The sequence below is a fragment of the Megascapheus bottae genome, chromosome 15, assembly GCF_031878675.1.
Source record: "Megascapheus bottae isolate mThoBot1 chromosome 15, mThoBot2.hap1, whole genome shotgun sequence".
In the NCBI taxonomy this organism is placed as follows: domain Eukaryota; kingdom Metazoa; phylum Chordata; class Mammalia; order Rodentia; family Geomyidae; genus Megascapheus; species Megascapheus bottae.
Window position 1 is genome coordinate 10,310,563 of NC_143523.1, and position 72,089 is coordinate 10,382,651.

Genomic DNA, 72,089 nt, shown 5'->3' on the forward strand with positions numbered 1-72,089 from the left:
CACGACAATGACAGCAGTCTCTCAGAGAGGCAGCAGAGTAGAATGGAGACAAGTCTCCCCCCTTCCCTCTCCCTGTGACATCCATCAGAAAGGGCTGGCTTTTGAGCACTGAGAGTAGGGAGGGGGGAAATAAGCAGAAGTAATTTATTCGGGATCTTTGAGAGGATAATAGCCAATTATTTGTTTATAACACTGGTTAAATTTTCATTAGGCAGATTAATGGAATATCATGTACTGTCAACATTGGACTGAGGGTGGTCTGTAAGAGATAAACGGGCAAACAGGCGCTGTGTCTCTCTGAGTAAATTAGTTTTTGCTTTCCTGTTTTTCATATGAAAATGGGAAAGGTGGGCAAGGTGGTGCATTTTAAAACAGGTCTCGAGATGGGCCAAATTGGTTAAATATGAAAGCCATCTTGGTAATAAATACATTATAATAACTTAGCATCATGGCCATAATTTTGATTTCATGAAAGTCTGGGATAATGTCGATTTTTAACCCGCTCTCTTAATACACATTTCCTCTCCCTGAACTCAAACGCTGCTTGCTGTGAGGTGAAAACGTATTACTTTGGGGGGCCTGATTTGTCTATGTAATGCCTCAGCATTACAGCTGGGAAGTGAGAGGGGATCCTTGGCTCTCTTGAGTCCTGCATTGTCAAGCTGGATGAGGGGAGAGGCCCCCACAGGGCTGTTACCAGGATGAAAATTCCCCATGCACAGCAAACAGAAAGTAGGCTGGAAGGTACAGACTCTGATTTCTTTGATGCTCTATATATACTGGCTAGAGTTGAGACTCTCAATCAGCTGAATCCAGAATCTTCACATGAATTTGTATAAGAATCAGTAGGTCAAACTTTAGAATAAAGAATTCTATTAGCACATTTGGAAATGACTCTCTCCCTGTCTCACTGAAATTAGCCATTTCTTTTTTTTTCTTTTTGGGTTTTCTTGTGTTTATTTTTTGAAGATTTTTTTATATCATATTTCAAATGTCAAGTTTAACAAATAAGTATTCAAGAATGGAATCTGGCACATAAATTTAAGAACAAAATTAAAATTAAATTGAAAGTTTGTATGTCATAGTTACATATCAATCTGTATAATATTATATTGTCTTTAGAGTATATTTCCCATCATAGATTTTTATGGCTATGTAGTTGTATTTATATCTCCAAGATCATGTGAATGATCTTGAGTACTCGAATATTGAATCATTGCTCTTGTGCTGTTTGGATCTAATATCCACATATTAAGGATACTAAGTGACTTTTGTTCCTTTGGTCTTGACTTACCTCATTCGATATGATTCGCTGTAGTTTCATCTAATTCCCAGCAATTATTTTATCTTGTCCGTTGTAAAATTAGCCATTTCTTAATAAATAATATTCTGCAGTAAAAAAATAGAATTTTTAAGTTTAATTAGCATATCAAAGTCATTACACTTCCCATGTTTTGGATGCAACAGAGAATTGCTACTCAACTATGGATTTTATTTTAATTGTCATCACTTAGAAGGTAGATGATAGAATATAATTTCAGTCACTGTAAGATAAAGAAGATGGAGGCAAGGAGAATTTGAGGAAAAGGTGAGAAGGAAAGAAAGAAGAGAGAAAAAAATGGAAGAGATGAAGATGGAGCATCTGTGGATAAACAAGAATTTTGAAATGCTATGGGGAAATCAACTAAATGAGACTTGGTCACACACACACAGTGACACAGTGTATGTACGTAAGTGTGATATATACATATATAGATAGATATGGTTTGTAGCAAATATCTGATTAGCTCTCCTGAAAAAAATAATCATTACTATGAGCTACTTTTTATTATGAGCCATTTACTAGTCTGTAAATTGACTTCTCTAAAATAAGTGTGTCTCTAAAATAGATCCAATGGGAACTGATTGCAAAAGTGAATTTGCTTTCTGAAGAAAATAAAAGTAAGCCTAGGTTCCTCTACAAAGGACTGTAGAGCTAGGGGGCTAGCTCACTGTGGGCCAGTCTGAGGGACCTACTTGCTGCAATGAGTTACCAGTTTCTTGCGAAGGTAGAGAAGGAGGCAAGATGGCATATGTAAAGACTTGTTCTACTCATCCTCTCGCTCTCCAACACATTTACTGATCACTCTTCTATCGGTCCTCACAGATGATGATCTTCTTCCTCAAAGTATATAAAGAAAGCAGATGAACAGTTGCTGATATAACAGAACTAGAGTCTGGAGTGGCTAGGTAACTAGGCTTGTAGGAAAGGTTGAGGCTTACACCTTTCTTCCTATGATGCCCATGGCTTTGCTCAACTGGACACTCAGACCAGAAAGCAATAAGGACTTGTACTGTTACTCCATAAATTAATTTGAACTTGGGGAAAAATAGCCCTCTGTAGTTCACACATGTCTGCAGGCTCTATGAAGTAGCAAGGGCCCCCATAGCTGCCAACTAGGACCATGACCTTTTAAAGGTTGAAGAGAGTTCCATTTCTTTAATACTGAACATCCATAGTACATATGGACCACCTTAATGGAGCATCTTGACCACAGATGCTTTTGCAGTTAGGCAAAAAATAACATTTATGAAAAGTTCAGTTGGAGTGGAAGATATGTGAGACAGTCATTTAAAAGTATCTACAGCTGGAGAAAAACATAACAAAACCACCTTTAGATACAACATCCATACATGTCAGACAGGACTGCAAGAGGTATTTTTGATTATTCAAGAACTAAAACGCTTACTTGGCACAGCGGTTCATGTCTGTAATCTCAGATACTCCAGGAGGCTAAGATTGGGAAGATCACGATTCAAGGCCAGTCAGGAAAGTTAGTGAGACTCTTTCTTGTCAAATAGCTGGGTGTGGAGTGAGCTATGATCTAGCTCCAGCTCCAGGCCACACTGGGCAAAAATTGTTGGGGAGATTATCTCAGTGGAAGAAGCTGGGCGTGGTGGCAGGTCATCCCAGTTAAAGCAGAAGGCATAAAATGGAAAGACTAGTCCAGTTGTGGGCCCATGAAAAAATTGAGATCCTATATCAAAATAAACAATGCAAAACAGGAATGGAAGTGTGCTCTTCAGCAGAATGCCTGCCTAGCAAGTGTGAGACCCTGAGTTTAAAGCTGAGAGAGAGAGAGAGAGAGAGAGAGAGAGAGAGAGAGAGAGAGAGAGAGAGAGAGAGAGAGAGAGAGAGAGAGAGAGAGAACAAAAGAAAGAGAGCAAAAGAGAGAAAGTAAGGAAGGAGGGACAGAAGGAAGGAGGGAGGGAAGGAGAGAAGAAAGGAAGGAAGGAAGGAAGGAAGGAAGGAAGGAAGGAAGGAAGGAAGGAAGGAAGGAGAAAAAAAATTAACTAAGTAAAAACTGACCAAAAGATCCCAGCAGACTCACCATAGGAAGAACTTGACTAGCCCAATGAAGAGCATTTGCAAAAAAAGAAGGCAGTATGAGGCTCTCCTAATTTGAAATATGAAAGAAATTCTCTGGGCTATTACATCCTTTTAGTGAAAGCAATTGGCATTCTTTTGGTGGTTTATCCTACTTTTAATGATCAAATCCTAGAGTCAGAACTTCTAATGTAAACCACTTTTACAGCTGTAATTGGATCTAAGGCAAATGAAACCACCAAGTGGCCCAAGACTCCCTGGCAAAGTTCAATCAGGATATGATATCGCTTATGAAAGTGATAGCTTACGATTGATACTTCTCCCGAGAGCAGCGCAAATTAGAGACATACTCCAGTGACTCTGATGCCTGGCTGGCAGCAGGAGAGTATGCCACTGTTAAAGGAGGGAGACACAAATAGAGTCTGATGCACATTTCATTTGTGGTCATTTAATAGAAACCCTATGGAAGTGTTCTGCTAGGTCTGGGAGTAAAAGAAGTTCTAACATTTAGGGAACCACATGAAATGTGGTTCTTCAGAAAATTCAAGAACTGATAGTGCTAACAACATCTGAAGGCAGACTTTGGGGGACTATAGAATACATGGTCTCAAAGTGAAAACACATGGCCTTCCCAATGGCCTCCACTGAGGCAGGACCCTGCTCTAAACTCACACAGAGACATGCTCTCTTTCTCTGCCTCTTTGTCTTTCTCTATCTCTGTCTCTCTCTGTCTCTCTGTCTCTGTCTCTCTCTTTCCCTCCCTCCCTCCATTGGTTTGCATATGATCTGAGTAGTTACCAAGATATGAGCCCTATCAAAAGATGTCTTCTGCCAACTTTATGCAAAGCAGGTGTGAATCTCATACCTTAAATTCAAGAGTGTAAAGAAATAGAATGGCTACACTGATACTTTATATATGTTATGTATTCATTCTCTATGCTGCATAATTTCTGATCTGAGAATAGTCCAATCTGATATGTCCCCTCCTCTCTGAGATAATGATACAACCTCAGGGCCTTGTGTAGTGAATGGGGAGCTGGGGAACATCTGGTCTACCTTAGCTTAGTTTGCAGATGTTATAGCTGAGGTATCTATTGGCCCTCTCTGAATGGGTCCTTCATGCCTGAGTTCTCTGTTGCTTGTGCACCAAACCTGGTACATGAGAAATCTTACCAGGTTGCTCTGGTCCTTTTTTCCTAGAGACACTACATTATTCTTCTCTGGGATCTCGCTGTCTCCTAAGGGGCATTGCCAAAGCAGTAAAATGGGAAGAATTATAGCAATAGTAAGCTCTCTATAAATATTAGCATTAAAAATCATTATTATCAAGTAAGCATGAATTACCACAGGCTCTTAGAATGTCCTGTTGATGAACAATATGGTGATCATAACCTTCATGTTCAAATTATTTCATTCACACTTTGAGAAACAATGGTGTCATTTACTGCCTGGTGAACACCATGTGATTTTTCATGACTCCTCAGGTTTTTGGTTGTTGTTGTTTTGTTTTGTTTTAGGTTTTCAACTGCTTAGGTACTTCTTTTTCTTCATATATTTTTATTGTAATTAATAGAAGGGTTACATTATATTCACCAGATAGAAGGTGCATTACTTCACATACATGGACTCATTAAGGTTTTTTTTTTATTATAATTTTTTATTGTAATTAGTAAAAGGGTTACATGATATTTGCCAGAAAGAAGGTGCATTAATTCACATACATTGATACCCTTTCACATGTCTTGGTACCCATTTCCCTCCCCCCCCCACACCTAACTTGCCATTGAGTTGTACTATATCTTATATGGAAAAAATAAAAGTCAAGCTGAGTGTCAGTGGCTCATACCCATGATCCTTGCTGAGAAGAGAAGCCAGCCCGGGAAGAAAAGATTTTGAGACTACCCCCACCCCTTGACCCATTTTGAGGACAACGGTGTATGTTTTCATCCCTTACTACATGGGAGGCTGAGATCAAAAGAATCATGGAGCCCAGCCAGGTCAGAAAAGTCCATGGGACTTCAATTCCATAAAAGGAGGATGGACAATGATGTACATCTTTGTCCTCTAAAAATAGGAAGCCTTATAAGTAAGTGGACTGAGGCTCAGGGGCATATCCAGATAAAAAAAATGAGGCTCTGTCCTATGGTGACCCAGTAAACAAAACAGGACTAGAAGCATTGTTCAATGGCATCAAACCTGTTCAACAAGCATAAGGCCCTGGTTCAAATACCAGTATAGCTCTCTCCCTGTCCCCCCAAAAGTAAAAAGTTAGCATAGAGTACAAAGACTCATGTAAATAGTGTTCAGAACAAGAAGTAGAACCTTACTGGCTTCCCACAGAGCCCGTCACAGTATTAATCCAAGAACACAAATGCTCCGTGGTAGCTACTCTCTTCACTTCAGACAGCATAGGTTATTCAGCTACTTTCAGGCTTCAGTAAGTGGAATCAAGTACTAGGAACTTTTTGCATCTGACATCTTTTGTTCTGTGTTATATTTTATATTCAACCATACTTTGTGTGTGTTTCAAAACTCAGTCTCGTTACTGCCTACTCTACCACTATTGACATCTAGTCTAGTTTACTTGTTTTCATTTCAGGATGTTTACACGGGACAGCTTTGGAGCGTGGCCCCCTGCTAGAATAATTCTGTGGGATCTCTAGGGGCCCAGTTATCATGATGGAGAGGTCTTTTGTAATGTGACTGTCTAGGTGTATTGGAACTCTTTCCTTGACTCTGGAGATGGACAGTTTGTTATTTTAATCATGCCAATCCTCCTGATGTAACTCCTGACTAGGGACTTCGTTATTTCTGGCTCTTTCACAGACCAGCTCTGCAGCTTTGATGAAATCCTTGAATATAATGATGAGTAAGGATACTGTTTTGATACCTACAATATGCCATGCATGTCCTAGGAGTTTACAGGTGTTAACTGCATTTAAACCTCACAAAATTGGTCACTGGTCTTCCCTCATCCCCACCCCACCCTTCTGTTTTTTACCTACTGATAGCTCGATTATAAGTCTGGCTTCATTTAGTCTTCTTTGGATATACTTACTGTCTAGAATTCAGTGCTTATGATGTCAGCTACACAACTTTTGTGCTCACAGAGTCACCATTGGATGAGCAAGATAGCAAAGCAAATAGATTATCCCAGTAAAATCAGGGAAGTGCTTGGAAACAGGCATGAAGGGTGTCATTGAAGAATCTAGAACTGTGGAGTCAGAAAGGGTTCTAGGAAGAAGTGACATTATTCTCCATTCTCATCTGAGGCTAATAGAAGTTAAGTTGGCATATCCAAAGCCACAAAGGTTAGGAAGTGTGGAATAGAAAAATAAAACCCAGGTAGATTAGATCCTTCACAAAAGTGGCTTCTGCTTGTCCCTTTCATCAGTTACTAAGCTCAGAAAGAACAGTCCTCTCCCAGTCAGTTCCTCTAATGAGAAAATCTTAGGTCGGGACATAAGAAGTGGGGTGGGGGGCAGGAGCCTCTAGATGAGAAGATTGGACCCAAAGTGGGACCAATCCTGAATGGACAATCTCTCTCTTCTCACTTGGAAAGTCAACATAATACTCCTGAAGCCCTTACTGGCACATCATGTGGCACATTGGACAAAATAACAGAAAAGATGATGGCAACATGCTCTCTCCTTTAAAACTAGAAATGGAAGAAGTAAAGGGCATGATTTTCAGTTAGGTCGCCCTGTGCATGTTTAGTCTTCACTTTTGGACTTCAGAAATAATCCAGTGAACATCAGAAGACTGTGAAGTAACTCAATAATTGAAATTACAGAAAATTTCCCTACAACATATACATGCAGACACTCCTTCCACCCCATGTATAATTTGTATAAGGTCTTGGTCAACACAGAGAAAACCTCTCCTATAGGTATGTCAACCACAGGTCTGAATCCCAGACAGCATGTAACTGTCAGTGGTCTCACTCCCCTCCCTGCCCCACCGGTGATGTCATGGACAGGATAATCTCCAAATTGCCTCTAATCCTATAATGGCTTCCAAACCACATATTATACCACACATGACAACCCAATTGCTAATAGCACCATTTTCATGTATGTAAAGGACAGCTTGCTTTTCAACTCTCGATGGGATGAACAAGCACACAGCTACAAATTAACTGCCAATTGCAATACAATAGAGGAAACAGCTATTCTTATCACATTCCAAGGCAAACCATAACCAAACAGCTATAGTGAACGTGAGTTTGACAAGTAAGCTTTACTTGTCAGTCACCAAGGTAAAGGCACCTCCAGGGCCCCTAGTTTGGACCGAGGGAGGAAAATTCTATGTCATCAAGAGGCTTACAGAGACCAGTCCAACCAAGTACCAGAATTCCAAGACTACAAAACTATAGAGAGGCACAGACTTTCTGAACCACATTTTCTCACTCTGATATTTGAAATACAACCCAGTAAAAATGTGTTTGGTTTCGAATGTGACTGTCAACAGCAACAAAAAAAAACAATTTAGTAATGGTTAGGATGTGGGAAAAAGGATTTTCCATACATTTCATAAACAAGTCCTTCTACTCTGGAAGTCAGTATGGAGGTTCCTCAAAAAAACTAAAAGTAGCCAAGCACCAATGGCTCATGCCTATAATCCTAGCTGCTCAGGAGGCTGAGATCAGAAGATCCAGGTTCAAAGCCAGCCCAGGAAAGTCCGTGAGACTCTTATCTCCAGTAAACTACTAAAAGAAAGCCAGAAGTAGCACTATAGCTCAAGTGGTAGAGCACTAGTCTTGAGCACAGAGAGGCTAAGGGACAGTACCCAGGCTCAGAATTCAAGGCCCAAGATGAACATTTAAAAAAAACCTAAAAATAGTCATATGTCCAGCCTTACAACATGATCAGCTCCCTAAAACCAAGGACTGACATTGACATTCAATTACTTTTGTCTCCACACAGCCCACAGCACATGAGCACATAGGAAGGAGAAAAAGAGGAGGAAGGAAGGAAGGAAGGAAGGAAGGAAGGAAGGAAGGAAGGAAGGGAAGGAGGGAAGGAAGGAAGGGAAGGAGGGAAGAGGGAAGGAATCTCCTATTCTATTTTTGCATCTTGTCCTTATTCAAAATCCCGCTGAAGTACTTTTCCAGAGTCACCCAGTCTAGAGCCTCTTTCTTGCAGACCTACACTGCCTTTGGTTTCTAACACATTCTCCCTTAGAAAAGTAGAGTGGCCCTGAGGCTGCAATGCGAGCAGTGCTGTGTACATAGTGGCTAGATAAAAACAGATTTAAAGTAGAAATGGTACGTCCCACATGGAGATAGTTGGGTGTGCAAGAACATCTTGAACTATTTTTTGAACATTTCAGTTTCGGCAAAAAAAAACAAGACGTGTTTTGCCAATCCCTTTCTCTTAATTTTCAAACCCATGGATTTCAAAGGAAATTTAATCTGAATGTTTCTGCTTCATTTACCCTGTTTCTTCAGGATGATCTTCTGAAAAAGTGAACTGGTGCCCTACAAGTTTAAAGGACCTTTTATAGTTTACTGGTTTCTTCTAAACAACAAGTGACTTAAAATGGTGCTCTGTGGAGATGGAGAAAGGCAGAGGTCAAACCCCATTGGATCTTGAAGTAAAAGAGAAAAGAGTATACAAGTTGGTATAAGTTTAGATCCAGGAAATGGGCCATATATTTCTCAGGCTGACTAAGAAGAGAAATAGTAAAAGTTAAAAATTGCCACAAAAATAATTCTTTATAGGAAATGTTTTAGAGGAACCACTAGATCAATGTTAATAATAATAATTCTTGAAAAAGTGAATCCATCCTATAAAACCAATAGAAAAAGAAGATAAAGTTCATCTCATCACAGATATTGATTCTTCCAATCAATATTAAAGGGATGATTGTACATATTTGTTTACCTGTTCAATTTGGCTCATTTGTGATGGAATCATAGTGTCTTTTTTGTGTGTGCCAGTCCTGTGTCTTGAACTCTGGGTCTGGACATTGTCTTTGAGCCTCTTCTGTTCAAGGTCAGTGTTCAACCACTTGAGCCACAGTGCCACTTTCAACTTTTTCTGAGTGGTTTATTGGAGATAAGAGTTTCACCAACTTTTCTGCCTGGGCTGGCTTTGAAATGTGATCCTCAGATCTTAGCCTCCTGAGTAGCTAAGATTATAGGTGTAGCTACTGGCACCCGGTTTCATCATGCCTTAATCATAAGTGAATGTGACCATGATCTGGGCAGACAGATTGTCATGAGGCTTTCAAGAGAGAGCAAGTAGCAGAACAACTACTAGCACATCCCCCTGAGCTCTGCCAGGGACCTGCTGCTTGCTGTTCTGCAGCTCCATCCTTAGTGCCCCTGGGTGGAATTTGTCAACAATCTGCTTCTGTGTGTTTATGCAGGGTGGATTCTCCCTGCACACCTTACTTGATACCCCTCTGTTCTATCACCTCCTTCCACTGGGTCCATGCCCAGTGGGGAACGGCGTGGGCCCCTGGGGCATGTGTCTAATTCATTGGCGCGCCCCCAGGGAAATCTGGTACAGAGCAGAAACCCAGTCACCAGTCTTCCTGACAGTTAATACAGTGTTTGACACCACTGTACACTAACAGAAGAATTAGTTCATCTCTCCCAGACCACCCACTCTCCTAATAGCTAATAAATAACACATGGCAGACCCTAGCTAATGATGTTCCTGGGTTCATTATGTTTTTATTTCTTTCCCCCCTTTTTATTAGTGCTTACTCTCAATTAACAAACTAAGGGGCCTCCACTGAGTGCCAGGTGCTGAGCTGGGCATTGAAGATACCAAGATGAGAGTATTTTATAGCTCTTGCTCCACAGGTTTACAATGCTATATTAGAGATTAATTTCATGATTTCTGTGGTCTAAGCCATGCACAGTTCATTGTTGTTATTCTTGTTGTTGGTTTGTCTGTGTCGGTATTTGAGCTACAATCCTCAGATGCGCTGGGCAGTTGGGATTACTGGCATGAGCTACCTGTGCTTGGCTTGCTTTGGTTATTTCAGAAATAGGGTCTCAATTTGTGTCACCCAAGATCTTGAGCCTCCTATTTCCACTTCCTTCATAGCTGGGGCGAGAGGCACACAACACTGCACCTAGCTTTCTGTGTTGAAAAGTGAGTCTTGCCAACTTTCCACCCAGGCTGACCTCAAAGGCAATCCCCCTACTCAACCCATCTCCACTTTAAGATTGCAAGCATGAGCCATGCGCCACTGTCCTAGAAGGAGGACATAGTTCAGAATGCACACTTCTTCACGTCAGATGAATTTTGCTCAAATGGAGACATTCCCCTAGAAACAAATCACTCACCCTCTGAGAACCAGTGACTTGACATTCATGCAAGAATAGCTCAGCAGCACACACGTGGCTTGGTTTTATTGGTGAAGCAGGGATGAAAGCTGGAAGAGTGCTCCAAGTATCTTCTAATATAGGCTGGGAGTGTTGGGAAAGCCCAGTGAGAGTGAAGGGGAACTCGAAGCAACTTGTGCCATAGCTGTGGGGTGAGGGGACCTGCAGGTGAGAGCTGACAGGACATCCCCCAGCAGCCAGTGCACGTGCCTGTGGAACAGAAGTGGGTGGCTTCTGAGTTGCCAACCCCAGTCCCTCCACATTCACTCATCTCTCCAAGATTCCAAGAAGCACACGTTTTTAATTATACAAAGTAAAGGTTGATGAATGATTCATACAACTAATCTAAACTTGGGCCAGGTTAAAATAATACTGTGTAATAACTTATATTTATAGAGCTCCTAAGAGTACTTTACTTCAGAGGTTTCTTTTTCAGATACTATCGCATCGTTTCCCATAATATTCTTGTGAGAGAGGTATGGTGTCCACCTTTGCCTCCGGTTGACAGGACAATAAAGAGCTAGGGAATTCCAGAGTCCATCATCACATGAGATGGTATGCAAAAGTCAAGACCACCTTAGTGTCTGCATTCCGGAGAGAAGTCCGCTGAACAATCAAGAAAGGCAGGATCAGGAGATGACAAGCGGGCCAGGCAAATTACCACACTTGTGATGGAGGCGAGACTAATGAGACCCTTTGGCTGTAATATTTCCTTTGGTAGCTTTGAAGGGGCGGTCTGAGGATGTTTGAAATGGGAAGAAAGCAAGAAATGTCACTGTGAGCTTGTCACATGGCTTGTCTGGTCCCAAACTCCTCTCAACTGGAAGAGAATGATGGTCCAATGGCCGGAAAGTAGCTGTCTTCCCATGGCTTGGCTCCCTGGGTTCATATAAGTTTGCATCTTTGCCCAATGGGCTTTCTCTGTAGTTCAGAGGAAAGCTGACCAGCCCACTTTGGGCAGGTGGCAAGTTTTGGAAACGCCTGTGTGTGACTTGTGGATGGAGGCTGGAGTCAGGGATGAGTGACAAGAGCATAACCGGCAGAAGGAAGGTGTGGGACATCCTCTCGGATCTTCCCATGGGACAAAGCTGGAACCCCCAAGCGCAGCTGGTTGAGTTCCATGTGTTTTGGAGCTGACCCTTATGCCTGTCGCCTGTCAACATGGGAACAGGCCCAGAATTCTCATCTTAGGCTCTGTTTCTGGGAGAATTCATGGGCTCCTTAAAATGCCATCCTGGCCTACGTGACCCAATGACGCCTTGTAGTGTCACCACCAGCCTCCAACCTGTTTCACCCCTGTAAGTCTCCTCAGGTGTCCAACACACCACAGACACAAAAGAATGGCATTAAATCTGCTCCAAAGTAGAGCAGAGAAGGCTACACATAGATGGGTGTTCTGAAAACTTGAATCATCTCAGTCCCTCCCCCCACCTTTTCTTCTTTTCTTTTTTCTTTCTAAATGGTGGACTTTTGAAATCCATACCTTCATTGTTTTGAAAGTAGTCAAAATGAGTTTTTCATTCTACCTGTTGTACAGCCAATGACGTGTTTGAAAAGTGAAATACTGTTTGAATTTATTTTCTCAGGCATGCCAACCATATGTGGTATGTTGGAAAGACGTCATCCTCGTGGTGAGGAGATGTGCCCTCTAGTGGCCAGTGATGATTTGCAGGCTGTAAATCCATTTCATTCATTCACTTATTCCGCCCATGGGTCAGGCAGGTAAATGCACATGGTGTGAAAGGCATGGAAACAAATAGCTCCTAGCCCTGGCTTCACAGAGTTGACAGTGTATGAAGGAGGTAGATATGGAATCAAGTGAACACTGATAATGGAATCATTGAAGACAGGGGCCTGCCCTAAGGTGGAAAGAAGCAGTAGCCTTTGTCCCCCATGTGGGACAAGACTCAGTGAAGCTTCTGGAACAAGTCACACCTGATCTGGAAGCTGAAGGCTGAAGGTGCAGGCAAAAATGTGAGAGAGCATAACTCTTGGCAGAGAAAACAACTGTACAAAGGTCTTGAGATGGAAAGGCATGGGTTATTCTTGCAGGAAGGATACACAGTACAGACTTCAGCAGGTTTTAACCAAACATCCTATCTCTGTTACTCGTCCTGGGACACTGGGTAAAAATCTTCTCAGTGTCCTATCTCCACAACGGGGTGTGCAATGACAGACAGTATCTCACCGTGCCCAACACCTTTTGAAGACTCAAAAATGTTTCCTGAGTCAGGTTATTTACTGGAGGAAGTTGAAATAGAACTGAGCAAGTGAGAGACAACCATTTTCCCCACCAGCTTTCCCTTTCCCCCTCCCCTCCCTTTCCCTCCCCTCCCCTCCTCTCTTCTCCTCTCTTCTCTCCTCTTCTCTTCTCTTCCCTTCTCTTCTCTTCCCTTCTCTTCCTTTCTCTTTTCTTCTCTTCTCTTCTCTTCTCTTCTCCATAGTTACAATTTCTATCCCCATCACTCTAAAGACTGAATGAATGACTCTTCTATCTTGAATGTATTGATCATCACCAAACTGAAAACTGTCCCCAACTTTCACACCCCCAAAACTCATGATTATGAAAAATAAGTGAAGCCGGATACCCATGGTTCATGCCTGTTACCCTAGCTACTTAGGAAGCTGATGTCTGAGGATGGAGATTCAAAGCCAGTCCAGACAGGAAAGTCCATGAGACTTTTATCTGCAGTTAACTCTTCTGATGCTGTGGCACAGAATGTTAAAGCACTAGCCTTGAGCACAAAACCTCAAGGACAGTGCCCTCAGTTCAAGCCCTATGATTAACAACAAAAAGTAAAAGAAAAATAAGTGATGCTCATTTAAAAGCTAGTTATCACATCTTGCCTTACGGCTTAAAACAAACAAAAAATACAACCTATATTTATATATAATCAGTAACTTCAGATGCTTCCAATATCACTTACAACATGGAGATCTGAAATAAATGTTTATAAGTTGCCCCTGTTGTCTGAACATCAAGCAAGGATCCTCCACACAGCACTTCCTACATGTATAGTCTCAGTCAAATCAAATTTGTCACTACTTTGAATATTTCCCATGCACCACACAAAAGATTTGATGTGATATTTTCTCTGATAGTCAACAATGCTCAATGTGAATTTTAAATCACATCTCATTACCAAATATTTCACCAAAGAGGTCTTTCAGAGTTTATTTGAAAAAGAATAGATAAATGAGCCCACAATCATCTAAAATGGAAACAAATCTAAGACATCTTCCTAATAAATATGCATTATATTCAGTCACTTGTTTGGTAATATTTAGGTGCCCATAAAAGAGGGAAATTAGCTGAAAAATAATTTGTCTGATAGACAAGGCATGTTCTTCTTTCATGTTTTGAGCACATACTGTAAATAACATCGGATGGGTCTCTTTACATGTGTCTCTACCTGTGTCTCTACCTGTGTTTGGCGGATTTCTATTAGGTTTTCAGAAGATTCTTTCTCTGCTTCATCAAGAACTGAATCCATGTCTGACCAGAAGATGATAGGAGTTGCAAATTATCACAAACTTGAGCCTCGATCCTCTCTTCCTCACCTCATGCTAGAGAGGGAGTTGCATATCAGATTATTTGTGCATTGGGAAGGGGCTAATATTTGACAAACTATTCATTCAAAAATGTGTGGCATCATTCATTTCAGGGGATAGTGAAAAAGGCAAGGACTTTTGAAAAAAATTAAATATAACCTGCACAATATTTTTCAGAAACTTTAAAAACTTGATACATGAAAGTCTAAGAAACTTGCTTGAAACTTTCTCTCTCTGTACAGTCTCTCATAGTCGCAATGGCTTCCCTGAGATTACAGAGCTGTGAACATGCCACAGCCTTGTTAGAGAGAGAGAGAGAGAGAGAGAGAGAGAGAGAGAGAGAGAGAGAGAGAGAGAGAGAGAGAGAGAGAGAGAGAGGGGGAGGGAGGGAGGGAGGGAGGGAGGGAGGGGGGAGGGGGGAGGGAGGGAGGGAGGGGGGAGGGAGGGGGGAGGGAGAGAGCAAGAGACAGACAGACAGGGACAGAGACAGAGGCAGAGAAGAGGCAGAGAGAAAGTCAGAGAAGGAAGGAAGAACGGAAAAGAAAGGAGGGAAAAGAATGAAGAGAAGGAAGGAAAAGAACGAGGGAAGGAAGGAAGGAAGGAAGGAAGGAAGGAAGGAAGGAAGGAAGGAAGGAAGGAAGGAAGGAAGGAAGGAAGGAAGGAAGGGAAAAGAAAGAAAATGCATGGGTCGTATAACTATGAAGTCCATGAAATAGGAGCTATTTCTGGCAGGCTTAATCAAGGTTTTAAAATAGCATTTGCCAGCTTCACTGTCTGCTCTCTCCCTTTCTTGCTTGCTTTCCTCTGTATTAGCTTCCCTCGGAGACTCTCAGCTTCAGGTTTACATGGTCTTTCCAGTGCTTTCTCCAGCCTCCTCCCCTCCTCACTTCCCCACTTCTGTCCTGGGAACACATATGGATTCACCATGGTCCCCTTGGGAAATATGACATGTTGTTTCAAAAATGTTATGACAGCATACAATCTTGGGCAATAAACTGAAAAAGATAAATTTCAGAATGTGTCTAGCAATCAAAATGCAGAATATTCTTGCATAACGAAAGAGATTGTTTTGGAACTTCCAGTGTCATTAGCTATAATTTCATACTGCTAACCAATTTTTAGAGAAGTCCTACACTCATTGCCAGACTAAGACTTTATTTCTGGCAGTTGACACACAGAAAGCCTATGGAACTTGCCTAATGCCACACAGCCATGATGGGTCATGCTCTGGAATGCAGACGTCAAGAAGTCAGTCAGCAATGCCTGCCTGTGGCACGTCTGCTTTCTACTAAATGTATGTCCTTGCATATGAAATGGTGATACGAATACTCCTAACAGTACCAACTTCCTACAGGGCTGTGGGGAGAATTTTTATGAATTAGTAGACAGAATGCTCTTATACCAGTGTCCAGCATACAGTAAGCACTCAATAAATGCAAGAACCTCATGATCTCATTCTCCTGAGACTGGAGACTGGAGAAGCAGAACAGGAAGCCAGAACCTAATTAATTGAGTGTTCTCATTAGCAGGTTTCTGGCTCAGTGATACCAGACTCTCTTGAGTTGTCAGATGTCAAACATTCTTCTGTCAAACTACTCTGGGCAGGTGTTGGAGGCCACAGTGCAGAGCCTGGGAGTGCAGGCTCCTGTCGGGGGCCTTGCTATTGCAGCTGATGAAGGCAAACTTACTCTACAGCTGAGTATCATTTTAATTCTGTGATGAGAACTGTGTGCGTACTGTGCAGTAGCATTTCAAGTGGTTTACTTTGCAGTAAGAAAAAAATAAGTAGTACTAGAAAAGAACCATGTATGCCCTTGGGGGAAGGGGGAATGCCTAAAGAATACAAGGCATCTGAACTCTGGACATGTCATAGTGTCTCAGACTGAGCCTCCTACAGCACGGACACTTCCCACTCGTGTCTGCAGATCAACTTGGTCCTGGCTGGCTGTTAGATATACAAAACAAGAAATGCAACCACATCTGCTCACACCCCATTCTCCTCCAAGAGCCCCATTGTCTCCTTCCCCCCAAGTGCATTTCTAATGTCACCAAGGAATCTGCTGTAATGGACAGATTCATTGCCAACATGGAGACACAAGAGTCCTAAAGGATTACTAAAATCTTTAGGACACGTTTCTTAAGAGGGACACAAGTTCTTAAGTGACTTTGACATGTATTAGCAAAAAGGCCAAGGCAGGTGCCTTGCTTTTCGGATTCAGTACAAAGAAGAGGATCCAATCATTATGAGAACAAGGTTGTTCACGTGGCTATAGGCGACGGTTGTGTGTTTGCACTTCTATAATAAACCTATTTGGGGGATTTATAATTCAACCGTAAAAATCTGTTCCACGCTCGAACTTGGCAGAACAAAATCTCAGACTCTGAATTCAGACTCCCTTCCTTCTTCTAAAATATTTTTTAAAGATGTGTGTTGGATGAGTTTAAATTTACAGAGTGCCAAAGAATAATATTAGGGATTTGAACAGCTCTTTTCCTTTCATTGAGATCTACAGACAGCTAATCCGCTCTTGTATAGAGGAATCTTGGCTTTTTTTTTTTTTTTGGATCAGTTTTGCCTGAAAGGTTGTCAAGTTGGAAAGAAGTTAAACATCAATCTGAAATGAATTAGAGAGCATTAGACAATAATTAAACTGAAATTAGGGCATCATTTATTCATCAAGCCATCACTAAGAAAAGAATCCAATCCTCGTAGATACCTTTAAAATATTTAGATCTCTTAAACACCTTTGCAAGGGGAAGGGAATGATGGGATTGTCTCTGCTCAGAGGGGCTTGAGAATGACAGTGACTGAATTTCAAATGCTGCTGAGCTCTGGGGGAGTGAGGAGGGGGGAGGGTAAAGCTGGGCTCCCTTGCTAAGAGGAAGTAAGGGCTGATAACAGGAAATACCTCCCATCTCTCTGGAAGGTTCTCTGTGTTAGCATCCCTAGGTTTAGGAGAGGCGAAATCAGCTAGCAGGTAATACATACTCTGCTTTTTCCTCCTATAAAGTTGCTCCTATGGGCAGCTGATGTACAACTCACTGGGGTATTTTCAGGAGAACACACTTCACAATTGCCTCTCCAGAGCGGAAGGCAGGCCACTCCTCTGTTTAGAGAAGGCAACCTGCTCTTAGCCTGGACCCTTGGTTTCTCCAGCTGTTCAGCAAGGCTTTGTAACACTTGGGTTCTGGAACTTTGGAGACAATCTTGAGATAGAACATTTAGACACAAGGACCCCTGAGGAAAGACCCACTCTACACCTATAAGATCTGCTCACCCCAGCTGCAGTGGTAGCCAGAAATGGCCAGTTTGGCCAGAACTTTACCCATGGTGGCTCCCTAGAGAACCCTCTCTAAGAAAACTAAGGCAGTGGGTCACTCTAGAAATGGAAGGACCCACAGCGTCTGTTGATGTGGCCTAGAGCAGCCAAGACACGGCTCCCAGGGCAATGGATGAGTCCACTTAGCCTCCACTTCTCTGCGATGACTTAGGGTCAGCCCTGAGCTGCTGGGACAATGAATGTGCTATCACTTGGGGCTATGGACGGGGTCTCCCTCCTCTGCTCTGCTACTGCCAGTCAACCTCTCAGCCAGAGGAAGGCCTAAGCTAGTCCAATGATTATGACATTGAAAGTCAAATTTGTCTTGTCTTCCACCCATCTTTCATGGTACTGATCCATTTCCCTTCAGATGCCTTAAAACCCCCACCACCACCCCGGGTCACAGGCCTTGAGCTGTGCTAAGGCTGGCATTGACACCTGCCATTGTCACTGTTTCCCACTGTATACCCTCGTGCTGAGCAAGGTCACCTCCCCAGAAACCACTCCTAAACATGTCCCTTCCTGACAGAGCTGACCACCAACTCATGTGGGCTCTGTTTCTGAGGCAAATCTGCTTGTTGCTCAGCTTTCTCTGAGGGGCTGGAAAATTGGAGGTGGGGGGAGCTCTTTCAGTGCTGCAACTCAGCAAAAGAGGCCTAGGAGGAACCCTGCAGACTTTACAAATCCTTTCTGTGTTCACAGGGAGAAACTGAAGCTGGGGCTAGGAAGTGATCTGACTTCTGCACATAGTTTCTACTTGCTCACAGTCCCCTCTCTCTTTCCTCAAAATATTTATATTTGCTGTCCACTGCTTGGAAGGTTGAAGAGAACTTGAGGTCATCCTGGCCTCTTTTATTCTATATAGGCTTCCCGGGTTGAACAGCATCACTTGTTAGAAAAGTAGATGGCAGGCCCTCCCCACACCCACCAAATCAGACCAGCATTTTGCCAGTATTCCCTAGTACTGGGCATGCAATTAGCATTCCAAAAGTACAAACTTTCCCTGGGCTTCTGGTGCATCTACCCGGCTGCAGGTAAACCTGATCATCTGGGAAGTTTTCAGTCTTCTGATGCCTGAATACATCCAGACAAGGACAGCCAGTAAATGGGAATTGCTTCGAAAGTCCTCTCCCCTCCCCTCCATTGATTCTAAAGCACAGTCAAGTTTTACGAAGTACTAATGTGATTCGTTAGATTGACACAGCCCGTATACCAGTTTCTGCCTGAACCAGGCCAATAGCAGAGCAGCCCCACTCTTTCGGAAGGCAGTCAAGACCACAGGTAAACCGACAGATGTTCTTCAGTCTTCCTTGGAGGTTATCTAAGGCTCCTTGGTCACTTGCATTGGGCTAAGTAGAGTTACTTGCTTTTGAAGTGACTTCACATGCAGGTCTACTCAAGCTCAAATGCCATGCTCTTCATGTGACATATATGTTTACAGTTTGCAATGTCTCTGACTGGGCCCCCTATTGTTTCCTAGAAAGCAATGATTTCTAGGCACTAGAGTGGCACTACGCTGTGGGAATTTACTAGAACTATGACTGGAGAGGCATATTATCTATAGTTGTAAAATGAATGGTGCATGCTTTCTTTGCCTTTAAAAGACTGCCCAAAGTACATGAATTTCCTAAGAAAATTGTAGGATGTGTTTGTATATAGAAATTTAAATGCTTTTTGTTGTCACATTGCTTTCCTGGCATTATTAATCATTGATATAATTATGGATTTATGACTTTTCTTGAGAGTAACTGGAACACTGATATTCTAGAAGCTCATGCAGTGAGACAGGGTTTAGAGGAAAAGGTGAAGGAAAAGAGAGTGTTCTCTCTATATCTATCTATCTATCTATCTATCTATCTATCTATCTATCTATCTATCTATCTCCCTTCTCTACTCTTTTAATAGTTTCATGGCTTTCCATCCTATTTCTCACTGACTGGGAAGTCAGATGTACTTTCAGTTGTGTGAATGTAGAGAGGAAAAACGGCCCCTTCTGGTGAGCTGACAAGAGTCCCTCAGATGATTCACAGATGAGAGCTAGAAAGTGTAGCATTTCAAAGCTGCCAGCGCGTTGCAGAATATTTTACATTTCAGTGGATTCATCTGTGGAACAGCCATTGTTCGTCTGGTGTGTGCCCCTTCAAGACATGTGCTTTTGGTTTGGGTCTTTATTGGTTTTGTTCTTTATTTCCACTCTTTCCTTTACACAGGCACATAGGAAATCATGACTGAAATCATATTCATAAAGTGGTGTATGGTGTGAATTGAAACAAATATTCCCTTTCTTCTGAGGAAGAGACAAGTTGAAAAACAATTTGGGGTGATCGATCACCCACCACACAGCTGAGGCTGCCTTTGATGGGCATGGAAGGGGCACGGGGAACAAGTTCTGATTAAAGACTGTCTTCCACTCTGCTACATCGGGCCACAAAAGGTTCCAGAAAGTTCAGACCATGTATTATCCATGAAACTGCCATAAGGGCCCACTTAATAGATTTTTTTATTCACTCAGAGCTCCATTTCCTCTCCCTACCTTGACATGTTTTAGCTGTGTGAGAACTTTGGTCTTTGAACATGTTCACATGTGCTGATGTTGGTGACTGTTTTGCTGCTTTCCATGGAAAAGTCCAGGCTGGTTTTTCACGTGTGCACTGCCTCTACAGATACAGTGGCAGATGGAAAATGTGAGAATTTCAGATGTTGCAGGCAATGTAATGAGTGACATTCATGACTCTGAAGAAAATTAAACGGAATCTTCTAAATATTGTGTGTGTGTGTGTGTGTGTGTCTGTCTGTCTGTCTGTCTGTCTTCTCACTATGATATATCAGTAAGACTATGCAATGAAGAAAAATACTCAACTAAAGTAATATCCCAGTTTGACTAATTCATCTTTCAGCTACAAAGAGCTCATCAACTAAGACACAGACAAGCCAAGAGTCTGTGTGACATCCCTCCAAAACCACGTAATCACAAGAAATTACATATATAACAGCATAAGATAATAGAGCTGAAAAACATCCTATTGCCTAACATTTTTACTGTTTTCAATTGTAATATCCTTGAAAGGCTCGGATATTAAAGGCTGGGTCACCTCCTGTGGTAGTGTAGGGAGGTGTCACAGCCTTTGGAAGATGGAAACTAGTGGAAGGAAGTTAGGTCATTGGGGGTGTGACCTTGAAGGGGATGTAGGACCATATCTATCTCCCCCCTTTCTGCATCCACTCTAAGGTAACTGACTCATTCGTGTGTCCTTATCATGATACACTTTGCCATCATAGCCTTGAATCAATAGGACCCTGCTCTGAACCCATGAGCAGAAATAAACCTTTCCTCCCGATGAGTTGATTGTCTTAGGTATTTTGTCACCGCAACAAAAATTTGACTAACACCTTTTCCCAGGTTTAGACACCAAAATACTTGACGTGATATTAACGGTGTCCTACAATATAGGAACAAGACACAGTACCGCATATCCTGGTATGCAGTAGGCTAGACCATCTGGGTTTATGTTAAGTGTGTACTGGGTTCTCACTCATTGTGAGAACCACAGAATGCAACCCTGCCACTAGTGATGCACGACTGTGCCTGTGTATATCACATTATTAATCACAAGCATTCCTGTCTTCTGCCATACATGACCACATCAGCCTGTCATGCTAGGTTTCATGTGTAAGACTGGATGCAGAGGAGAGGCAGCGGAAACAGAGACAGAGCATAGATAAGATGGAGCATTTTACATGAAGTTATAGATGTTAAAATAAAATAGGCCGCCGGGCAGGGTGGCTCACACCTATAATCCTAGCTACTCAGGAAGCTGAGATTTGAGGATCGTGGTACAAAGCTAGCCTGGGTAGACAAGTCCTTCTCACCAATCAACCAATAGAAAACTGGAAGTGGAGTGTGGCTCAAGTGATAGAGCATCAGACAGAAGCCAAAAAGCTAGGTGAGAATAGAGGCCCTGAGGTTAAGCCCCAGTATCAACACACACACACACACACACACACACACACACACATGCACACACACACACACATGCACACGCACACACACTAGCAATAATATACAGCTCCAGGACATTCTACATAGGTGTGTACCTATGTACCTATCACTCCAATCACTCAAGAAACATGTTCAAGTCACCCTCAAATCTCTTCACAGTCATAATCCCAGGAAATGGTACCTCCAGAGACAAAATATGATAATTACACCTGTATGCTGATGTTGAAATAACAGGAAAATAAGGATTATTCTTGAGAGGGAGGTCCTAAATAAATAAGCAATACGATCATGTGTGACATCACATGCCTGTAGACCCAGAATCTCAAGAGGCTGAGGTGGAAGAACCACTTGAGCCCAGGAGTCCGGCACCAACCTGGGCACACAGCAAGACCTCATCTCAAACTGTAGTAAGAAAATAGCGACTGGTTGTGATAATGATCATTTTTCTGTGTGAGAGAACCCAAAATTATTTACTAACACTAATACTAGTAATAGAAACATTTAGTGATCAATTACCCTGCATAGGCACTCCACCAATGTTTTGATTCCACATTATAGTTTAATGGCCTATCCCCACTGTGAGGAAAAGAGTAATCTCATTTAATAAGATAAGGGAATTTCAGCTCAGAGGAATTATATGATTCACTCAAGGTCACACAACTCTAGTAGGGGGTGGGGGAGAGTCAAGATTTGAACAATGGATTTGTCTATTGGAAGCTGAGCCCCGAACCTGGTTGTCACCAAGAAGTATCATACTGGGTAGAGTTTGAAGGGCTAAAAAAATAATACTCCATAAATCCTGGGTCCTGAAATGTCAAATGACAGTGAACCTTTCTAGACAAGATTCATGTTAGGTAGAATCATATAAAATTGCTAATTGAGGACTGGTTTTGATCTAGAGGGGTAACTTCTTATGGCTTAAGCTTATTACTTAGTGAACAACCTTCCATCCAAATGTATCCCTAACGTCAACTAAATAAAATGATTGATTAACTTGGATTATGGCTATTCATCTGTTTATTCATTTCAACAAATACCTCTTTGTCCCCCTGCATGCATAATGCACTATAGAAGACGTTTGGAACAAAGCCATAAATGAAACAATTTACAAAACACTGTAATCACTTTTAATAGACTGGTCAAATAGAAGAAACACATAAATTACTCAGAAATTTGTTTTTAAAAACCACATACCCTTAATCAATGTTATATATATCAGAAATTGAACTCATGGAATTTGTTGCCTTAGACTTCTTAAGTTAGGAAAGTGACGGATACATACTTTGTGGATTTGCCATGATCTCCGACATGGTAAATTTGCTGGCTGTTTAGGTTTTATTGAACAATATCAACAGTAATTGTATGTATCCTTTTTTTTTCAAATAATACTTCAATTCTTGGCTTCAAGCAATGAGCACTGCTTTGCATCTAATTAGCATTTCATTCATTTAATATCTAAATGAGCTGAACTCAGTTTTCTGTGACCCACTGTTGACCTTGTACCCTTTGCTCCTTCTATTTGTGGTGTTCTTCCCCAGCTTGGAGAAATGCATTAGGAAACAAGTTTTTTTTCAAAGGCATCCGGCTATGATAGAGCAATATGCTAGTGGACAGTTACTGTTTCAGTAGGTTTTTTTTTTTTTTGGAACAGTTTGGGATTTACAGAAAAGATGAGAGCAAAGTACAAAGTCCCTATATATTCTCACCCACACAAGCACAACCACTCTGATGAAGGTTTTATGTGAATTGGTAAAGATGTGTGGCTCTGAAAAACAATTTGTAAGGAAGTACCAGAAATGGAACTGTTTGAATCATAATAAATCCAACCCACAGTAAAAAATTAAAAACCATTCCAATCTACTTTTCAACATCAGATTAAAACTCCAACTTTTCATGAAATAATTCTGTAGATGCAAACTAAATCCAGCAAAGAAGTTTAAAATGAGCAGGTAGGCTCATTCTAGGAATGGAGAGATGATCTGACAACATAATTCATTAGGTCAATATAAAAAAAAACATTGCTACATTAGTTTTTGATGAAATTGAGAAGGCATTTTGAACAAAAGCTTAGTAAAATAAAAATAGAAGGAAATGATTTAATAGACCAAATGTCATTGTCTCCAGACTCACATTTTTCATATAATAAAATACGCATTCACATGAAATGAACAAATCAGGATATTTATTACCAAAATACTTTTACAAGTTTATCTAATGTGATAAGACAAGGAAATAAAATAGTTGCCCCGTGCAATGAAAATGGATACAGCTATAAGTATGTACATTTGATTGAAGTATATATGTATATGTAAGAAGAGTATATATGTGTACATGAATGTATACATGCATATCGTAAGAGATTTCACTAAAAAACTTTTCAAGTTAACAGAATTTGGTGACATGACTAAATGCTAAATACATCAGCAAAAATCAATAAATTTAGTGGGTAAGATTTTTAGGAGAAATAGCACTTGCATAGTTTCAAAATAAGGTACTGATTAACCACAGTAGAAAAGATAGTAACTTTCCAATAGAGAAAGCCAATAAACCCAATATAAATTATGGCAATCAGGTGATTGAGGTTAAAATATCACAAATCAGAAAATACTATGAACTTCTTACTGTGAAGTACTTAGAATGACACACTTTAGTATTTTTCTGGTGTTCTTGAAAAAAAATGAAATTTCAATTGAATTATAAGAGAATTATCAAGAAAAAATATTGAAGAGCATTTGACAAAATAATTGACAATAATATTCTGAAGTCTTGAAAGACAAGAGAAGACTGAACTGTTAGAAAGACAGCAAGCAAGTCTTTCCATTTCCTTACAAAATGGGGCGATGTTCTTTCTGACAACAGTATAGAATTCCATTGTGTTATAAATACCACATCTTGTTGATCCAATCATCTACTGATGGACATCTGGGTTGGGTCCATATCTTTGCTATGGTAAAAGTGCTGCAATGAACATCGTTGTGCTAGTGAGTTTAGTATGTCCTTAAGTAAGCCAGACAAAAGGAACATAGGCTCAACGGTTTCCCTCATTTGTCATAATTAGTACAAACCTTGGACTCGCCTAGCAGAGGATTGCAATAGCTTAAAACCTAGATACATTAGGCCATATAGGAGGAGGCTAAATGAAAGGACATCCAGGACATGGAAACAAGAGCCACATAATGTGTAATTCTTGTTCTTAATGTACTATGATATTTCTCATCTCTTTTGTTGTCCCTTGGTTATTCTCATATTGTGACAATATCTTACCTTGTTATCTGGCATATTGTATATACGATTATTTGTTTATTTGAAATAGGAAAGGGAAGGGGGAAACAAGATGAGGGGTGGGAATGGGAGGAGGGAAATGAGGACAAAAACATGAGGAGTATCAATGTGTGTGAAGTAATCCACCTTCTATCTGAAGAATATAACTGTAACCCTTCTATTAATTACAATTTTAAAAATATATATAAATTTTAAAAAGAAAGACAGGAAGCACTAATGAAAACATGACTGAGTGTGACATGGGATCTTGGATAGGACTGAGACAGGGAAAGGTTATTCATGTAAACACTGGTAGAGAGTTGCTGGTCATTATTGAGTGTTAAAATTAAGAACAGCTTTCAAACAAGTGACTAGTGGACAACCTTCAGTTGCCTGTCCGGTTGAATGAGGTGAGACTGTCTTCACCATATCGTTTTTCAGCTGTTCTACATTCCCTTCCCTTGAGAGGTCATTTTTACACATCCTAGCTTCTCTCACAGTAGGCTAACCCTAGCGTTCATCGCTGAGTGTTCTGGGCTCCTGGCTATGGTGTTCATCTGACTATTACTATAGGCTTGCTCATGGATGGATACCACCAGATAGGATGCCTCTGAAGCCTAGATGTCATCTTCGTTGTCCGAGCTGCCCAGGGTAATTAGGCTTTGTCACCCCTGCCAGCACAGCAAAACCCTTTGTCACCTTCTATCTACTGACTGGAACCCAACACAGTAAGGTGGTAACTGTAGGTAAGATTATTATTGTATCTCTTGGTTAAGGTGTGCCCTGCCTTGGAGTGGAACTAGTAGCCCTAGCCTATAGCTAAGTCCGAAGTTGGAGAAATGAGGAGCATCATTCCTCAATCATGTCTCCAGGAATGAAGATGACAGGGTCCAGACTGTGTACTTTCCTAGGGTTGTAGAATCACCTTGTAACTACTGATTTCCAGTACCCATCACATCTTAATGGAAAGTGCCCAACCCCTCAGGGTATCACACAGAAACACACCACCAAAATATAACTTCAAAATGGACATCGGAAGCATTGTATCTACCCTATTAGTCAGGAATACATTTAGCAACATATGTGAAGAAATCTATAAAGTCTTATTGAAGACCTTAAAATCAGATCCCAAAATAGGGAGAGATATACCATACATGTCATAAAACCACAGGCCTCCTATCAACCTAGAAAGGCAATGCAGTGGTTAGAGGAGTGGCTCTCCTAGAAACACTAGGCAATGAGTGAAAGTAGTGACAGATACCAAGTTCAAGACCTGGTCTTGGACCTAAAAAAGAAAAGAAAAGGCAATACAAAGCAATTCAGTAGACTGATACTTTGCTGAGGGTTGAAAGTATATAAAAAATACTTTAGAGGTTTAATAGAGTGTGAGCTGTTTGAGAATGAGTAAGTTTAGAATTAGGAAAATATTCTAGAGATTCTCTTACAAAATTATGGAACTCATTACTCTATTCTAATGTAGTTTCTCCATATTTCCATATATGTACATGTATATGTATATATATATATACACACACACATATATAATATTAAACTGCACCATAAGCCAAATAATATGTCCTTGCCAGAGAAGGTCAGATCAGAACAAGTTAGACGCAGAAATAGATTACAATTTATATGAGGACAAATTACATGTAATTGAGGGCTGTTTGATTTTACAGGAATTGGGTCATGTAATATCAAATGGCCAGGAATACAGGATTAGGGAGAGTGACTTGTCACTCAGACCTTACATCATGAACAAAATTAAATTCACTTGGATTATATAAAGACCACTAGTATGGAATCAGTTTCCTTTCCACCTGAGAGGTGGGGAAGGGCTCTCTGCCTTCTAGTGTTGAGTAGACTAATTTGACTTAACCACTGTACGATTCAATGGTCTCTCATTTTGCTGGTCAATTCCAATGATTGGGGCAGTGGGTACTGTGGAAACCAGGGTATGTTTGTTTCATCCCAGCTTGCCCCCAGGAAGTTCTGTGCACCTTGGAAAGTTCCTCAACATCTCCAGACCTCAATTACCTCACCCTGGGAAGAGAGTGGAGATTCAGTGAGATCACAGAGGAAGTAACAATTCAAGCTTCTACTGACTCCCAGCAAATGATAGCTAGTATGATTTTCCTCATTGTGATTTGCCTTCACCCTCGAGGAGCCAGGGAAAGTCATTCTCAAGATCATGGTTTCACCACCGTAGCTTGCCATGTACCCATGGACACCTAAGCTCTCCTCCTCTGAAGTGTTCGCCTACAGCCAGCAACAGCCACACCTGCTGGCTCCATGATGGACAGCAGGTGACTGTTAGATTTCCTTGATCATGCTTTTTAAAGCTATCATCTCACTGTTTGCGAAAATCCAACCTGATGAGATCTACTTAGAGCCTGTCACTTGCTAATACCTTTTTTTTTTGCTGGGAAAGACATTTTCTCCACTCAGAGAGGTAGGAAATAAGGCCTGGTTTGACCCTATTAAGTTAGACTAATCCCATATCACATTGTACTCTCTTAATTAGTTGTCCCCACAGTTTTCCCAGCTCCAAGCTGAGACTCCTCAGGGATCTGTGAGATCTGAAAAACTAAAATAAAAATGAAAAGATTTCTTATAAAGTAATCTTAGAAAAGCAGAAATCCTGAAATGCAGCAGCGTGAGCAGCATCACTGCAGACCTCAGCCATTGGGAAGAGGGGGTGTGGCCTCCTGCCTGCCTTACTTCCTCCAGGCCAGGTGGAGTAGTCACGTCTGAGCTGACAGAGGTCATGTCCCACCCCTACATGGAAACTGCTACCATGGTACTCTTTTCTGTCTTAAATGGAGGAAACCACCAGCTCCAGAAAATCCAGGAGTCCATTCACGTTATGTGTGTAGGCCACCACCTATGTGTTTGAACAGTCCAGACTCTTTGGATATAACCTCTTGTTCTGAAGCAGTTTAAGATCCATAAGAAGACTTCAAAGACTCCCTACATATTCTTCTCCCACTTTCCTGCAAAAACTCTTCATAACCATCATAAGTGATCAAAACCAGAAAGCACCATTGGTGTACATCAAGCTTTTCCTCGGGCTGGTTTCACCTGGGCTGCTGGAATCCGATCCAGGACTACTTCTGTTCTTTATGAGTTTCTGCAACCTTAGGAAGATGTCTGACCTCTTTGCTTTTGCTCATTCACTTATGAAATGGACAATGGTGCTTTGTGAAAATGTAATGAAGTAAGTGATTGTTATTTGTGCTGGGGACAGTAACGCCATGAGGCAGGTTGCATGGGAGATTCACTGAAAAGCCAATTACTCCTCACCCCCTTGGGTCAGCATTTCTTCCTTTGTGGCTCCCCACTCCTTCCTGTTGAAAGATGGAGTGTGTTTTCTTCTTCTTCCACTCAGGGTTTGGTTATGTGAGATAGCCGTTGGCCAGCCTACATGGCAGAAGTAACTGATGGGTCAGTGTCAAGCCAGGGTCTCATTCAGCTTTTGTTCTCTTTTCTTTCCACCAGATAGTGCTTCCATGGTATGAATAACTCCAAGCTCAGGAGGAGAGAAATCTGTGACCCAAGGCACTATTGTCACCCCAGCTGCCAAACCTCGGACCAAGAGTGGACATGGAGAGGGTCAGAGACTAAAGACTGGCTTGGCTGAGCCCAGCTGGCAATGAGCTCCAGAAATGCCATTCTGTTCAGTTTTCAGGGGCTATTAAAGAACTACAGATAATGGCCATAGATAATATTATGAAAATACTCATGATAATCACATAATTGGATTACAATGGGAACTAATGAGATAATGCATGCAGTATGTTCGACACTGGAGAAATGTTCCATAACTGCCACTTGTCCCTGTCACCATGCCATTGTCATCACCTGGTCATCTCCTTGTATAAGGGACAATGAAACTGAGGTCCAGAGAGTAGGGAACAGGGCAGTCTGTAGTTGAGCCTGGCTCCAATTTTCTTCTGCCATCTCTGCATTCTACCTGGAACAAATTATGTTGAAAGGTAACAGTGTGAATATTTATTCATTTCCATCTATTCACACACAAAGAACAATGACAGTTATAATTATTCAGGTCAAATGGAAATGCTCAAATTAGAGTATTGAGGTAAACTTTATATTTCCTTCAAATAGTTATCTGATATTATTGTATTTTTTGGTATCAAGGCTTGATCTTTGGACTTCTTGCTTGCTCAGCTGGTGATGCTGTACCATTTGAACCATACCTTCAATTCTGATTTTTTTTCTGGCTATTTGAAGATGAAGTCTCAAGGACTTTTCTTCCCAGGTTGGCTTTAAGCTGTGATTCTCCAGATTTCCTGAGGAGCTAGGATTACAGGCCTGAGCCACCAATGCCCAAATTAAGATATCGTAATAGCAATCGGTTTCTCAATGAAGCGTCTCATTATAATCTTTGAAATAATCTTAGGACTGGTAGCAGAGCCTAGAGGTAGAGTGCTCACCTAGCATGCATGAAGCTCTGGGTTTGATTCCTCAGCACCAGAAAAAGCCATAAATAGCGCTGTGGCTCAAGGGGCAGAGAGCCAGCCTTGAGAAAAAGTGTCCAAGGACAATGCCCAGGCCCTGAGTTCAAGCCTCAAGACTGTTCAAAAAAAAGAAGAAGAAAAGAAATAACCTTATTGCTGAGAATGCTAGGCAGACATCAACAACGTTTCTAAGAGAAAAATTCTTAGAAGTTTGGAGTAATTGTTAATCCATGGTATCACAATCATTTATTTTATTTTCATATGAAGGCCAGTGGGTAAACTCACATGGGATTGTGTAGACATCAACATTCTAGTGTGAATAAGTAGGCAGAATCCCACAGAGACTGGGGGACGATGTAAATATGCTGTCTTACTATGAATCTCACTATGAAAGCAAAGTAGGGTGGCAGAGCTGTCTGAGAAGGAACCCTTCTTCTAATTTTATGAAAATTCAATGGTTTGTATACTGCAGTAAACCAGATGGGATCATAGACAACTGTCAATTTTACAGAGCTGATCTGGGTTCATTTCTTGACGATTCCATCAGGTGACCATGTATGTGGCCTTTTTGTAAGTCATCCCCTCACTTTCCTGAAGAAGCGGGAAATGTGACTTTCAGCTTGTGTCTTGGAGAAGCAAGAAGCTTGCTTGGAGAGGCAGGGGCTCCCTTAGCCACACTGGCAATCAACGAAACTGCTTTCTTCTTTATAAACTAATAAAATTGTATTTCCCAGCCTTCCTTGAGGAAGAAATTGAGGCTTCCAGGAGGAAGCCATGTGATCATATGGCTAAATTCCTTCTTCCTGGAATTCAGCCCTGACACTGTCAATCTGATGCATTTACCATTTGAACATCTTCCAATGCAGCCTGTGTTCTGGCAGTTGTTAATTGAGCAATTATTATCATTCTAACCTTCTTGTTGCCCCAGTTTCCTTATTCATGAAGGTCCTATAACAATAGCACCTGTGGATGAAGGTATGACCTAAACAATTGGACCCAATGAAAGTCTGCTGGAATGCGGAAGTAGGAGAAGCAGAGACAATTATGGTTCTCAGAGGCTTTGCAGTTATAACAGTTGTAGCACTAAAGGAGGCGGAGGACTAAACTAAAAAGTGTGTTAGTGATAAGGAGGAGTTATGCTTCATTCAATAGAACAAAAGCCTGGGATAATCTTAAATGGGAGAGTGGCTAGACTCTAAGTGAGAGAGAGAAGCTCTGAGCAGATCTGTTTAGCAGAGGAGATGTTCACTTGACAGTACCTGTTGTAGTGAAGCCTGAAGAAAAGCTTCAGTGTGAGGTGGGAATTGCCCCATGCTCTCAGTCCTGGAAGCTCAAGTCCTGAATTGGGGTTCTTTCCTTCTTGCTTGTCCTCGACATTCCTTTCCGGTGCTCTGGGCTTGAGTGTCCCCCAAGATCTCTAGAGATCTTGGCACCATTTAAAACAAACAAACAACAACAACAAGAACTCTGTAGCTGGTCATCAACTTACTTCAAAATTCTGAAACATTTCAGATACCACATACAACAAAGCCAGCAAATTTAGACATCCCATGACGCGGGTTATTGGCCTCAGTGAAAGAAATACTATCTTAAAATCATCTTTGGCTACAATACAGGGGATTATCATTTGTTCTCAATTTCAAAACTACTCTACATCCCACCTTCAAGGAAATGGCATGTGTGTAATTTGCTATACATGTTTTATATAAAGGCAATCAGGCATTAGATCGCCCTGAATTAAACAACCATTAGTGATAGTATTTTTTCACATTTTGATATAATCAGAAATCCTAAATTATAATTAATATTAATTTAAAATTACCCTAGTGATTAGACACTAAATGAAGGACCCAGGCACTGGAGGCTCATGCCTGTAATTCTAGCTACTCAGGATGCTACACACCAAAGGATTGAAGTTTGCAGCCAGAATGGGCAGGAAAGTCTATGAAATTCCATTTCTAAGATAGCCAGCCAAAAACAAGACTAAAGGCATGTTTCAACTGGTAGAGCAACAGCTGAGCAGACAAACTGAGCAAAGACAAGCATTCAAATCCCAGTATGGGGGAAAATGTCTAATGAAGGAGTCAGGCAGATCATCAAATATTACTGTTGTTTCAAGTTCATGTTCCTCAGACATTCGGGCTTAGAACACTGGGGTATCACAGATAGCTCTGTTATTGTCCAGGGCTGTCTTTTGATGTCTGAAAACATAGATAAATTCCGGTTACTGTTTACTACCCTATGAGAGTCACCGCTCCACATAAGGAGAAATTACTGGGTACTTGTAGGTCTTTAAAGGTATCTCTTGTGAAACAAAACTATATTTTTAGTGTAGTTTGTCTATAGAGTATATTACTCTATGCTCTGAGTATAGATAGATGAGTATATGTATATATATATATGAATAGCTATATATAAGTACATATATATGAGTATCTGTATATAACTATGTAGACATATATATATATGAGTATCTACATACTCAGCTCTGTCTACTGGTAGGTGGGTGGGTAGGTAAGTAGATAGATAGATAGATGAGTGTCTGTACTGGGGCTTGATCTCAGCCTGGAGTCTTTTCCCTAAGGCCAGCACCCTCCTCACTTGAGCCCCAGCTCTACTTCCTGTTTTTTTTTTTTTTCTTTGAGTAGTTAATTGGAGATGAATCTCTGGAGACTTTCCTGCTGGCATTAAACAGGATCCTCAGATCTCAGCCTTCTGAGTAGCTAGGATTACAGCTTGAGCCACAGGCCCCCGGTTTGTACACACGAGTTTTATGACAACAGCACCCTAGGTGAGAATTCCTGGACTGGAGAGGAAATCTCTCCTGTGGAACGTTGGTTAGCTAGGGGTGCGTTCTCCATGGCAGCTAAGCTCTGTCCCTTTCTCCCTGACATCTCTCTCCCACTCACTCATAGAGCACCTTTAAGAAGAGCAGCAGCCAGGCCCTCGGGCTCCCAGCCAGCTCATCCAGTGCTCAGGACAAAAGTGGAGCAAGCCCTCGCGGCCCCACTCGAGGACACACCTGCAGCCCGCCCCACGGCCCACCCCACCGTTCTTCACGAAATTAGGCTATCTTTCATTAGCTATCTCTCGTGTGGCCTCCCCGAGGCTGCAGGATATGAGGGCCATTTAATTAGGCCCTGCACCACTCTCTGGTGTGAAAAGACTCTCAAACGCTTTGATTCCCCACTGCTTCGCAGCAGGAAGTTGTTGGCGATAATTGACATAGAATTTCCTTGTTAACCAGCAGCAGACATGCCGGATTAAAGCGACAGAGATCTCAAGAAGAAAGTGACAGAGATAAGAAGCTGGGGAAGACTTCTGCTTATTTGGCACTCGAGGATGGGAAGGAAATCGCAATAACCCACTCAAGTGGCAACTCCAGAGTGGAAGGGCGGCCCCTTATCAGACCCATTTCAGCTTGGCTGATCAAAGATTGACTCCCCGTAAAATCACATAGGCCTGGGGTTTGTTAGTTTATTAAGCGGCAGGTTTTAGGAATTATCGCAGGTTTAAAGATGGATTGCAGTTGGTGTGAAGGGGGGAGCGGATTATCGGGTTTTCATCTTAACAATTATAAAATATCACAGCTGAAAAGCTTGCTTGCAAATGACATCATTTTCCACTGCCAACCGAACAGGTCATTGTGAAGCTGCACTGCGGCGTTCTCAAGGAGGGAGGAAATTAACTCGACCAGGGCCTCCCAAACGCCTTGCTCCACTTTGGGAGTCAGTTGAGATCTCATTTGCCCTGTGCGAGTCCGTAGGTAATTACATTTAATTTCTTACCAGGAGCCGTTTAGGTCGGCTCACATTTGAAAGGGAGGTACAAGAGAAGCTACCCACTGCGATGATTCTTACGAAAGGGTTGTGATAAATGATGCCAAGAGGGAGCCACGTGAATGGAGGGAAATAAATGTCTACTTTGGACGAGAGACAATTATTGTATATCACTTAATAACTCAACCTTACAAGAGCACATGTGGCATTAATCAAAAGCTAGAAGCTCTAAAGGCATGTTATGGGACTTCCTTTTGACAACTATATACAGGTCCTGGAACAGCAGAGCTGGGAGACAGGTTTGCCATGTACTCTAGTCTATATCCTGTGTCTATGTCACTATGGATGTGCAGCTCAGAGAAATATACAACTGTCAAGGCTTTGCCAGAATATATATATATATATATAATATACATATATATACACACATATATATGAGCATTTATTGATTTGTGGGGCTTTGTTATCAAGGTATTTGTGGTAGCAATTTTAGGAAATACATCAAAATATTAAGGGGGAATAACAAATAATTCTTCCTCGACCCACTGAAAAACATTGAGCCTTATAAGTTTTGTTCTTAGCCATGTACAAATATGTAATTTCATCTAAGATGAGACTCACTCCTTGTATTTTTAAATACTGTTCAGTTGATGGAATAAATCACGAATTTTTCTACAGTTGGGTACTATTTGTTGAAGATCTGGTTTTGAATTGTGACATTCTCTATGATAATGTGGTTTCTAATACCTCGTAGTCGAGTTTGGCTGAAATGTCCCACCCTGCAAATAACTCTGTACACATACTTTATAGCTTCCTTAGTGAAGTTAGAATTAAAAGCAGAATTTCTGGCTCAAGGACAGAGAGATTTGGGGGGGGGGCTGCTGTTACTCGGTCAAATTTGCAGATTTTTCAACCCCATCTTAAAAACTTTTCTTTTGTGTGTGTGTGGGGGGGGGTGCGGGTGTGTGTGTGTGTGTTGAACTCAGAAACATTTTGTGTCATTCATTCCAAAAGGAGAGCAGATGAGCTGAGCTCTTTCATCAAAAGGACATCAGTCACCCTGTCTGTGTCAGTTGAGTTGTTTTGTTCTGATCTGACCTTTGCAGTTAAGCATTGTGACAATGACAATAAACAGTGGTTCGATAATCAAGTTAATAGGGCTGAACTCTGAAGATAATCATGTCAATGCTAACAACTTAAATCGAGTGAACACATCTTTTATCTGAGAAGTTCAAGTTCCTCTAAAGCACCAATTCATTATCATTCACAAGTGCAAATAAAATTGGTTGGGAAAGAAAAAAAACAGCAATAACAAAAATAAAAACCACTAAAATATGCTGAAAAGTAGGAAGAGAAAGGAAGCAAGGAAGCATATTCTGAACCAAGAAACAAAAAAATAATCCTCAGGACCTATATACTGCAGAGAAAATGGGTTTGTTTTTTTGGTTTGGTTTTATGTTTTCATTTTTCGGTAAAAGCTCAGAGCTTGACAGCTATCCAGTCTCTGAGACTCTATCTTGAAAACAACAAAATAAGTACCATCTTTGTTCCCAGTGGCTTTTGAATCTCTTGTTCAAGCAAGGACTCAGATATAAAAGCATCCTCTGAGACCCATACAGCATGCAGGTGACAGAATCTCTGGGGCGTGTCATTGTCTTCTTGACTGAGTGTGCAAAGACAGTTTTTTTTTTTTTTTTTACTGCTAAGGGATTTTTCTACATGATTTGTTCATGAACCATCTTCATGAATCAGTTATGAAAAAGATTAATGAAGATAAGAAAAGAAATACATAGAGACTGATTTTAAAAGATACTTCTTACAATATAGAATTATCTGTGGAATTTAAAAAACAAAAACCTCAATGCAGATATGAGCACTGGCAGATATAGTACAAGCAATATATACCTGTTCACTATTTTTAACCCATTTATTTTCTTCCACCTGCAAAGTTGGAAAGTAGATGCTTTACCTCTCAGAGCAGAGGGAAGCTCATTATATTAATCGCTGTGAGCCTGAATACAGGGCAGCAATTAGCCTGTTTCTGGCTGGGGGATAAATAAGCTTGCATGAATCTGTTCATCCCAAATTTTCTTTTCTTGTGCTTTTGAGTTTGGGTCATTTTTGATTATTTTATAAGGCAAATGTAATGGAGATTTTATAACGGTGCAACCTTGTGGACTGGAGACATTTTTAAATTGTGTTTTTGTAATGGTAACCTTGACTTGCCACGCATGCACTCATCTGAGGGGCTGAGAAGCGACCTGTCTCCTTATCTTCAGCCCTGACGAAGGGAGAGACAGAAATCATCTAAGCTGTTGTAGCTGCTTTGCTCAGAGGAACATCTGTCCAGGGAGGCAGGCAGAGCAAAGAGCCATCAGAAACGGAACAGAGGAAGAACACTGCCTTCTCGATCTGTGCCTGGATTGTGCCTTGGGAAGGAGTGTCCCTGGACCGCTTGTAATGTAGGGCGCAGAAATCAAAGACAAGCAGATCTTGTTGTAATCGTTTTCTCATTACCATCTTGGGAAATTGCCAGCAAAGGTCTGGGAAAACAACACGATACCCCTGATGCTAGTAACGCAGTCCAGTTCCCAGTCCCAATATTACAGCATTAGAGAAGAGAATGAGAAGCAAATGTCTGAACTGAGTATAATGCTGGGTCCTGCAGCACATTCTCTGAGAAGGCTGGAGAATCCCCTTTAAATATCAGCCATCAATTCTGCTTTTGAATTAAGACATGTTTGTACTTAGAATCTTAGGCACAGGACAACCCTGGTTTCTCAAACCTTTATCACTTCCCTTTTGCTGTCCGTCAGAGAAAGATTTGTTTTATAAATCTTTCTTTCAAGTAGAGTCTGAGAATTACTTTTATCATTTTTTTTTGCCAGTCCTGGGCTTGAGCTCAGGGCCTGAGCACTGTCCTTGGACTTTCTCAAGGCTAGAGCTCTACCACTTGAGCCTCAGCACAACTTCCAGCTTTTTTCTTTATATATGGTACCGAGGAATCGAACCCGGGTCTTCATGCATGCTAGGCAAGCATTTTAACCACTAGGCCAAACTCCCGGCCTACTTTTATCATTTTTATTACAAAGCAATATTTTTTTGCTTATAAGAGAAAGGACATTTTGTTATCTATGGTGTGATATATGATTTCTATATAAAATCAACATCATCAACCAGATGCTGTAATCTTAGCTACTCAGGAGGCTGAGATCTGAAGATTACTGTTCAAAGCCAGCCCAGGCAGAAAAGTCCACAGACTAATCTCCAGTGAACCACCAGGAAACCAGAAGTGGAGCTATGGTTCAAAGTGGTAGAATGTTAGCCTTGAGAAGAAAATGTAAAGGACAGAATCCAGGCCCTAAGTTCAAGCCCCATGACTGACATACAGAAAGTATCATCATACAGTGTGATGATAGACATGATATAATGATATTAAGTGATAATAGTGTAGAGAACTTTGCTTTATTTTTTATTTCTTGGAGGCAATGTATGGCTATGTATACAAGGCTAACCTTGAACTTGAGATGTCCTTGCCTCAACCAGTATCACAAGCATACACCACCAAGCACAGACAATGGGTATTGTTAAAAATTGTCAGGGCCAGGAGTGTGGCCTAGTGGTAGAGTGCTTGCCTAGCATGCATGAAGCCCTGGGTTTGACTCCTTGGTACCACATATACAGAAAATGACAAAAGTGGTGCTGTGGCTCAAGTGGTAGAGCACTAGCCTTGAAAAAATCCCAGGGACAGTGCTCAGCCCCTGAGTTCAAGGCCCAGGACTGGCAAAATTAAAAATTAAAGAATTGTCATTTCAGTTTTTGTTTTTCATGTGCTTCGTGGTTACAACCCTGCAAGCTGGCTTGGCTTCAGGGATGCTAGGATTTCTTCAGCATCAGACAGGAGAGCTCTCTCCAACGTGAGCTGATTTTCTTAATACTCATAAGGCCAATCATGTCCATGTATCCCAGCCTCCTTGTGCTATCTGGCCATCTTGGATGCGTTACATATGTGAGCTCAATTAATCCTCACACTATCCTACTCAGGAAACAAATTTCCAAAACTAGAAGCTTCCATTTTTTCTCATTTCTGTTGAAATAAGAATTTATTAAGTGCCTGTATTGGTCAGATTCTGCCCTGATGTTGAAGATTTGGAGGTGTGAAAAATTCTGAAAAATAGTTCCAAGGACAAATTGAATAGAACAAAAGACAAGTAGGGTGCAGGGGCCCTCTGGCCTCAGTCCTCGAGGACTGGATGGAGGAATCCTGGCTCTGTCACTCCCACTCTGACACTGTGACTGCTCTTGGTCTGTGTACCCATCCATAACATGGCAGTCCTCATGTGATTCCACTGGCATTGCAAGGATCCAAAGATAGCCCCATGTCCCCTTCCTAGGTAGGAATGGGTATCTATTAGGGCCAGGATAAATGCCACCACCTGCTTGTTATCAATACTTTTTAGTCTTGAAACAATCTAGGAAACCATTATAGAATTACAAAAGGATACCAGAACAAGAAGTTTCACCTTTAATATCAATCTCGCTCCTCACAGATTGTTCCAGATTTTCCAGCAATTGCCAAAGGTCATCATCCTAGCAGATTGGTGACGGCAGCTCCCGCAGGCTATAGAAGGTGGCCCGCCTGCTTCAGCTCTCCTGGGAGGTATGCTTTTTTCTCTTTCTGAAATGATGCCTTTCTTAATTCTTAACGATCTCTTTAAATTCCATGTGTGTGTTAAACTCTCCTTTTTTTTCTTGCCAGTCCTGGGGCTTGAACTCAGAACCTGACACTGTCCCTGAGCTTCTTTTGCTCAAAGCTAGCACTCTACACTTAAGACACAGTGCCACTTCCAGGTTTTTCTGTTTATATAGTACCAAGGAATCAAACGCAGTGCTTCATGCATGCTAGGCAAGCACTAAGCCACGTTCCCAGCTCCCAACTGTCCTTTCTTATACAATGAAAACAACATACTAACATTTGCAGAATTCCATTAGCAAATTTATTAAGCAGATCTCTGTAGAGTCATCCATCTTGCCCATTAAAAAAAATCAGTTTCTCATAAAGTCAAGAAATCAAACTTATATTCTAGAAATCCTAGCTACTAAGAAGGCTGAAGGTTTGGGCTTATTGTTTGAAGGCAGCCCAGGTGGCAAAGTCATGAGACTTTTTGTCACTAACCACAAAAGAGCTCAAAGAGAACAGTCATGGCCTAAGTGAAAGAGTACTAGCCTTGAGTAAAAAAGTTAAGGGACAATGCCCAGGCACTGAGTTCAAGTTCCAGTATTCACCCAAAAGAAAAAGAGAAGGAAGAAAGAAAGAAAGAGAGAAAGAAGGGGGAGGGAGGGAAGGAAGGAAGGAAGGAATGGGAGATAAAGAGAAAGAAAGAAAGAAAGAAAGAAAGAAAGAAAGAAAGAAAGAAAGAAAGAAAGAAAGAGAAGGAGGGAGGGAGAGAGACAAAGAAGGAAGGAAGGAAGGAAGGAAGGAAGGAAGGAAGGAAGGAAGGAAGGAAGGAAGGAAGGAAGGAGTGGGAAGGAAGGAAGAAGAGGAAGAAAGAAGAAATGGAAGGAAAGGGAGAAAAAAAGGAAGGATCAAAAAGAAAATGCATATTTGAGAGTCTGTTTTCATTTTTCTATGGCAAGGAGAGTTTAACAGATGCCTCTTGGAGTAAAAGACTCACTTTTTTCTAAGCAGTGCATCTGCTTTTAATGTCTTAAGTGCTGGGATGGAGCTGACATATCTTCCATGGTCTGGGTTTTCTTAAATAGCCAGAAGTCTCCATGATAAAGACAAGCAGCCATCTAATAGAGAAATAACTACAAGACAAAATGCCAGGGCTGCCCCATGTCACCTTTTCTGACAACCTATAAATGCGCCATATTGATGAAGTGAACAAGACTCTCTCTGCTCATTTTCAACTGGAAACTAATAACTCCCGTCATGATATCAAGCATGCAATAACCTCAGTTAAAACTAGGTTCATCAAATAAATCACTCAGGAATTTTTCTGTTTCTTTCTTTGGACACATTGCACATCTGCTCAGTGAAAGGAGGAAAGAAGCAATATTTCTTTGATCAGGATTTTTTTTAATATTCGTGTATCTGTCCCATGGGATGCTCTTTTCAAGTGGGTGTAGATAGTACATCACTTTCTAATGAATGTGGAGAATTTATGAATTGAAGCTATAAAACCAAATATCAAGGATTTTCGTTGATCTCAATCTGTATTTTACATTGTCAGGAGAAAATAAACCGGATCACAAAGCTGCATTGTGTCCAGTTCACTAAATCTCTTGATCTCTCATGACCTTTCAATGTGTTCCATTTGTGGCCACATGTGGGAGAAGGATGCAAACAGATGATCGCTTTGTACTTTCCCCAATATGTCTAAATGTATGTTCTACTTTTCATACCCTCTCGGTCGCAGACAGGAAGGGCTCGGCTGATGCATCAGATGTCAGCCTCTGCTAATTTTGTCATCTGTTAAAATCTTACTGGCTCTGCTGATACATTCTAGGTATTGGGTGAACTTGGAAATCTGCAGAATGGATATTGTTGTCATCCTGAGTCCCAAGGATCATAGAAGCCCTAGGCCAGCACCCCAACTCCGCAGGAATGACAGGTAGAAAACATCCTTTGTAGGTGCGAAATAGAAGAAGCTAGACAAGACAGAGAATCTAAGCTATCTGGCTAGAGATGAAAGAGGGAACAAGAAGGCAGAGCCTCTGTACTGCCTTTGCTGGCCTCTCCTACCCTGTATAGATGAGCTGATAATGGTGGAAGACACAAAATTAGAGTCCAGTAAGATCCAAGTTCAAGTCTCAGCTCTCCATCTGATAGCTATGTAGCAACGATTGTATTTCTTGTTGAGCTCCTCATTGATGAATTTGGGAGAGGACTCTTGATTTGATACGATAACTGTTAGAGACTCTATGAGTTCAAGTTCAGGAGTCAGTAGCACCTTGCTTGCTATGAATGAACACCTCCACATGTGCATTCCCTTTCTTTCCCCTGGGTTCAAAGTCTAGCTTTACAACTTTGGTGATAGTACTGAAATTTCAACTCAGAATCTTTTGCTTATGTGATATGTACTCTACCACTTGAGCTACATTTCCATTCTTTATTCTTTTAAAAAAAAGATCTGACATATTTTCTGGAAATCAGCCTGGACCCTAAGCCTCCAATTTATACTTCCCATAGTCCTGGAATGGCAAACACATCCCCCCACACTCAAGTTTATTGGTTGAGAAGGAGCCTTATGGTGGCCTAGAATCTCAAGCCCTCTCTATTTCTACCTCCTGAGTAGCTAAGATTACAGGTAAGAACCACTGAGCTCAGCTATTACTATTTTTTGTTTGTTTTCTTAAACTCAAACTATTACTTCTGTTACTTCAGCTTTGTTGTCACTCTTCCTCTTATTGGTTCTTATCCTTGATTGTCTGCAGCTTCCTCTGGACAATGACAGGGTCAGACCAAGCCATACTTCCATCCCTACTAGCTCAAAGTGTTTATGACTTGTTATGTAAATTTACGTTTGGGGGAGTTTCTTATTGTCTACAAATCTCTGGCAATGCAAGATGGCAGCTCACCAGGTTACTTTGTCTAAGAGCCAGTGCCTTTTCTTCAAAAGAACAAGAAGAGTCACATTTATTGGATGTTCTACACACCTGACAAGCTTATTTTTCAAAATAAATAATATTTTAGTTTGACATTATAGAATTCCAACACTGCAAAGAGTCAGAGAGTCACTGAGTCACCTTTCCTGGGTTCCAGGGTCCTTGCCTGCCATTACTCAAACTGAAAAACCTACATAAGCATACAGCTCGTGAAATATTCTCCAATCAGAAGCTATATGAGCATGGGCCTGGATGACTGCTGGTTCAACTCTCACCCTCATTTGCATTCTACAGCATTTGTCATTAATGTCCTTCCCTGCCTCTCCTGAATCTGTGCCCATTTCTCAGTCTGTTCTTGTTTTTTTTTATCACCCTTATTTTGAGGAACACAGGTACTTAGCTGTGATCTCTCAGCTTAATGACCCAGCAGGCACACCTATAACGTGTTGCCACATTACGTGGATTCATTCCACTTATCCATCCCATATTGTTGGGACATTTGACTTGCTTTCAGCTGTTGGGGATTATAAATAAATCCCCCATAAACATGTATATCGGGTTTATATGTGATCTTTGAAACTGGCATTTGTTTATTCAAAGTGGATGTACCATTTTGTGTTCTAACTTATTAAGTATGAGAGCTTCAGTTTTCCCTATCTCTGACAGCATTTACTATTGTCAGGTTTTTCCTTTTAGCCATTCTAACAAGTGTGTGAAAATACCCAAATTATATTTTTAGTTTACATTTTCCTATGATATTGAGAGTCATTTTTAACCTCCTTTGTATTGTATTTTTTAAATTTTATTGTAAAGGTGGTGCACAGAAGGGTTACAGTTACATAGATAAGGTCATGAGTACATTTCTTTTTGAACAGGAGGCTGAGATTTGAAGGTCACTGGCCGAAGCCAGTCTGAGCAGGAAAGTCCATGAGACTCTTATCTCCAATAAACTATTCTGATAAAGCCAGAAGAGGCATTGTGGCTCAAATGGTAGAGCACAAAGAGGTTCAGGGACAGCCTGAGTTCAAGCCCCAGGCTGAGAGAGAGAGAGAGAGAGAGAGAGAGAGAGAGAGAGAGAGAGAGAGAGAGAGAGAGAGAGAGAGAGAGAGAGAGAGAGAGAGAGGAGGAGAGAGAGAGAGAGAGAGAGAGAGAGAGAGAGAGAGAGAGAGAGAGAGAGAGAGAGAGAGAGAGACTGTATTTCTTTTTTTTTTGGAGCAAAAAAAGAAAAGTACATTTTATTTCACTTATGTAACTAAACCCTCTATACATGACCATTATAATAACAATAAAATGCATAAAAATATATTGGCATATATTGGATGTACAAATGGATTTTATTGTGATATTCCCACACATACATACATTGACCCCTGGTCAAACTTATCCCCTCTATCACATTGGAGAGACCGTATTTCTTTTATCGGAACTTTTCTATTCAAATTTTTGATGACTTTCAAGTCATTTTCTGACCAAGTGCCGGTGGCTCATGCCTAGCTACTCAGGAGGCTGAGATTTGAGAATCTCAGTTCAGTTCCCTGACCAAAGGGACCCAGCCCTGAGTTCCTGTATTCTGTCTTGCTCCTCATCTATCCTGCTGTTTGTCCTTTCTCTTTTCTTGTTTTTGTTTTATTAGCTTCCATCTGGGCCAAGCTCTCTGGCCCCTTGACAGAAAAGCAAACCTAACTTACACAAGCTGAAGTCCATTCCTGAGCCAAGACCCACACTTTAAACTCTGTTGTCCTAAACCATGGAGGAGATCTGTCTAACCTTCAGGTAAAATGAGCACTTGATCATTGGAATCCCTAAAAGCATGGGTGAAAACAAAGCAACACCAGTTAAGTCTTCGACCATGTAATCCATATGGAGTGGAGAGTGATTACTAAGTGTCCACTCACTGGCCTCCCTTCCCAGGCTACTGGACACCCTGACCACAGAATCCAGTGCCTTCCAACGTGTCAGTAGGAGCCACATTCCAGATACACGTCTGTCCTTTGTCTTGTCCCCATCAAGAAAGTCTTGATCAAGGCTCTTATTCAGATGGAATGTTGAGGGGAAATAAATACCCCAAGGCCTCAAAACTCTCTTTTTGACATCATTATTGCATTTGAGAAGTTGGCCATTTCAAATGGAAATATCAAGACCAATGTTACTCATCTGAATACACCTAGCTAGACAAAGTATAGAAATGTTCACATTGCATACAGGTTTGCATTTTTTTTGGCCAGTCCTGGACTTGACCTCAGGGCCTGAGCACTGTCCTTGGGCTTTCTCAAGGCTAGAGCTCTACCACTTGAGCCACATCACCACTTCCGGCTTTTTCTATGTATGTGGTACTGAGGAATCGAACCTCAGTCTTCACACATTCTAGGTCAAGCACTCTACCACTAGGCCAAACTCCTGGCCCTCAGGTTTGCATCCTTCATAAAGACAATGTTTATAAACATAGGAGTTGTTTTATTCCACCAGATAGACACTGTTTTTCACAATTTAATGCAACACTGTACTCCTATTATTTTTCATATTTTTTCAGTTATGCCTGATTGCATCTAATGGGCAACTCAGTTATCATCTGAGACTGCAGGTTAAGCAATTCCACCCCCAGGATCCCATTCAAAAGGGAGACCTCTCCATGTCCAACAGAAAAAGTGCTTTGAAAATCCTTTATCTTTCAAATCTCTCCAATTTGCACTGCTCTTAAAGAAAGCTACATTCTATCCTATGGCGTTCAGAGGAGCCCTATTCAACATCTCTTGCCTTGAATGGATTCACCTACCCTGAGATTGAGAGTGTTTTCTGAAATTTAAGCATTTTGAGTAAGAACCTGATATGACCCGAATGAGCTGTGGAACACCTGTCGGGCTTGTCCCCCAACACCAGGATGACAAAGGAGGCCTGCCAGACACCCGAGGGCCTTGAATTAGTCCAGTAGAACACACCTTTGTGGGAGCCCTGGGGACTCTGGCTTAATGAATCAGAGGAGTGATTTATAATTAGCCCAGCCATTGTGCTGAATAGGTGTTTCCAACATGATTGAAATGTGTGCCTAAACCGAGTTGAAAAGTGCCTATAATTCTAATTATATGGGTTTTTTTTTCCAACCTCCTGCTTGGAACAGCTATTTTCTATAGACAAAAGGGAAGGGATGGGAAACAGCTTGTGCTTAAGAACCTACTATGTGTCCAGGACACATATTGATGACTTCATGGTAGTATCACAGACCCTCTGAGAACTGTAGTCAATGCCAGGTAGGTGAGGCTCAAAATTCAGGTTTATGCTGTTTTTTTTTTCTCCTAAGAAAAGCATTGCATTTGCCAGAAACCCACCTGCCTGAAAGGGTGGTTATAGCCCATAGAAAGTACTACCAAAGTGCTTAGTTAACACACCCATCCTGGGGTTTCAGCATTCTAAGTCACAGTCCACGTTAGGTGACACAGGTGGCCTTCTCACCTCTGCTACCTCCCTCTGATAGGTGAGAACAGATGGTTTGTAGAAAAGTCCTACCAAGACCTTTCCCCCTGATTGGGCTTTCCTACCTCCCATTAGAGTGCACATATACTAAAGTGCCACTGTCAGGAAAATTCAGGAAACTTGGCAAATTCCTAAACAGAAATTTTCTAGGAAATCTTCATTCCTATTACCTGTGAGCCGCTGTTTGTTCACCGATGCACATGTCACCATATCCTGGGATGGTAGACAGATACTTCGCCCTAGTCCTCAAGACCTTTCTGATTTTCTGCCTGTGATGCAGTGTCCTGCCCGTGTTGGGCCTCTGTGCTCTCTCAGTCACCTTGTGCACAGACTCATTCACAAAGTCCCCTGGTCATTTGTACATACCATTCCTCCCTTGTCCAGTCTGTCCTACCTGCTTCTCCTTTAGTTCTAGGCTTACACATTGGAGAGTCCAAATATCCAAATGTCACCTTAGCCACTTCAGCTGTTTACCATCCAGCCCATGTGACTTGTAGTGTTGATTACTGCTTGTAATGATGTAGCTATGCGTTGGTGTTAATGGTAGCAATGCTTATTGTCCGACTCATCCCGCTAGATAAAACCCCCCATGGGGGGGCAGGATTTATGTCCCCTTTGGGGCCTCATTTAATTTCTTGACCTAAGGTACCTGGTACACAGTAGTCACCGGATAGGCATCTGCTGAATGGCTAAGAAAGAAAACCATGAGGACACTGCTGTGGGCTGGGAGAGCAGCCAGCCCAGAGGGACCCCTGGTCACCACCTGCGCTGTCCAATGCTGGGCAGAACTATAAGGCCTTCCAACAGGACACAACAGACAGGAGCTTGGCATCACGGCAGCTTGCAGCTTCTCTTTGGGAACGACTAGAGCTTCCCTACACAAGGTACAGCCCTGTTTAGACTCCATTTTAGGTCTGTGCAACACTGTGTCCACCTATGGTCTTTTAAGGTCTTCTTCCTCTAAGGAGATGGTCAGACATGGGAATCACTTCTCATCAGGAAAATATCATGAATGCAGCCAACAGCTAACTGACAGACCTTCTTCACCTATGCAGATGGGGAAAGCTGAAGAAGGAGAGTAACCCAGAAGCCAGGGGAAGGAGAAAGAACACGTGTGGCTCATATCTGTAATCTTACCTACCTGGAGGACTGAGGTTCAAATGCAGCACCAGCAGCAGAAGTCTTCAATTGGCCAGCAAAATGCCAGAGTGGAAGTAAGGCTCAAGTAGTAGAGCACCAGCCAAGAATAAGACAAGTTAGTGACAGCACAGGGCTCTGAGTTCAAACTCTAGTACAGCCCCTCTCCTAAAAGAATAAAATGATGGAGGACAGGTGCTAACACACTGTGTTCTGAGTGCAGTATACAATGCTAGAAACTGGCACATATCTTATGTGTGACCCCCTCCAAACCCTTCTACATCAAGAAGAAACAAGCTAGCAAAAATGACACGGAGTGCCTGAAATTGCTCAACTGGAAAGTAGAGAGCTGAACTGAGATTCATTGAAGACGATGCCTACTTTTGAAACAAACTCCTATTGGCTGAGCAGGCATCCATTTGCATAACATGTTCCCTCCCTTTCACCTGCTGTCATACGCAAGGCCTCATTGCGCTGGGAATTAAAGTAGCTTCCTTGTTCCTGCCAGGCCACTGGCTGTGGAAATTATAATGATGAGTCAGGGGGGAAATACTCTGGTTTAATCACTGCTCATTCTGTATCTTGATCTGAGCATATAGCACTGGCTTCAGGGTGTAGATGTGGAAACTAAGGCACAAAGAAATACATAGCTAAAGGCTTAGAAAGTACTTGAGCTACCTATCAAATGTCAGAAGGAAGATCTGGAATACAAGAAATTGTTGGTTGTTGCTTGAAATCTTTGTCTGGACATGGGGCCTCTAAGGCATGGTGCCCAGGAGCCAGTGGAATAAAACATTCTGGAATAAATGGTCCCAAACTGGCCATCTTTTCAGTCCTCACTCAGCACCTTCCCCACTTCCTCCTTGGCTTACTATGGAGATAAAACCATTCTGTGACTTGATCTCAGGACCAGACATAGCCCATCCCTTCCAGACAGAGTAACGCCATTTTCCTGCTCAGCGCTGCCAACAGTGCCTTCGTATGACATTCCATGGCGGCTAAGCACCAGTAGGGGATCTTGTACCTTGTGTCCCCTTCAGCTCTCACTTGTTCCTCTCTTCAGGGAGCCCAGGCGGCATGGCCTTTGCATGTGTCTGATGTAGACTTGGGCTCTACTCTGCTCCCGTCTGGTTTCCTCAGTGGTGAAATGCATGATGACATCTTGTCTCCCTGTTGGGAAGATACAGGAAAACCGTGTGAATAAAACCAAAACTTTAGGTTTCTAGATCCTAGAAGTTTACATTAGGTGCTTCTGATGCTGCGTGAACCACCCTGCCCCTACCCCAGGAAAACCCAAATGGACTAAGCTGTCAGCCCCTCCTCCAGGAAGCAGAATCCAGAACCCTCAGAAACACATCACGCCCAAACCATGATCCGTCGCCATGGTTGTCTCCAGCCTTGCCCAGCTCATAAGCTCTGTATTGTTCCAGCTTTGGTTTCCAGGCCAGGAGGGAGGAAGGACTACAGAGGGACAGACTGCTATCAGGTCTTGGTTGCATGTACTCAGCAAGGCTTCTGAGAGACAACTGTGAGACACACCTGGTGGGGGGGCAATCCCCAAAGGAAATTCCAAATTGTCAGTTTTTGTGATCTTCCTTGTGGGAGCTCAGTGGCAGGTCTGGTCCATCTGAAGGTGAGAGTAAGGAAGGGTACACCCTTACTGGGTTTTATGTCTATGTTTTGTCGAGTAGATTCACTCACTTACGTCATGAGTCTTTAAACAACTCATTACAATCAGATAGAAAGGAAGAGGTGATTTCACTAATAAACCACCAAAAGATGCGATGAGGGAGGACTTCCTGGAGGAAGTCACATAGGTTATTTTCCTGCCTTCCTAGAACATCTGATTCATGAGCAGGGAATAAAGGCAGCCAACCCTTTTATTAGTCCATCTACCTGAGTCTGATTTTTGTCTGGAATTGAGAAAGACCTGAGCCAGACCCACCAAGTACAGTAACCTGTTCCACCGCTGATAAGTGCTGTGATTTAGTAAGTTTTTATTCCAGTGGCAAGCTGGCTTTTTAAGGCTTCAGACTGATCTGTTGGACCTAAACACCAGACGTCTGCCAGCACATGTGTGTGGCACATCAGCAGAGCGATGCCAAGGAAGGGAAACTCAGTTGAAGGAGGGGAGGATAGCTGCCCACTCCGGGGTGTGCAAGGAAAAGGCTTCCAGAGGCCAGCTTGCTATGATGGAGTGGGTGGGCAGACAGGACAGCGAAGAGGGAGCTCCTGGAGGAAAGAAGTCGGAGCAAGTTGGGAGAATACACAGCAGAGGCGTGTAGAGAAGAGCTGGACGACGGATGAAGTGTGACGAGAAGATTATGGGCTGCTGAGAGCCAGCACGGGCAGTGAGGGGGGAGAGAGCCTGGAGGAGAGGTAAGAATTGGCTACAGTAATCAGAAGGATCAAAGGTGATAACGCGCCGAGGGGGAGCAGGTACTTGGGGAGCAAGAGAGAGAAATTTGAGCTGCCCCAGACAATGTGGCCAACGTAAGGGTCAGAGAAGCAAGAAGGCCTGCAGAGCCTGTGTGTGTGCGCTGGCCCATATGTGAGCAGAGACGCCAAGGTCCTCTCATCTCGAGGACCCAGTGCCTCTAACCTCAGATCCAGAGAGCAACGTGTGCGTTTTGTAACCTGACAAATGAAAGTCAATGAGGCAGCAGCTTCCTCAGTGGTAACCAGTTACATGCCAGCCTCTCTACTGGGAATCTAAATTTCAAGCACACAACTCAGGGAGAGCTGCTGCCATTTCTTTCCCATTTTAGAGATAGGAAAAAAGTTCAGGGATGTTAAGTTTCTTACTCTAGGTTCTAGAACTGTGAAAGACAGTGCCAGGATTCAATACTGTCTCTGACTGATTAGCTGGTACCATTTTTGTCTAAAAATTGCCCCAGGTGAAGCTGAGGATATGACTTACTGGTATGGTGCTCGCCCAACATATCCAATGCCCTGATTCCCTTCCTAGCTGTGTCAAAAGAAAGAAGGAAAGGAGGAAAGAAAGAGAGAGAGAGAGAGAGAGAGAGAGAGAGAGAGGAAAAGAAAGAAAGAAAAGACAGAGGAGGGAGGAAAGAATGAATGAGAAAGAGAGAGAGGATAAAAAAGAGAAAGAGAAAAAGAGAAAGAGAAAGACAGGAAGGAAAGAAGGAAGGAAGAAAAGAGAGAAGGAGAGAGGGAGGGAAGGAAGGAAGGAAAGAAGGAAGGAAAATCATGCATCTCAAGTAATACTAGGTGATAGGCATTTAGCCAGGATCCCAAAGTCCCAAATTGCCATTCTATTAAAATAATTTACTTAGCAAGTTGATCAGAGTTTGGGAGGTATGGGGAGGGCATAAAAGGAAGCTGGATTTTATCACAACACTATAGGCTTGGGTAGGAATAACACATTTAACCCCATTAATAGTGTGATTAATGCATGTTGATTAAAAAGAAATTACAAAGCAATTGTTTCTTAGGCAGAAAGTAAAATACTTGTGAACAGAGAAAGCTACCAGGCTGGCATGGGATTTGCCCATGAGGACAAATTTTCTGCTTATCCCATTGGATCCTTAAGATCTGGCTGTGACTCTGCCTGCGTTCCACACTGACATCCACAGACCATTCAATAAACAAAGGCAGCCAGCATGCCCACTGCGGCTTTTCTATCTGTCGGTGAAGAGTGAAGTCAGCAGCCCCAATGCAGGCCATTTCTCCCTATCTTCGAAGTTACTGGCAGTGTGGTCAGACCCGTTCAGAGCAAGAAGAAAACATGTTCCAATGAGTCAAGGTTGCTTTTTCTGAAAGAAGCATCATCCAGAGTTTTTTCACTCTGAAAGATATAGGAAATGTGGTTTTTCTTTTGTTTTCTTTTTTCTTTGTTTTTTTTTCCGGTCCTGGGGCTTGAACTCAGGGTCTAGGCACTGTCATTGAGCTTTCTCAAGGCAAGCACCCTACCACTTGAGCCATGGCACCACTTCCAGCTTTTTCTGTGTATGTGGAACCAAGAATTCAAACCCAGGACTTCATGTATACTAGGCAAGCACTCTACCACTGGGCAACACTCCCAGCCCCAGGAAATGCTATTCTAAGCAGAGTGTTAGATAGCAGGAGGCAAGCTTGGAAGAACACAATTTTTCTATCTTAGATGAAATTCTGATTGCACTTTCCATGGTGATTTTTCTTTTGTGTTTTTTCACTTTCAAATTATCTGCCTTCCACCTCTACTGGTGTTTTTGTTGTTGATTGGTTGGTTGTTTTATAGCAATACTTGAGTTTGAACTCATGGCTTTTTGTGCATGGATAGATGTCTTGTATTTTTTTTCCAGTCTTGGGCTTGAGCTCAGGGCCTGAGCACTGTCCTTGGACTTTCTCAAGGCTAGAGCTCTACCACTTGAGCCTCAGCATGATTTCCAGCTTTTTTCTATGTATGTGGTACCGAGGAATCAAACCCGGGTCTTTGTGCATGCTAGGCAACCACTCTGCCACTAGGCTAAACTCCCAGCCCTGGAGGTCTTCTATTTTTATTTATTCATTTATTTTTGCCCAGAGCCACCTTCGGACTGTGATCCTCTTACCTCTTCCTCCTCTGTAGCTGACGTTAGAAGTGCGTGCCATCTGCAGGGTGGAATCTCCCTAACTTTTTGCCTTCACTGGCCTGGCATCAATATTCTCCAGATCTTTATCTTCTGAGTCACCGTATGGCTCCATTTGTGTCTGGCTTTTTGAGTAGAGGAGTGGAAGCTGGGCCACTTCCACACTATATGTCTCAGTTGGGATGAAGTGTGAGGAAGTGTTTACTTAAGGACCGGCTTAGGTCTTCTGTGCTCACTGTTCCATGCAAGCGATGTCATCCCACCCCCTTTAACGTTTCCTGGATAAGGACTATATGTTACCTTCTCCTGGGTCCCATGAGAATCTTGTGAGGTTGCAGGGGCAGGCGGACGAATTGGCATTTGGTAGAATGGGGACAGAGTTGCTCCAGTATGTTTGCCACATAGATCTGAACAAATGTCAAATGGGGATAATACAATGGCAGCTCCTCGGCCACCTTGGGCATTTCAAGGTGTCACGTGAGCAGTGTCATTATTGTTTACTTCTTCATAGTCTGGCGTATGGTTGAGCTCTGACTCTGTCTTGAGCTCATGCATGACTATTAACATATGTATGTTTTTATTTTATTATGCTGTTATGTTTAACCAACTTGAAACAGTCTTCATTAAAAGGCCATCTCTGATAAGGAAGGCTTGAAGGCCAACTGCACAGCCATAAGAATATTCTAGAGTGGAACTGGAGTTCATGGGAAAGGAAGAGGGCTTCTTCCTAGAGTGTAGGGAATAAGTCCTGGACGAAATATCTTGAGTCAACAATAAGGAATAAATATCACTGTCACAAGAGGGGCAGAGTCAGGGCTTCACATGAGGTGACCAAAAGCCATGGTTCCCTTCATCAGATCACAGACAGTTCCGGTGTCTCCTTTATAGGCCGTTGTCCCTCCTGATTTCTCTGCTCCTGTGTGAGTAGGTGAATCCCTGGACAACAAATGACCTCACAAACCTAGGTAGCTTCAAACAGCTGAGTTTGTTACTTTTTCCTGTCATACTCTGGAGGAAGAGCTGAGATCTGCACTGCTTGTTAAGAGCTGAGGCTTCTCTGTCTAGTGGGGAACCTTGGCTCCTAAAGTCAGGACAGGAGTGGTGAGTTTGCATTCATTGACATCACCTTGGCCATAGCTGTCGCATGACCCATCTCACTGCAAAGGAGGCTGGGAAATAGAGTCTTTCGGTGTACCCGGAGGGGGGGAAGCAGGTTTGGTAAACACAAGGTCTACCCCTACTGCTACCATGTTTAACCTATTACAACCAGCAAGCAACTTAGAAATGAGCATAATCTGATTCATTCAAATGTTGTCTATAGTTTCCAAACTAGTTGGCTATATGTTTATTCACAGGCCAAGAAAGAAAGCCCTGTGGGATACTCAGCTTCAGGTCCCTTCTTTATGGAAAGCTATTCTACTGTTAATTTCAATAAACTTGCTGCTTTGCTATTAAAAAGAACAAAGAAAGTCCTGAAATGCCTGTGCACAGAGCATAGGATGCTTCTGCAAGTTACTCTATTCAGAGTCAGAGAATAAAAGTGTAATACTAACATCACCCAGCCATTGAGGAACTGCACACACACACACACACACACACACACACACACACACACACACACACGGATGCATGCACATTCCTTTGGGGAGTTTTGGAGTGGCCACCTAATCTTGTATCCAACTGCCCATGATGCCACAGACTGGCTTATTTCATGTCTAAGTAATCTAGAAAATTAGCATCATATCATTATTAAAGCAAACTAATTTGAGCAGAGCAGCTCTGAGCTATCACTAACACCCAGAGACTTGCATCTTTATTTTATAACTACCAGTTGTCCTGGTAGCTTTCTTCATTTCTAACTCTACAAGCATGAAAAGTAAATGAGAATGAGCCACTTTAAATTAAAAAAGAGAAACAAATACATTCTGACAGTTTAATTTGCATTCTTTATCCCAGTCTAACTTTCTAAACAAGATACCAAACATATCAAATGTACCAAATGTATTTTTAGATTGCTTTGTCATTTTCAAAGTATGCCTAAAAGAAAGAGCACCATAGGTGGGCTCTGGAGATTTCTGGAAGAAGGAATGGATGCTGAGTCCCCGCTAGGAGCCAGAGCTGTGAGTTTCTGACTTGCTGTGTCCAGATGACAACTCCTCCTCAGAGTCACAAGTCCATTCTTCATGCTCTGCTTTCTGCTCCATTCCCTGGCCCAATCAAGTGTCCAGAAATACTTTGATTCACAAAGACTGACTGGGCACTTTGCTCTGTGGATGGACAGCTGACCCCAAGGTGACCTTCAGGGGTGGCCACACTGTTGTAATCGCCCAATAGCAAAGTAATGTCATCTGAGGATTGTGAATGCCTTTGGGACATATGGCTGCTGTTGAAAATATTTTTAGAAGATTCAAAAATCCAATGGGATGGGAGAGGGATATGTGTGTGACTGAGAATAAAAACAGGAAGGTGCTATAGTTTCCATTGTTACCAACAATGCACACACATTGAAAACAAAAGCTAGATACAGAGAGACAATATTGGGTCACTGCTGGGTGGTGTATTGGATGGAGAACTTTCCTTCATTATCCTTTTTTTGTGTGATAAAGAAAGAAAATGGGTATCATAGACATCTCTACAGAATCAAACTGAAGTAGCATATGGCTGAAAACGAATCCAGAAGCTCTGATCAGCAGGATACGAGCCAAATAAGTCACCTGTCTTCCAGTATTTTATTATAGCAACACAAAAATGTATTAAGCATTTACTGAGCTGCTGTGTACCGGATATGATTGCTCTGAGATAGAAAATAAAATTCAGACACTCCCCTGTGAGGGTCCTGAGCTAAAAATGAGGGGGGAAGACTTGCAAACAAACAATGAAATACCCCTTAATGGAGAGGGCAAGGGGTCATAGGAGATATACAAAAGAACCATCTTCCATCCGGATGGCTTGATACCAGTCTCAGCCACATATTACAGTTCCCACCCATCCTAGAAGAGGAAATTGGAAGCTGACCTGCTGGCCAGAGACAGGCCCCAAGCCTGGGTTCTTTTCTTCAGAGCCATGCCACCCTCACAAGGTCGCTACGTGATTTCCCAGATAGTTAACACAAGTACCAAGGGACTACTGAGCAGGTGCGTGGTATTTTCACACCCGAGGATTAGCGAAGGCTGCAGGTGCTTTGTGAAGCAATTTTAAAGGCTTATGTTGTCAGCATGGGGTCCCTGAGTCAAACAAGAGCTGTGTGTGAGTATAGAGCTGGGGGGACAAAAAAAAACCCTGTAGCCACTGCCAGACATTCTTACTAGGATATATGCACTGGCCCTGAGTATTTTTGTGGGGTTTGAACTCAGGGCCTGGGTGCTGTCCTTGAGCTTTTTTGCTTAAGGCTAGTGCTGTACTGCTTAAACTACAGTAACACTTCTGGCTTTTCTTTCTCTCTCCTTCGTTCCTTCCTTCCTTTCTTCCTTCCTTCTTTCTTTTCTTTTTTGTGGTGGTGGTAGAAGTGGTTAAATGAAAGTAAGAATCTCATGAACTTTCCTGCCCTGTCTGACTTTGAACTTTTATCCTCAGATCTCAGCCTCCTGAGTAGGTAGGATGACAGATGTAGCCGCCAGTGCCTGGATGGCCCTGGATATTTTCAATGAAGCCACACTGCCTCTGTATTTATGGGTAAGATGAGGGGCATTTCAGGAACTGCTTTTCGGCAGATAATGATGCCTTCTCTCCTTACTTCTTGACATTTATAATGGATCATTTATTTTTCCTCCTATGGCAAAACATCTAAGATAAAGAAATTCCATGCTTAGAAACAGAAAGAAAAATACAATGTTTTAGGGGTTTTCCCCCCATTACATAGAAAGCCCTGCTAGCCATAATCACTTATGCCCCTAAGCTTTATTCAGTGTCTCAGAATATATTTCACATTGGACTCAGAGATGTTTGGCCACTCCAATAACTTCATTATCTAAGATGCCCATTATTAAACATGGTTAAATGAAAGGAAAGATTCATTTCCCCCCTAACTTTCAAACAAGTAAAAACATCTATGAAAGAAGGGCTGAAAAGTCAGCTGCTTCTTCTTGCCCTAACCAACCCTGCAGTCAATAAGCTCTTCACCTCCCAGGGCAATGGCTTCCCACACCTCCCGCAGGCCCGTTCAACGCCATTCAGCTCCTATGTCAAACTCACCAGGGCCTGTTAGCCTGGCTGCCCCACAGGCCATCAAAAAGAGGTACCAAACTCCATTATAACATCTCTTAGCACTTTCTACACTTCTATGCCTGCCGGTGGGATACCTGGCTGAGCCACAGGGGACTGCAAATGGGATTAGAGACATAACATCACCTTGCCTCCCACTCCAGCCACACAGGGAAAGGAAGGCCACGGAGGGAGGGGCACTGTCCTCTCAATTCCTCAGAAGGAGCTCCCCTCATTCCACCCAGATTGATTGGCAGCCCCTAGGCTGCCACCTGCTGCTCAGTTTGGGCAATAGGGGAAACTGAGTCATGGGGCCATGATTCAGAGAGCACAAACCAAGTTCTGACACCTCCTCTCAGGTTTTATTTTTGAGTTGTGATGGTGTGTGTGTGTTGTGTGTGTGTGTACACAGGGGTTTGTGTTTTGTTCTGTTTTGTTTTTTCCCCAGTCCCTCCAAAAGAATGTGACAGCTTAGAAGGAGGTGACACAGTGTTTCAGGAAAGAGGGGACAATGGATTGATCAGGGCATCTGAGCCTGGAAGAGAGGGGGAAACAGATATGCTATGCTAGCAGTTTATAAAATCAAACAAAAACCTAAGTGACTTGAGTCATCTTTCTTGCCTGTGCGAGTTCACCAGAAAGTTGACAACTCAAGCTTCATTCTGTGAAGCTCGCTTGACAGCCCCCCACAACTGTCCCAAGCAGGAGCAAATAGGCCCTCTGCTAATTACCCCAGAGGCCAGCTTTCTGCTCCTTTGAAGAGCTTGCTTTGATGTAAAGCAATTCTGCTGCCAGGCCAAGCTGTGCCCAGATTAAGCACATAATGAGCAATTATCAGCTGGGTGCTTGGAGCGTGGCTGAAGCAGCCGAGTGGAAACCCAGCCTGTGCCTGACTGTTCCGAGCAGCCCACCAACTCCCTCTCCTTCAGGGCCCTGCCCTCAATGACTCCCTTCTCACCCACAAACATGGGCCAAAAAGGGTTGGAGGACCTCCAGACACTCTTGCTAGGGTGCTCACAGAAGTTGGAGAAGCATATTTCCTTGACTCAGCATGCATGAACCAAATAAAGTTAATACTTGGAGAGGCGACCAGGTGGAAGCCGAACCTGTGGAGATGGGCGCCGGTCCCTCCTGCAAGTCAGCTGCACAATATTTCATCTTCCTGTGCTTGATTTCTCACCTGGAGAGGTAGACTGCAGGAGAAGGAAGTCCTGTGAGTTGTCTTATGAAGCTCTGGGCCTCTAGCTACTTGATTCTCAAGAAACATTCTCTAGCACTATGACCCCCTAACCCCACCCAGTAGAGTGGAATTCACCAATTCACTATAGGATAAAGGACTCGAGGCACGGGCAGACTAGTCACCTAGCAGTTCTAGTTGCTTAAAAGGCCAATAAACGGCACTTTATAGAAATTATACAAAAAAATTGCTGGGCCCAAAAACCTAGCTCTTTAAGTTGCTGAGATCTGAGGATTGCAGTTCAAAACCAGCCTGGCAGGAAATGTATGAGTTTCTTATCTCCAATGAACCGCCAGAAAACTGGAAGTGATGCTCTGGCTCAAAGCGGGTAGACCACTAGCTTTGAGCAAAAGAGCTCACGCCATGAGTTCAAGCCCCATGACTAGCAGAAAAAGAAAAGGAAATTATAAAGCAACAGTGAACACGTCAGAGGAATGTAAGTTCCTCTTCTTCACGGAGACGTTAGGGATGAGATTGGTCCTTCTGTGTTGATCTGCCATGATACCAGTCCTGTCTCAACCGCTATCCTCAAAGCACAGGGCAAATCCCCCAGGAGGAAAGCCAGCCAATGGAACAGGCTGCATTTTCACCAGGACCTCTCACAGCTCCTCTCCCATAGATAGTCCCTTGCCTTCAGATAACCCTCTACTACTGCATCCCATAGTGCCCTCCATCCTCCAAGCATTGGGCTTGAAAGGGCTCTCTGGGAAAGCCCAGGACCTCCTGGCACAGATGATTCTCTTGGCCCATGCCTAGGCTTCCTTCTGCAGAAATCCACCTGGTCCAGACAACCATGTGATCCTTGCGCTCCTACAATTCTTCATCTGGATCCTGACCTCTGGTGGTGACAAGTTTCAGGAAGGTGGGAGCATCTCAGAGAAAGGACAAACACTCTCACAAATATGTTGTAGGAATCCTCCTCCTCCTCCTCCTCCTCCTCCTCCTCCTCCTCCTCCTCCTCCTCCTCCTCCTCCTCCGCTCCTCTTCCTCCTCCTTCTCCTCCTTTCTCTTCTTGGATAATCTAAGATTCATTTGAGATTATTTCTTGAGGTAGATTTGGTAGACAAAGACTGGGTGGAAAAGACAGCCATGAAAGGAAACCAAACGGAGATCAACCTCCTTCTAGTTTTATTCCTTAAGGCTGGCGCTGTTTGAGCCACCCATTCACTTCTGGCTGTTTGCCGGTTACTTGGAGATAAGGTTCTTCTCATACACTGTTCTGTCCTGGCTGTCTTCAAATTGAGATCCTCAGGGTTCTGCCTCCTGATGATGGATGCGAGCCTCTAGCACCTAGCATCCCCCCTCTCGTTTTGAGTAAAGCTGGCCTTAGTCATCTTGGTAAGTCCTGGAATGTTCTGTGTGCTTCACCTTTCAGGGCTCTCAGACCTCCTTCATAAATGACACAAATGATCCTCTGTCCCCATTCCCTCCCACATTCTGATCTTCCTTTAATTTATATAGTAACCTTGAGAAAATTCAAAACCTCTTCCTCACAGCCTCCACGTCTGGTAGCTCAACCAAAATTGGGTACCTTCTTTGGTTCCCATCGCCCATTTTGGCACCCTTTGGCCATCTCACACCTTCTCTTCTTCCTTTATCATGCTCACTCCAGTTTTTCCGCCACCACTTATTTGTGGTAACATCTTATTGACATTTGCTTCTGCTGCTCATTGATCCATCACAATTGGAAAGGCAGCACCAGGCCACTGATTCCCGAAAGTTCTCCCAGTGCCTGGACCTCTGGAGATACCCAATACAGTCTTCATGGATGAGTGGGTAAGCATGGATTACCAGTGTCATTTGGGCCCAGCTGCCCAGGCTAACCTTGATGCCCACAGCATGTAAGTCACAAAGCAGGACTAGAACTGCTCTCTGTCTTCCTAGATGAGGTCTCCCAAACTCAGGAGATCCCACAGATTCATAATGAACTGCAGTTTATGTTCAAGCAGGATTTTAACAGAAGCCATGATTCGATGTAGTAACATGTACCTATAATCCCAGCTCTTTGGGAGGTGGAAATAGGTAGACCTTGGTCCAAGGCTGGCCCGGGCTTAAAAGTGAATGATCTTAGCTTAACAAAAAACTAAACCAGATAGGGCATGGCTCAAGTGGCCAGGTGTATGACAGAAAATATTCCCTTAAAATAAAATGTCCCCCCGCTTCCCCAAGGGAACTGGTGTGTGTGTGTGTGTGTGTGTGTGTGTGTGTGTGTGTGTGTGTGTGTGTGTGTTGTTTTGATTTTTAATATTTGCATCCTTTGGGGACAGTCACAACCAGGCATCTGAGCCGCATGCATAGCTTTCTATCCCACAAAAGACAATGTCACATCCAGGGAGGCCAGAAGCAGTAGGGGAGGGGTGGCAGGCGAGCAGTTTTCACATCTCTGGCTAGGAGATGATTGCCTTTCTCATCTCCCTGTGGGTGGGGAGGTTTGTTATGAGCTGGTGACTTCAGGCTGGGCCTAGAGACAGACAGAGCCTTCCAGTCACAGAGTTGTCAGAAACAGCTTAGCAAGTCCTTCAGCACCCATTATAGCTGAGTCTGATCAATCCACAGCCCAGCAGCAGGTTCAAAGGCTGTGCCAGGGTTTTCTGGGGGCAGTCAGCAAGGGGCAGCTGCTGAGATCTAGGACAGGGCCTGTCCTGCAGACTGGCTTGGGCAAAGACACTTATAAGGAGAAAGGATGGAGCAAATCTCTGCTTATTTGTGGCTTGCTGCAAGGAAGCCCCAAAAGATGTGGACCATGTCAGCCCTTCCCCCTCCCCAGTGTCTTTCCTTCTTCCTCCATGGTACTAGGAACAGGGCCTGCCATACTCATTAGATGGAGCAGCGGACTTGTGAACCAGGCCCTTAATCTCTCTTAGCCTCATCATACCTGTGGTCAAATGTGTCCCCTTATGAGGGTTGGGGTTAGTTAAAACTGTGCTGTCTACATGCACTCCTGGCACACACAGGACTCTGGTTCTCTGTGTAATGAAAACATATGCAGTGGGCATATGCAGTGATCCTCAAAGAGGATCACCTTGTGCCCCCACTCTTCCTCTCCCTCCTCCTCCTCCTCCTCCTCCTCTTTACTCCTCTGCCTCCCTCTTCTCCCTCTCCCTTTCCCCATGCTTCCTGCTAGAATCCATGCCAGTGTTTCCTGCCCCCTGTCCTGAGCCTGGAGCCCAATAACAGTAAGTGGCCTTGCAAGGTGTGGTGTGTAGACTGGTGACAGGAGGGAAAACACTGTGGTTCCCCTGCCCATTCCAGCCATTACACTGTCACTGTTTACCTTTCTATGCCCAGCATCTTTCCAAAGGTCTTAGCCCAAGCTATCAAGAACAAACAAATTGATAGTCACTCATATATCATCACGGGACTCACAGTGATGTTGAAGTCCATAGCGCATGGATGGATGACAGTGCTTCCACAAGATTAATTAACAATCAATGGACCTATCATGCTACAGAGCCGGACATCTCATGGAACCCATTACTCTGCCAGATGTGTAACTGTAGAGAAGTTACGGGGAAAAGTCTATGTCCTTATTTACAGTAGATAGTATTAAGACTGTGAATAACCCTGTCACTGGTTGTGTATTTATTCTATTATTATAATTATTTATATTATATTGTATGGTTATTTTGGCATTTTTCCTACCTATTAGAGAGTTTACTTAAGGGCCTGCCACATTAAAGCACCAGCTTCATCAGTTTCCTGGTGAACAAATTTCTCAGTTCCGTCAAGGAGCCACACGGAGCGATGGATTATTGCATTCGGTTTGAGTAAGTGATGTTGGCACAACGACAAAATTACCCTCTGTTCTTCTGAGAACATGTCCTCAACACATGACTGTGCACACACATGCACGAGCGTGTGGACACACACACCTGCACACAATACATGCCAAGTTCACAACACAAGAAGTAAGATGAGGAGATCTGTATGAAGATGGTATGCCATTAATAAAATCTGATTAGGCTAAGGAATTAGGCCACAGAATCAGAGCTAGAGTTGAGGTACCTTTGATATTAAACCATGAATGGTTGGGGAACTGGACTGTCGATATACTTAGGAAAGACATTTCTTTATTTCTCACCAAGTCCCATTGCCAGAATGGGTTGGACAGAGCATGGGCAATTGACACAAATCCTAAGATGATTGGCTCTCAGCTCACATCGACCTTTTAACGTAAATTTATTTCCTGGACTGAAACTCGACCACTCTGTATGCCTTTAGAGCATCATTTTTTTTTTCAATTGGGAATTCTGAGCACCAGTATCAGATAGCTTCCAGGCCGGGGGAAGCGCTGTCTCAGCCTATGTGGAAAGAGCAGGGTAATCATCAGGGCTGTAGAAGAAGAGGTCTTTGCTCAGTAAAATATTGTTCAGAGGCTCCTACACCTGAACACGTTCACAAAGCCATGACAACAGCCACTCAGGATAACGTCTTGTGGGAACAGGTTTTTAAAGACAAGCTCACCACTGTGGACGAGAGGAAATGAAAGGAGACAGTTTCATTGCTTCCTTAAACATTTAAATTCAGCAGTCTCATCCTTTGTTTGGCAACATAGGTAGGAGTTCTTGGGTTTCTAGCTCACCTGCATGGACTCACAGACTTTTCATCTTTCTGAATCTCGGCCTCCTCAGCTTTAAAACAGATTGATGATGGTATCATATGATAGAGTTATTGAGAGGGTTCCACAGGAGACAATGATGTGCAAAGTACTTAGCTCTTTCTATGACTATATATGTCCTTCCCCATCAGTCATCTAATCAGCATGTTGATGATGATGATGACAATGACAACGACTATGACAACGACAACAGCAGTGTTTTAAGGTTTTCAGAGACAATGTCACCTTCTAGGCAAGACAAGAACTTCAGTTGTCACCAGTGAGGTCAAGGATATCTTAACTCTGCATTCTACAATGCCTAAGGCAGATAATCCAAAACATCACTCTGTCAAGTTTCAAATATACGTGTGTGTGTGTGTGTGTGTGTATGTGTATCTGTATATACATACACACTGATACACACACATATCTTCTTTAGAGCCAAATTCTTGGTTTTAATGAAACCACACTTTAAAAACTAATAAAAGGAAGAAAAACAGAACTTTGCTCATGTGGGAACTAGCTGGGTAACTTGGTATGGTCTGTCCAGGCCTCGGTCTGGCCATCTGTGAAATGGCCAGGCTGGTGCTGGTCACTTTGTGAGGGTCCCTGTGGCTCTGATCCTCTCCAACTCTAAGAGTCTCATTTTCGGCCATCCTGTGTTGGAGCATGAGGGAAGAGAGGATGGATGGAATCCTGCCACACTGCATAGATGCAAGCACAATAGAATTCCTGGTGGGAATAAATCATCTTTTCCTATAAAATCTTCTGAAGACCATTTGGAGAAGAGTAATAGGTCTGCCAGTCCAACACCTGCGGGGTGGGTAATAATTTACTTAGCCCACTGACTTGGGGGCAGGTCCTACTCTTGATAAATGGCCCAATTAAGCGTCTGTTAATCACAGCCCTATCTCTTCGGAAGGTGGAATACCTATTTCTCTCAAGCAGTTTCTCAGTGAGATAACATCACAAATTCCCCAAACTGTGAAGGAAAGGTTTTCTGTGTTTTTTTAAGTGGCTGGGAAGATGCCCCCCGCCGTTGTGGGGGCTCTCTTGGTACCAGATCCCAGCCCTTCCCCCAGCAACCCCTCTATAACCTCAGCTCCTGAACCCTTGTGATCGTCTGAGGCCTTGATAAAAAAAAAAAAAAAAAAAAAAGCAACATCTGCAGAACCTACAAGAACTTTACTGCACTTAATTGAGTAATTGAAGCAAGATGCAGGGAGGGGTGATCTATGGGTTTGAGTTGAGGGCCCAGAAGGGAGACAACGGATTTATTGCAAAGGCCGTGGGCGGCCTTGGGTCCAGGCTCTGGTTCACGGGAAGTTTGAGGTCATGTGGGATTAAAATATCTTTAAGAAACAAATGGAATAATTTGACTGAGATATCAGGAGCATTGTGCCAGCTCATGCCAGGAGACCAAGTATGATTTATGACACTTTTTAAAAATCTGCTCCTTTTGTCTAAAGCATAGATGATCAAGCAGATGAGTATCCCATCTGCCTGCTTGCCTGCCTGCCTGTCTGTCTGTCTGTCTGATCCTATTGATACTATGAAGTCAGACTTCATGGAGTTCAAGATAAACAGTTGGCTAGAGTCCTAGAAACCAGCCAAGTGGTAGGCAGGGCCTACCAGATATTTACAAACGAGCAGTTATATTTGTTTAAAACACCTTGTTAGAGCGAATTGGCATTGGTGGTAATATTTTCTTGTAATCTGAAAAAAAATCCATAAATCTACATTTAAACACAATTCACCACCTTGAAGCTATTGGGAAAGATGTAAATAATTTGCTCAGTTTGCAGGGGCCAGATAGAGGTATTATAGATACATAAACTCACCCATTGGAGCACCTGGGCCTGAGACCTGGCCAGGCAATCCGTCTATGTACATGCCCCCCCCAACCCTCCCCACTCTCCCCCCCACAGCATGCAGGAGGACTGGTTTCCACAGAAGGTTATTGCTCCTTTTGTAGTTTCTCTGCTGCTTTATTAAATCCCAAATTCCTTGCAAAACTGTACAATTTTAATAACTCAAATCTGTATGGATCATAAAACTGTCTAAATATACCTCGCACCCGGAGTATCAGACAGATCCTCGGGTGATGATGTCACAGGACCTGATTAAGCAGAGCAGGTCACCGGACAAGATTTTATTACAAGTGTCATTTAGTTTTCTGACAGCTTTACAAGGCTTAATGGCTTTTTATTAAATACATTGTGTTCAAGGACACTGACAGTCGAGATGCCTTGTAAATACAATGCAGTGGAATTTCCTTAGAAGCTTCGTGAGAGAAAGCAGAAGGGCGTGACATCCCTCCCTGTCCCTGGTCCCATTCCCAGAGGACCTGAGTTCAACTCCTGAGACAAAAGAGGAACCGTGCCTTGAAGCTGCCCCCACACCACCACCAGCCAGAAAGCCGGATGGGACCCAAATTTAACACTGAAGAGTGAATATCTCTAGCCTCTACCTGTACCCCTTCTCCTCAGGCAAGCTTCCTCCTAGGAAGTGAGCCCCTGGATTTACTGAATGTAATGTTTTCTGTGAGGCTGTGCTTCTATTAACTAGGTTGTTAGAGAGAAGTCGGGAGGCTAATATGAATGAACCAGACTAAGCTTCAAACTTTACTCCACCTACATGTTGGTACCAGGATGGATGTCTGTCAGTGACTATCTCTCCAATTCACACATGCCATCCACCTTGCTGAGCAGTTGCTGGCCCTCCCCAGCTGCTCTCAGAGGAAGGGCTGGCACATAGTAGGTCTACAGCAGCACATAGTAGGCACACCGCAAGCCTCTTCTTGGCAGCTGAAAGTCAGTAGTGTCTGTGGCCACAGTCTTTGCCTGAGGGATCTCAGGCACTTTGCTTTACCTTTTTAAATCTCACATATCCAAAGGGAAGTGAGCACAGCAGCCACCTCGCTCAGTGGTACATCATGGTAGTGCCCCTCAAATCGCGACACTGTACAGTGAGACCTTAATGAGCACTGGCCGTGGCAATAGCTGTTTCTGATCCTGCTCACAGAGACCCCAGTCAGAGCCTTTCAGTGACTGAGAAGGCTACAGATCCTGAAATGCAAAGGATCCCCACCCCCCCCACACACACAAATCCTATGTGGTTAACGACATTGGTGACATGCAAGTGCATGTGTAAGGAATGTTCTAGAACAAAGCAGCAGAGCAGGAAACCTGTCACATTACTGGAGCCATCCCCTACCTCCAGAGAGAATCAGGGTTAGCTTCAAAGTGTTTCTTTAGCACCAACTGAGCCTTTAGGCTCAGTGCTGTGTCCCTTGCTCTCTTGTCAAGCTGTGCTCCACCAGGTTTCATCTGTTTTGAAGCCAGGTTTTGGGGAGAACTGAGAAAGAGCTGAGTGGTCTACTGGTTTCTCCCCATCCTATCAGCACAAAGCCAGGGAGCTCAGAGTGGGCTGACCTGTGCTTCTCTGATCGCTGGGGCCAGGAGGTATAATTTTATGTGAAGGCCATGTTTCTTAAGCTCCAGGTGCAGACAGACTCCAATTAAGGGGAAAATAATCCATAGGTTCTAGAGAATTCCTTCTGGACCCCACATTGCACATAACAAAATGGAAATCTTACTCCGTGACAAAGTAAATTTTCATTGCCGTAGAGCCGTAGCTAGATGTCTGGTTAAAGGATTATCTTAATATTATGGAAATGAAATCATGTACTTAAAAAAAAAGTTAGGGTGGGACTTAACAGCTTCTCAAGATCCTATCTTCGAGGTGCTCTTTGAAGGCCTCTGAATTAGAAGACCTGGAGTGTGGAGGTCACCGAGGAAGACCAGGGTAGCCTGGAAGGGTAACCCAAGCCACTCCTGTCTAATTCATCCATCTCCTTCCTCTCCCCCTCAGGGAAGGGACACCTGGCTTGGCCCCTGTGCCCACCCCCAGCATTTGGGTGGCAGCTTGGGGCTAATTCCCATTGCACTAAATCCATCTCTTGCTTGGCAGGCCAAGACCTGTCTTCTTTCTAGAGTCTTTGTGATTGTTTCCTTTTTGACCTAAACACCACCTTTGCACCAAAATCTTAATTGCAATAGCTTACATTTCAATCTTGGACATTCTGAAAATCCTCTAGCTACTCATAGCTAGAAAGTAGGCACCAATTTTATAAATAATAGAACCTCTTTGTTATTATACAACAATCTACTTCAGAATATATCTGTATATGTCTTCTGAGATGGATCTCACTTGCTCCAACTCTGTCTTGTGCAAACCCCACAGTCAGGAGGCAGGGGCACCCTTTGGGATGAATCAGAGACAAAAGCTCCACCCAGAGATTTTGCACAGTTTGTCCCACTTTCAAGCCTCCAAGCTCTTTGTAAACTATGGGTGACACTGGGTACCCTGGAGGTTAGAGAGAAGGATTAATTGCAATGAGGGTAAGCCAAAGGCCCAGCCTAGAATACTCAGTGCCCCCTGTCTCCACTGGAACTCCCTATCCATTCAGAAGAGGACTGTTTCTATCCGAATTATCAGTGAGCAAGGCAGCATTCTACAAGATGCAAAACTCCAGATTTTTGGAACATGATGGAGGGCTTTGATTCTGCCAGCAGAGCAGGAAGTGCAGTTCACTCTCCCTGTCCTTCAGCTTTCTCTCGGGTCAGTATTTACACAGCTCTACTTCGGTAGACATTTGCACCCATGCCCCAGCAACCCTTGCATCCGTGGGCACTTCAGATTTCAGGGGCTCTTCTGACTCATCCCCTGCCAATGGAGGTGCGGGTAGCCAAGTGTGGCCCCCCTCTTCTCTCACAGGCCTTCACCTCCAGACACCGGTTCACTGCACGGGATAGATGAACCTAATCGTTGAGCCAAGTGAGCAGAACGATGTGAGGTGGGCAGGAGTTATTCTTCCCAAGAAGGCAGGCAGCAAGTGCAAAGCCCTGAGTTCAATTCCCAGTGTTGCAAAAAGCAAGTGATGATGATCATAATTTCTGAGGTTCAAAATAAACCTGCAGTTTTAAAGGAAAGCGTCTCGTGAGGTACAGTGATTGCCCCCCGCAACCCCTTCCTTCCTTACTCCTTATGAAGAGAAGTAACAGTCTCTAACCCTCAGCTCAAGACATCTGGGTACTTGAAAGAGGGCGTATTCCACCCAGGATCCCCCCACACACACACAAGCCACCTGCACTCCTGTCCATGGCTGCACTGCACCAGCTCTTACAAGACCAAGGAACATTCTTTTCCTCAGACTTCAGTCCCCTGAATTACTTAACTCTGAAGGCTCAGGTGAATCTTATGAGACTTCAGAACACAGTGCCTTCCTCTGTTTCTTGAGCTGCCTCTCCTTTCCCAGCTCCCATCTCTGAGGAGGGGTTCAGTGGGTACTGGCTCAGCCACCATGGGGCCCTGCCACTAGTGGCCCCATTAGGACTTGTCATATCCTAATGCCAGGACTCCTGGGAGGTCTCTCCTGAACTCCTTGACACTGCAGAGACCAAGGTTAATGCTTGCTTAGCCCAAGATCTCCCTCAGCAGCTCCCCTGTGAATGTTAGTTTCCAACTTGATCTCCCTGCTCCCCTTCCAGCACCTTCTCCATTTTGACATGTGAGATATGAATCTACTCTCCTTCTCTCTTCTCATCCCCATACACTTCTCTAAGCTCATCTATGGCTCTCTTACCCTTACAAAGTTCCAGATTCCTTCCTGGGGTGCAGGAGGTCCTTTGGGCCTCCTTTGGGCCCAATTGCCTGGCTAAGATCTTTCCCTAGCTTCAGGCCTCAGCTCAGATATTGCCTCCTCCCAGTAGCCTTCCCTGAGGGCCATCTGGCTCCCCATCTGCCTGTCCATCGAGCCCTCTGTGCTGTTACCTGTTTTCCTGCCTGTCACTGACAAGCCAAAATAACTTAGTTCTACCTGTGTCCTAGCACTTTGTCTGACATGAAAAGTGAGTGCGGCATGAATGATTCACTATGGCTCCTCCTGGAACAATTACCCAGAGTTCTCTGGGCATCAGGTCAAGCAGCTCAGTGTTCCCAAGAGGCTCTGGGAGACTTCAGAACTCTCTAGCCTGTAGGCCAATAGAGGTCTGTGGTTTTACTGCTCTTGGAAATGGAGCTGGCAGATCAAAGACTGTGGGTCCTCTAAGGCCAGGTTACCGGCAGCCAGCACTATCAGAATATCAGTTGAATTGGTAATTCAAAATTAAGTAGGTTAATGATTGACGTCCATTTGTAAAGCCTGGCCCATTGCCTGGCCTCCTGCAGACAGGATCTTTCCTATTCTGGCCTGGCTGAGAGAAGACGTCCTAAATGAGAATGTATTTAGCTCTCATCCTTCCCTTCCCTGCCTTGTCCTTGCCCTGCCTTGTCCTTGCTCTGCCCAGACCTCCATCCAGCATGTACAAGTCCCTTGTGCTCAAAACTCCACAGCACTCCTGTCAACTGTCTTAGGAAAGTCACAGCTCAGAAAAAAAAATCACGAAGTTAAGCTGAAGGGGAAAAGCCTGGTGTAGCTTTGCACCTGTAATATATGAGTCACTGGATAAAAAGTAAAATACTCAAGTTCGTGATCCTCTCTGTGTGGGCAGAAACGTGGGACTGTATAAAGAGACTGTATAGGCAAGAGACTTTCAGCTGCCCCCCTCTGCAGACCCTGGCCAAAGTCGAAGAATCCTCAGCTGTCCACTTGTGGGGAAGTGACATTCCTCTCCAGTTCGGGTGCTTTGAGACAGAAGAGCACAAGAGGCATAGGCCAAGCCTATGCACAAGAGGCATAGCACAAGAGGGTGACAGTGGCTCCCCACTTTTGATCTGAAGCTGGTGAGGGGAATGGGGGATCTCGGGATGAAGGGGCACAGGTCCCACCTTGTCAGATAAGGGCAAACCATCCAGGGGATTTGGAAAGGCTCCAGAAAGGAACTGAAGAGCTACAGAGGGAGAGTAATTCTCCTGATTCAGGTGGCACTGCTGGAGGCCTGCACCCCACCCCCACAGGAACAGAAGCAGGACCTCAAAACCTATGCTAGATTTGAGCTAGCTGAGAGGAAAGGTCAAAGGCAGCCCAGGGGCCAGACCTTGGCCTCTCTGTTCCTTTTTCCAGCAAATGAGATTGGGCACCTCTTCCCATTAGCGCTGGAGAGGATTCCCTGCCAATGCCCATTTAGAGCAGGGGCCTGGGCAGGGGAAGAAGCTGGTACCAGGCCACTGCCCTCTCTCCTGAGACAGGTGCCTTTGCACTCGATGACTAACTCATGTGTCACTTGGAGTCACTCCAGGAATACTTTCTGTGGCTATCTGTTGGTCATAGACTTTTCTGGGAAAAATATTTAAAAAGTTACAAAAAGAGCAAAGGGTCACCGATTTCCTGTCACATTGGGCAGCAGGAGGACAGGCTGGACTGCTTCCTTCCCTGAGCTGTGTCCTCTGGTTGAGCTCCTGCCTGGGGAGAGACTTGTGAATGTGGGAGGCTAGAACAAACGGTGACTACCGCACGTCCACCGGCCCGACTTCCCTCAAGTGCGTTATAAGCAAGAGATCTCGGGCAGCATATTCTTAAAACAATGGAATTTTGATTTTTTTCCCTCATAAATTACATAATTCAAACCTTAAAACACCTTTAATGAACAGTGACTGGCCATGTGACACTTAATAAAAGCGAGCCCAGCTCGGTTTCTGCTTGACAGGCCACTAGCGGGGAATGTGCCTTGCGAGTAAATGATTAAGAGGGGGAGATCTTTCCTAGGCTCTGCTATTAAACACTTCAAAGCTTTCCCAAGTCAGATAAAATGAAAAGCAAATGTGTTTCCCTGCCTCTCAGATGCCGCGAATGTTTTAGCAGGTGCAAGCAATGAAACTTCCATGGTGACAGCATCCGAGGGCTGCAAGGGCACCCAACTGCATTCTGGGAATTCTAGCCTGGCTTCATAAAAATGCATGATTTCCAAGGAGGAGAGATGGTCTTCTTCAGAGCCCATCTGCATGTGGGCCACAGAAGGCAAGTATCACTGGGTCCTGAGGGTCATGGGTCAGCTAAGCCCCCTTTTCTTTCAGAAGAGACCCTAGCATGGAATGCTGGTGAACCTCGGGGGCCACGTCCACAAGTCATTCTGCAGCTTCTGAGGACTATGAATGTTTATGTCAAACTTGGTGTCCTGGGGGAATTTGGGTACATTTCCACACAAACCAAGAGCACCCCAAACCTTGAGAGTCTATGTATACTTGGTACAGGTGCATGATGGGATTTGGGACAAACTCATGAACCTCACTCAACCTCGATTTCATTGGTAAGATGGAGACAGTCAACCACCTGCCCCACAGAGTTCATTGGGAGATTAAATTTTGTGTTGGTTGACATCTTAGGAGCATCTAGATCCCATAGCAGAATTCAGCACTGATTGCAATTTTTATTGTCCCATTAGAAAACACGAGTATGGGGCCGGGAGTTTGGCATAGTGGTAGAGTGCTTGCCTAGCATGCACGAAGACCCGGGTTCGATTCCTCGTACCACATACATAGAAAAAAGCCAGAAATGGTGCTGAGGCTCAAGTGGTAGAGCTCTAACCTTGAGAAAGCCCAAGGACAGTGCTCAGGCCCTGAGCTCAAAGCCCATGACTGGCAAAAAAAAAAAAAAAAAAAAAAAGAAAAGAAAACACGAGTATGAGAAGTGAGCATTCTACATCTTGGCTATTTGAGATTTTCATTTAAAATTTGCTATAATTCTGCTTTACAAGTCATAGTAATCTCTCACATAGACATATAATATTTTATAGTTTACAATGGACATTCTGAGACGTTACCTCATTCCACTCTCTCACCAGCAGCCCTCTTGCAAGAGAGCCGTGGAGGAATTGGCAACTCATCATCCATCCATGGACAGCCTTTTGCTGCCTCCCCAGCATTGCTGGTCTGGCTCTTTCTTGGACCTCTGTGTCCTGAGAGTAGTCATCTGTGAAATGGGTACAGAGAAGCTCACTCTGCCTCCAGCACTTGACCAGCAGCATCTGTTGGGTTCTCAAAACTCATTAGCTTATTCTCTCCATTATTATCTTATGCTTGCCTTTCATGTGTGTGTGTGTGTGTGTGTGTGTGTGTGTGTGTGTGTGTGTGTGTGTGTGTTGCCTTTCTTTTATAATTCATGAAGGAACTCAAATGATTTGGACCTATCATTTCGAGGATCTTTCAGGAACCTATTTATGAGATCTCAATTTTTTATTCTTTCCTTTTCCTAATGAGGGAGGTAATGAAATAGCATTCCAAGAACCAATGAAGGAGAACCTGCGATTCTTTCCTCTGGGAATAGGGGAGAGGTGATGGTTATCAGGGAACATTCTCCCCATTTCCAGGTGACATGGTGATCCACAGCCCCTCACACACCTGCTCCTCACTGCAGATTGTTAGAAGCGCTCATAGTTACAGAGTACTTGAAACGGGTACACCATATAGTGCCCACATGGCAGGTACTTCACCGGCCAAGTCCCCATACCAGCCAGTTCTTCACCCAGTGATCACACTGTAAAACAGAGCCCACCTGGGGCAGAGGTGCCCTTCCTGAAAATCCCCACTGGGTTTTTGACTCATACATTGCTCCTCCCCCACACAAACAAAAACCATGGTGGGCTCGATTGTCACCGCTCAGCACACGACACCATTAGTGCCTTTCTACCTATCACAGGGGAGGCCATAAAAAAATGATGAAGCAAATTAAGATGTGTGTGATCACAAAGCTACCTAGCACAGCAGTATTTGTAAGCACCAAATATCTGTAATGGCCAGCATCAAGAAACATTCATAACCCACAGCACTTGATGGGCTGGTCATGATAGAAGAGACATCCATGAATGTGTTAATTGAAAAACAACCATATGGGGATGCTCTGCATGTCATAAAATCCCTTGAAGTACATATTTCACGCATGAATATTGAGAGGCCATACCTGGTGTGTTTGCACATCGTTTAATGTGCATATGTTTCCCCCCCATTTTCTTTGGCTCACCTTTAGGTTCTGATTTGTCCATAAGAAACATGTTTGCTTGCATTATATTCAAAATGATATTTATAAGTTTTTAATCCTAGTGTTTCCTAGTTGAGAGTGGCATTGGGACAAATGCAGTATAATCTTTGTTTTCCAGGAAGGTAAACTGAGGCCCAAAAAAGTGAGGTGCTTTCATGAAGGTCTTCAAGCTATTTGGTGGGAGAACTGTAACCAGGCCACAATTCTTCCCATGGACACTGCATATTGCCTACTGCATCTGGCTCTGAAGCCAATGGCCCTGGACCACATCTCTCTTCCCTCCTTCCCTGATGGTGAGTTCACACTTCAGGGGCACACACAAGTGTGTGCCAGGTCCGGAGGCAAAGTCAGATTCTAGAACATTCGTCTCTAAGTTTCCTTGGTGGCTCTGGTCTGGATGTTTGTGACTCTCTGTTCCTAAGTTGAATACTTCATCCTCAAGCATGCAGCATCTGAAAGCTCCCGCTTTCGGGGCTCAGAAGAGTTCTGAATCTGAAGGCTTCTATGAGAGAGCACTCATACAATAGAACCCCCATCCCAGGCTCCAACTTCCTCCTCACTCCTGGATATAGCAAACAAGTGCCCTGTATGAGGCCTTGCCAGAAAACAAGTGCTCACCGGCCCCCAAACCTACCAATGTCTTGTCTTACACTTCCTGGCTTCCCAGACTGTGAGACGGAAATGTTCATTCTGTATAGCCACTCAATTGCTCAGATTTTGTGAGAGCAGTCCCAAACAGATGAGGGCAACTGTGCCAGTTGGACAAGTGCTCAGATGCCAGCCTGCCCTGGCCCTGCTGTTCCCCTGGGCTCATTCTGGTCTCATTCTGTGGTTAATGAGCAACATGGACAAATGAATGGGCTGAGATTGTATCAGCTTGTTTTTAACAAAGTTTTTTTTCTTTTTTTCAAAGTCACCCAAGCCCTTGTTGTTTTTGTTGTTATTGTTGTTTTGTTTTTTTCCTTCTCACCCACCCTGACTCATTCATTCCTCGCTGCTAAAATGGGAGGTAGCTGTTTTGTTCATTTCATCTGAAGTAGGCCTATGGAAAGGAGGTAGAGGTTGGGGTTGAGCTGAAGGAGTATCTGTAGACAAGGGACCCCCCCTCACAATGATGGGGCGCTTTGAAGTCTCTCCACTCAGGCTGTCCGTCCACTTCAGCAGATCTGGGTTCTCTTGGAGAGGGAATGTGCTAGAAGTAGGCTGAACTTCCCAGCAAGCAGCCCAGTGTCGTGCTGCAGGATTTGGTCCTATGCCCGCTTGGGAACAGTCAGAGCTGTCCTAAGTCCCATGGCTCTCCCTCCACCCCAGAAGAAGCCAGGAGCACTGGGAACCACTGAAGAACAAAGGCAAAGAAAATGGCATCATGAAAAAAAAAATGTCCAAGGCTCAGAAACCCCAAGCTCAGCGCTGGTACCATGAACTTCATGTGTTTACCTCTCAGTTGCTTTTGGTTAAAAGATGGAATTATCCCAAAGTCTCAGGACTTCTATTCATGGATATCTAATTCTTAGAGGGGGGCATAGAGTATTGAAAATCCTATGTGTACATGTACCAGCTTATGTCTACACGTGAACACATCTAGATCTACATGTAACCATCCCTACATGAAAGCACACGTGAACATTTCTAGATCTACACATAAATGCATGTGCTATAAAGGGAGTGACATGTGGACACGTCTACATGTGAGTACCTCTAGAGCTACATGGTGTGCCACCATGTCTGGTAGGTAAGCTAAATCCACAAAGTAAAATAGATGCCCTTAATGGAAGAATATTCAAAACTATAGGTCTCATTCATGCCCAGTTTGATTTGTGTGGATTCCCTGAGGGAGAGAAGCAGGATGTGGTAATGTGCATTCCATGTGCAGGTGTCTGGGGTGTACAGTCAGAGCTGTGGTCTGTGTGTATGTGATGAGTGAGCATACAGTAAGACACAGATCATACAACATATTAACATGAGGTGGATGTGCTGTGGAGGCAAACAGTGGGAGGACCAAGAATGTGTGTGTGAGTGTGTGTGAGGGGGTAATGTCCTGAACTCAGGGCCTTATACTCCCACCTAGCTTTGCTTGCTCGTGACTAATGCTTTTCCACTGAAAGCACACCTCTACTTCCCACATCTTGCTGGTTAGTTTGAACTAAGAGCCTCTCAGATTTGTCTTCTCAAACCATGATCCTCAGATGTTAG